The sequence below is a fragment of the Mobula birostris genome, chromosome 25, assembly GCF_030028105.1.
Source record: "Mobula birostris isolate sMobBir1 chromosome 25, sMobBir1.hap1, whole genome shotgun sequence".
NCBI classification, from domain to species: Eukaryota; Metazoa; Chordata; class Chondrichthyes; order Myliobatiformes; family Myliobatidae; genus Mobula; species Mobula birostris.
The window spans coordinates 3,554,217-3,626,305 of NC_092394.1; the positions used below are offsets into that span (position 1 = coordinate 3,554,217).

The window sequence follows — 72,089 nt, forward strand, 5'->3', positions numbered from 1 at the left end:
ATTGAAAATAAATCCATATTTCCTGTCCGCACATCACTCTAATACTTCAGAGTCCATGGGAAATTTTTGTTTCTGGGCGATGCTAAATTGTTCTGTTAAGATTGGAGTCCACATTCAGATTTAGGTTTATTAATCGCATGCGGTGAAATGCGTTGCTGGGGTACATACCCTTCATGGAGAATGCCTGCGGCTGACGCACAGGCCGGGGCAGCCAACACACACACAGTCCCTGACAGATCGGGGTCAGGGTCCGGTGACATGCGAGGCAGGACAACTGAGGACCTTCCTCCGCCTTCACTGCCGTTGTGTCATGTCATCACCTTCCACCAGCCCCTCCGTTGAGGTCTTGGCTGGATCACTCTTTGTCTGGAATCTCTCTGCGACTTTACTGCCACGGGCGGCCCTACCAGGAGCTATGAGAGCATCACTCCCAGGATCTCGGGAACTCTGAAGCCTCTCCTGCACCGCAAGGTGAGAATCCGTCCAGCGGAGCCTCAGGGCAGCCACGGTGGTCACCGTTCCTCTGGTATGTCCATCACGTTGCGTAAAACAACACAAACAACAACAGCAAGACAAGGCCATCCTGCCCCCCCCCCCCCACACACACACACTTCTTCTTCGGTTGTCCATCGAAATCCGATGACGACATCCACTCCTTTAACGGTGAGATCTTTGATGACTATACAGTTCCTGGACCCACAGGCTCTATTGCAGGTGGGACATGTACATATAGTAGTAGTGACAACCATGGCTGCATTTCTCCTGGCTCTCTTCTGCTGTCTTCTGGTTGTTCTTTCCATCTCCAGAATACAAACCCTGTCCCTACACAGCTGTCGCCAAGTGGTACGGTCAGCAGCAACATCCTCCAGGTCCTCGGGTCTGATCTTGCACTTCCTTAAAGCATTCTTCATCTGATCCTTATAGCGCTTCTTCGGCCCTCCAGCTGAGCGTCGACCATGATGTAGCTGGCCGTATAACACTCTGTGGGGTAGCCGACATGGGGGCATCCTTATCACGTGCCCCAGCCACTGCAGCTGACGCTGGGTGATCATGGCCTCAATACTCCTGCGGTTGGTCCTTACAAGTATTTCAGTGTGAGGCACCCGCTCACGCCAGGTAATTCCCAGGATGCGCTGGAGGCAGCTTGTGGAAGCGCTCCAAGGACTTGATGTGATGGCTGTAGGTTACCCAAGCTTCACAGCTATAAAGGAGGGTGCTGACACAGACCGCTTGGTATATGGTGACCTTTGTGGAGGGACGAAGGCTCCTGTTCTGAAAGACTCTACGCTGAAGTCTCCCAAAGGCAGCTGATGCCTGTTTAATGCGGCTCTGGATGTCGTTGTCAATGCCGCTATCCTCAGAGAGAATGCTCCCCAGATATTTGAAAGATGGCACTACTGACAGCTTTTCATCACCAACAGTGAAGGAAAGTAGAGTGGGTGGGACACTGGTACTCCACTGGCAAACCACTTCTGTCTTGGTGGTATTGACAGTCAGCCCCATCTTGCTGTACACTCTCACCGCCACAGCAAGGGCAGTCTGAAGATCCTCCGGAGTATGGGCCACGAGAGCACAGTCATCTGCATATACAGGCACACACACACATACATATAATTACACACACACACATATACATACACACACATAAACATATACATACAATGCAACCATACACACACATACACAGACACACACACACATACATATAACTACACACACATATACATACACACACACACATAAACATATACATACAATGCAACCATACACATACATACACAGACACACACACATACATATAACTACACACACACAGACACACACACAGACACACATATACACACACAGACACACACTCACACACACACACTCACACTCACACTCACACAGGTCTCCAGTCTCAGGACAGGCCGCCACCGGACTCTCAGATATGCAGATGTCGGGTCTCTGACCTCCTCACTTCAGCCTTCGGGCTCGTACCTTTAGATTCGCCGTCTTCAGTCTTCGACCTCCGGGTTTTCACCTCTGGACCAAGCGGAACTTGCACCCCTGACCCTGGCTATACAGGGTTAGTGTAATTCGGACGGATTAATTAAACTGTGGGAGGAGCATTCTGAGGGAGCGCCGCGCCCTGGGACTGTGGGAGGAGCAGTCTGAGGGAGCGCCGCGCTCTGGGACTGTGGGAGGAGCAGTCTGAGGGAGCGCCGCGCCCTGGGACTGTGGGAGGATCAGTCCGAGGGAGCGCCGCGCTCTGGGACTGTGGGAGGATCAGTCCGTGGGAGCGCCGCGCTCTGGGACTGTGGGAGGAGCAGTCTGAGGGAGCGTCGCGCTCTGGGACTGAGGGAGGAGCGTCCCGAGATGCTGTGGTCAGGGCCCCAGCAAAGGGTTCGGGAGTTCCTCCCAAGTCCCGACCACAGACGACCCCCTCATTGGCCCACAGTGATGCTGGGATCTTGCCGTGCTGTGAGACGGCAGGGCTGCCCCCTATGCCCGGTGCCGGAGCGGCCGCCTCCACCCGGACTGTACCCACCAAGGGTTAAGCGATGCTAACCCCGCCCCGGCTCAAGGGTACGGGCGCCGTTTCTCATTGTGGCCGAATTTAAATCGCTGCAGAAGGCAGCCTCTCGCCTTTAAGGAGCAGCCGATCGGGAGGGGAGCGGAGCGGGGATAAGGGCGGGAAGCGGCGCTCGGAGCGCAGCCGGGACACGGGAGGAGACCGGTGCCCAAAACGGAGCCCCAGCGGCGGAGAACCGGCGCACGGAGCCAAGGCAGCGGCGGGACACGGAGGAGCAGACCCGGTGCCCAAGCCGAGCCCCAGGGGCGGAGAACCCGGAGCCGAACTCTGACCGCTTTGACCGGAGTAGTGAGCGGACAGTGGCCTGGGACCGAGGCCGGTCTCCCTCCTCTGACCTCTACTCCCGCCGCCCCGGGCCCGGGGTCGGGGCTTGGGGGAGAGGTCGCCCCGGCCTCGATGCCTCCTGCCGGGGGTCGGGCGGCGCCCGTGTCGGGACTGAGGCGGTGAGTCCGGGGGATTCCGGGGCCTCGGCGTAGCGGCCCCCGTCACACTGATGTGAAGTTTGCGCGGGACTTTGACGGCTATTCGGCCATGGGAGGCAAGCAGACGAAGGGGAGGGGGGCAGCGGGCCCGGCCCATGCCGCTGACCTCAGGATGAAGCCGCCGGACCCCGGTGGGGGCGACCTCCCCCCGACCGTCGGATTGAAGGCGGAGGAGCGGCGGAGCAGGAGCGGACCCCCGGCCCCTTACCAGCGGCGGGTCGGCCTGATCCAGGACTTGGTGAGCCTGGCTAAGCAGGGGAGGCAGCAGGAAGCGGCGCAGCTGCTGCGGAGCCTTCGACAGGTGAGGTGACAAGCGGCCCCGTCCCCCTCTTCTCCTTTTTTCCTCCCCTAACACCCCCCTCTACTTTCCTCCAGACATTATGCCCCGTTGGCTTTAGTCATTTCTACCCTGGGTAAAGGTCCCCTTGATCCGTGCCTCTTGTAAGTTTCTATCAAGTCGGGCTCACCCTCCTTCACCCCAAAGAGAAAACCCCTTTCTCACTCAACCTGTCCTCATAAGACATGCTCTCTTGATCCGGGCAGCATCCTGGTAAATCTCCTCTGCACTCTCTCCAAAGCTTCCCCATCCTTCCTACAACAATGCGCCCAGCACTGATCACAGTATTGCAAGTGCCATCTGACCCAGGGTTTTACAATGTTACCCGGTGGCTCTAGAACTCTACCCCCTGACTAAAGAAGGCCAACACACCAAACGCCTTCATCGCCCTGTCAACTTGTGTGACAGCTTTGAGGGATCTACAGGGGTAGACCCCAAGACCTAGTACTGTACCCTGCTGAATAAGCCACTGAGGCACTGGTGGAGTTGTGTCTGCCCTCTGAACTAAGGTGGTGTGAAAAGGGAGTTTCTGAAACTAGTTGTTATGCTGTAGGCAGGCTGCAGTTGAAGCAAGTTTGTGGGAGCTTGCTGTGTACCATTGTAGTGCGATCGCGCGAGTCGAGTGTGATGTTCTTTCAGGGGTTATTCCCTATGTGGAGAATGCCTGTGCATAATTTTGTTTAACATGAGGAGGCTGATGTACAGATAGCCCCCACTCGGTCCTTGACCGTTCGGGGTTAGGGTCCAGGGCATGGAATACAAGACAACCAGGTACCCTTCACTGCTGCAGCCTTCGCCGCCATTTTCCGCCAGCTCCACCGATGAGATCGTGGGTGGATCGCTCATTGTCTGACCTTACCGTCATAGGTAACCCTGCCAGGAGCTAAGCTCCGGACGGAATCACTCTCAGGAATTCTTGGACCTCTCCATCATGACAAAGTGGTTTGCCACAGGGACACGTGTCAAAAGGAGCCAAATCTTTCCTTGGAGAGAAGGATTCCTGCCATGTCTCAGAGCATTGCCAGAGGTCATCAGTCCAAGTCAGCAGACAGTTCTAAACGTTCTTCAAACCCAATCTAAATGTTGTTGTCACATGTATGTTGAAACGGTGAGTGAAATGGTTGTTTGAGTCTGATCAGCAAGGAGTGTGCTGGGGTTACCACGCTTCTGATGTCAGAGTAGCTCACAACTCTAACCCCTGGGAGGAAACCAGAGCACGCACAGAAACCCACGTATTCACTGGAGAACACGCAAACTCCTTCAGGACAGTGGCGGGAATTGAACTGTTCTCGCTGATGCTGTGAAGCAATTGCATTAACTACTGCATTACAGTGCCTTGAGTGTTGAGTGCCAGCGGGAGCTTGGCTGCTGTACTGTGTGAGTGAAGCTGCTCCGGGCTGGTCCTTTGAAAGATGTGCTTGGGGGCAGTGACGCCTTCGTAGCTGTCGACTGTCCTCACCCTGGCAGAGGCCTCTGCCCTCCCTGCTGGCCCAGCTCACTGCTTCATTTTCCTCCAGACTCTGCCCAGAACACTGGCTTCATAACTTCACCTACTATTTCCTGAGAAAATACCGCTCCAGGTAGAGCAGGAACTGGTAAGTTCTCGATTCACTGTCCTTGACAAAATCCTTCCCCGCTCTGAGAGCTGGCCAAGTCTGCAAAATGGTCGTGCTGTCAGCTTTGGAATAATCTAGCACCCTTATGATTTTGGTGCTAGACTGGCTGATTTTTCTGGATGTTATTCCTGTTAATACGCCACCATGGACAATACCTACCCAGCAAACTGCCTCTTCCAAAATATCCCTTCTGGAAAGTGCTATAGGGCAATTAAAGCAAAAAAAAAACTTCACACCACCTTAAACGTTTTCCCCCAAGGCAGTTAATCTGATCAGCAGCTTTAGCTAGGCCCCCCCACTCCCTCGATTAACCCCGTCATTGCACAGCGAACACTTTAAACCCTGTTTATACTGTACATGCTGATATTTCTGTACATTTTATTCCACATCCATTCTTTAACCTGTAACTTTATTTTAGGTAATTCTTTATTCTATAAAATTGTTGATTGTTGTTGTGTTGGGTCACACTCTGACCCCCACACCACAGCAAATTCCTAACACGCAAATGTATTTGGCAAATTAAGTTCATCCCTGACTCTCTGTCTTGTAAATTTCCCAGTGAATCCAATCAGTTCAAAGTGGGGTTCCCGATCTGGGGTCCTTGCACCCTCTACTTCATGGTATTGTTCGATGGCATAAGTGTTGGGAACTCCTGTTCAAAGGATTCACAGGGAATGGAATTCTAGTGCAGGAACCGGGATCCTGAGTGGGAAGGCAACGCTGCAGGTATCTCAGAATAGTTTGGGAGCAGATTGTTGTCTCACCGTGGGGTGAGGGGGGTCTGTAGATAGCAGGATAAGAGCATCGATTATGTTCTGAACAGGAAGTAAGTTCAAATATCTGAGGTGTAAAGGGACCTGGGAGCCCTCATGCCAGATTCCCTAAAGGTTAAGTTGCAGTAAGGAAGCCAATGGCAATGTGAGCATTCACTTCGAGAGTACTAGAATACAAAAGCAAGGATGTAATGCTGAGGCTTTATAAGACACTGGTCAGGCTACACTTGGAGCATTGTGAGCAGTTTTGGGCCCCTTGTCTAGGAAGAGATGTGCTGGCATTGGAGACGGTCCAGAAGAGGCTCGTAAGAATTATTTCAGGAATGAAAGAGTTAATGTATGAGGAGCATTTGATGTCTCTGGTCCTGAATTCACTGGAGTTTAGAAGAATGGGGAGAGGGGGATCTAATTGAAACCTATCAAATATTGAAAGGCCGAAACAGTGGATGTGGAGAGGATGTTTCCTATATAGTATTAGGAGAGTCTAGGACCAGAGGGCACAGCCTCTGAATACGAGGACATCCATTTAGAACAGAGATGAGGAGGGATTTCTTTTGCCAGAGGGTGGTGAATTTGTGGAATTCATTGCCACAGGCAGCTGTGGAGGCCAAATGATTGGGTATACTTCAAGCAGAGGCTGATGGGTTCTTGATTAGACAGAGCGTCATTGATCAGACAAAGTGTCAATGGTTACAGGGAGAAGGCAGGAGAACGGGGTTGAGAGGGGTAATGAATCAGCCATGATGTAATGACAGCAGATACGATGGGCTGAATGGCCTCATTCTGCTCCTATGCCTTATGGGCTGGTGTTTTTGTGAGAGATCTAGGGGTTAATTGTGTGGGAGGGGTGAGTAGGTTCAGATTGGAGATTCGGACACGTCTGTGATCTTGTTAAATTACCAATGGGACACTGCCGCTGTGACAGGGTTAAAGACTGAGCTCCGACGTGCCTGAGTTAAGCAGGAAGCCGTGTGGGGGAGGGTGGCAGGCTGGCACCGAGCTTCTCACAGTACACAGATAATCATCGGGCAGGGAGGCTGCAGATTCTTGGTGGGGGGGGGTGAGGGAGGAGATTGTTGGCTGAGGCACAAGACTGTCTGCTTCTGGTGTACCTGAATGAGGCGGGAGGGAGGGTGTTGAGGTCTACTTCAGTCTGTAGGCCCTGCACGTAACACCCCCACCTGCCCGCACCAGTTACCTCCCCCACTCAGTAATACTGTCTCCACCTATCTCGCCCATCCAGTAATGATTACTGCTAACAAAAGTGAGGGGGGTGGGGAGTGGGTGTTTTTAGGAGCTGCTTCTGCGTGGCATCAGATGAAGAGCCCATTCCCTCCCTCCCTCCCCCTGCTGTCTGAGTGCACGTAATCAGGGGACATGGGGTTGGAACGGGGCAAGTAATGAAGGATATGGGCAGACCCGGTGTGGGGAGGGAGTCGCTGGTGGTTGGGGTCTTGTGTTCATGACTCTTTCATTCCCTCTCTTCCTGCCCCTCCCCCCAATCTCCCCACATGCCCTACAACCCACAGTGTTGTGCAAAGCTTTCTACCGACCCCAAAATCAATAAATGGCATTTATTGGAGAATGGAACTTCCCTCCAGTCCACTCTTCCTGCAGGGTGGGGGTTGTCGTCCTTTCCCCGAGCGTTAGTGTGTTGTCACGGGGTGATGTTTTGCTGCAATGAGCAAAGCCGGCTGTGTGTCCCATCTGGGCTCCAGTCAGCTGTGCTGGGTCTGGAGACGGGATCTAGAAGGTTCTTTGGAAGTCAAGAATGAGGCAGCTGTGGTGACACCTGTTGCGTTCATTAAACAATAACCACCACCACTGTAGGGAGAGGGTGAAGCGAGGGAACGAAAGGAAGGGCCCTAGTAGTTGTGGTTTTATAACGAACAAGATAGATAAGAGACATTCCATTGAATGAGACAGCCTACCAGACGGTCAGGTTAAACTGGGCTGCAGAGAAACTGCTAGAAAATACAGATGGGTGTGCAATTACAGAAAATTAATTGAACAATCACACAAATGTGATTATGTAAAAATATAAAAGCAAATCTGTGATGCTGAGGCGCTCTCAGGCCCTGGTCAGACCACACCTGGAGTGTCGTGAGCAGTTCTGGACTTGTTATCTGAGGAAGGACGTGCTGACATTGGAGAGGGTTCTGGAGGTTCACAAAAATGATTCTGGGATTGAGAGGCTTGTCACATCAGGAGTGTTTGATGGCCCTGGGCCTGTTCTTGCTGCAATTCAGAAGAATGAGAGCTGCCCTCATTGAAACCAATCAAATGTTGAAAGGCCTCGATAGACTGGGTGTGGAGAGGATGTTTCTTATAGTGGGGGAGTCTAGGACCAGAGGGCACAGCCTCAGAATAGAGGGATGTCCATTGAGAACAGATGAGGAGGAATTTCTTCAGCCAGAGAGTGGTGAATCTGTGGAATTCTTTGCCAAAGGCAGGTGTGAAGGCCGTCTTTATGTATATTTAAGGCAGAGGTTGATAGATTCTTGATTGGTTGGGGCACAAAGGGATACGGGGAGAAGGCAGGAGACTGGGGCTGAGAGGGAAATGGAGCAGACTCGATGCACCAACTGATTGAATTCTGCTCCGAAATCTTATGGTCTGAACATATGCAACAGGAAGCCAAAGTACAAGACAAAAGGATTTAGACTCTGCGATTTAGTGATAGCAAGACATTTGTTCTTTGCTGCTGCTGGGAATGGCTTTGGTTCATTCACGGTTTGTTTACTGTGGTGTTTGTGTCCCTGGCGACCACAGGGGGACTGCATTGGTCTCTGAATCAGCACTCCAGTGATGTCAGCCTGACTCTGCTGCACTCGTTATGGAGGTGGAGGTGAAGGTGTCCTTGTGGGAGGGGTGGGTACCTCCAGGGTGAAATTTAATCCCGACGGGAGCAGCGAGCTGGAGTTGTGGGGGAAGGGCAGTGTAATCGCGGGGTTAAAGCTGAGGGGAGTGGACATGAGTGAGCTTTCGAAGGTGCCAGGCAGGTTAAGAAAGCGGTATAAAAGCAACTGAGATGAGGAGAAACTGCAATCAAGTTCACGCTTATCGTCATTCAACTGTACACATGCATACCACAGACCGAAACTGTCACAATGGGGGCGTTGGGAACGGACCCAAATACAAGACACAGACACTGAAGTACAAGGAACAGGATTTGACTAGAGTAGGGACGTGACAGGATACAGACAAGGAGCAGGGACAAGAATGCAGACCAGGGCCAGGACATGGACTAGACAGGGAACGCAGACAAGGAACTATGAACTAGGAGCCCGTGCTTGGAGTCCGAGCCAGAGACTGGACAAGGACCCAGAACCTGGGTCTTGCCTCGGGCTTGGACCCCAGAATCAGGCAAGGACATGTCATGGCTGCAGGACAGGACGTGGCTGGGGTCGTGGCTCTTGGGACTTGAGGCTGATAACTCGGAGGCTGGAGCTCAGAGACAGACTGGGAACTGTACATCAACATAGAGTCAGGACTTATCCTTCAAAAAGCCAGGACTCATCTTTAACATGACACTAACACAAGACGGCAGTATATAGACATAGAGCCGGGACTTATCCTACAACAAGCCGGGACTCAACTTTTAGCTCCACGCCAAGGTGGGACAGGTAACAGCAGAACAGCCAGACTTACCCAACAGAGGCGAGGACAAGAAAAGACAAACACTGAAGAACAACAGACAGTTCCATCTCTGCTTCAGGGTTGCTCCAAGTCACAGTTACAGCCAACAACCTCAGCTGGCTACGGAAACAGCCAGATCCCTACTGTTACGTACCCCGTAACTGGGTTGCCAAACCAGCAGAAATGGATCACTCAGTTGGAGTCTGGATTACTAGATCTAAGAAAGTTTTATTAAAGAAACAAGCAACACAGTAATCGAAAGGATAATAAATGCAACAGTTCAGCAATGATAAACACACGTGTGCACAGAATTAAGATAACAGGATCAATCAAGCTCTATCGTTGTCTAGGGATAAATGACCAACTTCAAAGTGACACAAAAGTCCAGTTCGATTTAATAGTTCAGTTCGCAGTAATCGTTGCCATGGCGATGGACAATGTGGGGGGAAGGAGAGAGAGAACAAGAACGACTGATCATTCAAAACGGCTTCCACTCACAGACCTGCGATATTGCTCACAAGCAGCTTTCGGGCGAGTCCTTTGTGATGTCACCTGAGGTCACCGACTGTGACCCCTCCTGCAGATGCGGTCGATCCTCTGCAGTGACCCTGGCAGCCCAGGCAAGGGCGGACACACACCGGGTTCCCGCTGATTGTACCTTTCCACCCTGTGCGTCTAAGGCTTGGTTCCGCAACCAGCCTTCCAAACGACTCCCACCACTTGCGTGGGGGGGGGGGGGGGGCACCGCTTCCAGGGTCTCGTTACCTCGGGGTGTTGTGTGTGTGTGCCTTAGCCAACCTGTCCCTTTTTATCCCCCTGCTGGGGTATCGCCTGTCCATCACTTCAAACAGTTCAGGGTTCAAAGGGGGAGCCGATCTTGACAATACCCAGACTGATGGCTCCTTCATTAACATCTCCAAATGCTGCTTCATTGTGTTCCTTATCTCTCCCTCCCCTGAGGACAGGTGGCAGACCAACTGCTGATGCCACTGGTGCTAGCCCAGGCCAACAAACATCTCAATTTATGTGTATTCTCGTCACACTTCCCCCCCTTTAAGGATTTTTACCGGGGTAAAAATTACAAACATGAGTACATTATTTGATACACACAAATATACATCTTTATCAGCTATTTGGCTAGTACAGAGAATTTGAAGTTGTCAGCACCTTGACAGACAGTCAGCAATCACATTTTCCGTCCCTTTTATATGTGTTATTAATAATCCCTTAGACCAGGCTCCAATTTAGCAAACTCCATAGTGGCCAAAAACACTGATGAATTGCGATCAATGTAACCTCTCATTTGGTTTTGTCCCAGACCACAATAACAAGGGTCGTCCCATTCTGACTTAGTTTTCTCTCGCAAGGGCTTAGTAGGAGGGGGAGGGGTAGTGACCGCAGAGTTATTGCAAAACTTCCTACAGTACCCCACCATCTCCAAGAGCCTTCTGAGGGCCCTCTTGTCTGTCGGGGTTGGGAGGTCAGCGATAGCCTGCACTGTAGCTTGCATCGCTGCCAGCTGCCCCTGTGTCACCACAATTCCCAGGTAAGTGACCTTCGTGTGGCCGAACTCATTTTTTTCAAGCTGGCTTCAGACAGCCGTATTAAATTGCCAATACACACCTCTGTGTTCGTCAGCCCTTTAGTCACTGAATTACTCATTCTATATGGGTGTTGCTTACTAGGCTGTCCTATTGTAACAGACACCACCCAACGTCCCAGTTCTTTGCATCGCCTCGGGACAATCAAACACACGGGTGCGAGTCGTTTAATTACTTCTCCTAAAGAGTCGCTTTGTTTGGGGATTAAGGGAGAGACCTTATCAGCAGACCTGGCCAAAACAATAGCCTTCTCCCATCTGGTCGATACCATACTCATCTTTTCAAAATGGTTCTTTCCTCTTATCAGGGGGCCCCTAGCTTCATTGACGTCCACGCTAACCCTGACTAGGTTTGTTAGCGTATCAAAAGCCTGTGACCGTCTCAGTTCACGTCAGCCATAATCAATAACATCCTCCCCCCGGGCAGCCGGTAAACCTCTTCCATGGTTCCACCAACTGTTCCCTCCAGTACCCCAAAATGTCCACCGGGGGGTACCTTGTGGGCCAGGTTAAAAACCTCATCCTCATAACTCTTTTGCACCACCCCCCATTCCTCATCTGTGGGTACTGTACTTGATTTCCCTTCCTTCCTTAGCACTTCCTCCTCCGCACAATAGCCTACTAGTTCCCTTGTCAAGTCTGTGTCAGAGAGAGCTCTCTCTGCCAAAACCATCAGCCCCTCGTCTCGCTCCTGCGTCTGCACAAATTCTTTCCTGGCTAATGCTACGTCTGTCCCAGCTCCCTCACTACCTCTTGCCTCACTACACTCCTTTTCATTTTCTACCCCTGTCTCGTACAAGACTGGCAGAAACGTCTCAGCTAAATTCACTACCGCGGTCCCGTGATGAACCTGTGAGTCCATGGGCGGGGCCTCAATGCTGGCAGGCTGACCTGTCAATCTCACGACTGGGAACACGATTCCCCCGGCGATGTCATTACCGAGCAAGACTTCCACGCCTTTCATCGGTAATTCAGACCTCACCCTGATCATGACTAGTCCAGAGACCAGGTTGCTTTGTAAGTGTATCTGGTGCAAAGGGACTGACTCTGTCCCTTCCCCAACACCTTTGACCTTGACCTCCCCAGTCTGGGTCTCTGAGCTAAGCTCTAATACACTCTTCAGTATTAGTGACTGACACGCTCCCGTGTCTCTCCAGATCTGCACTGGAACTGGGTTTAACCCCTCCTTCACTGACACCAATCCGGCCGAGATAAACCTCTCGCGCCCTTCCTGAACTTCGGCAGACCTGTCCTTCCCGCGGTTCATGTACCAGCTCGATACAGCCAGTCAAAATCGCTGTCTTCTCTTTTCCCGTCTACTTCTTTGGGGCAAAGCACCTGGACGCAAAGTGTCCGACTTTCCCACAATTATAACAGATGACCCCAGGGGACTTCCTGCCAGACTGCTCCTGGTCTACCTTATCCTTCTCACTAGTCCCCGGCTTACTTTCTGACTTTTCCGGCGGACTCTCCCCGCCCTCTTGACTACCCTTCTGGTAGCTTTTACTCAGGGAAAACTTCATTTTATGCGTCAACGCATACTCGTCCGCTAACTTAGCAGTTGTGGCTAACGTGGCTGCCTCTTTCTCATCTAGGTAGGGTCTCATACCCTCAGGGACACAACCTTTAAACTGCTCAATCAGGATCAGCTGTAGCAGTCTGTCATAATCCCCCTCTACCCCCTTTGAGGCGCACCAACGCTCACAATATGTCTGCATCTCACGGGCAAACTCCAAATACGTGCGGTCCCACTGCTTCCTCGCATTCCGGAACCTCTGCCGGTATGCCTCCGGGACCAACTCATAAATCCTGAGGATGGCCTCTTTCACCATCTCATACCTCTGGGCATCTTCCGCGGACAAAGCTGAGTAAGCTTGTTTGGCTTTCCCTTTCAGTACACTCTGAAGCAAAACAACCCACTTATCCCTCGGTGAGTCCTGACTTATAGCCACTTTTTCGAAGTGGAGAAAGTACCAATCCACGTCAGTATCGTCAAATGGGGGAACCAGCCTAACCTCCTGGGTCGCCCGGAACCCTCCACCTTGGTTCGGCACGAGCCCCTGCTCTGCCCTTAACCTTAACTTCTCCAGCTCGAATTCCCTTTCCCTCTGTTTCTCCAACTGCCTCTCTCTCTCTCTTTCCTTTCTAACTCTCTCTCCTGCTCTTCTCGCTGTAACTGTCTGTCTGTCCCTCTCTTTCTCTTCTCGCTCCAACTGCTGTACCCGGAACTCGTGCTCGAGTCTCAGTTTTTCAAGCTGCACCTGTACCGCGTCTCCGGCAGGTTTTTCAATAGATACCACCTCCAGCTCGCCTTGGGGAAACACACCTTTTGATACATAGTGCTCTACGATAGCTCTGTGTATCTCCTCTCTCCTCATTGTCGACTTCCCCTTAGCAAGATTCAACCGTTTGGCCACAGCTTCCAATTCCGATTTCCTGGCATCCTCTAATGCCTCCAAGGTTGGCGCCTTTATAAATTCCTCAGCCTCCATTTCTGCTGTTTGTCTTTTCTTTCGTTTGGGAATTTTGACCCAATCAATTTACTCCGTCCCAAATTTAGCGTTCAAAATCGTGGACAAGAACCCCACTTATGTTACGTACCCTGTAACTGGGTTGCCAAACCAGCAGAAATGGATCACTCAGTTGGAGTCTGGATTACTAGATCTAAGAAAGTTTTATTAAAGAAACAAGCAACACAGTAATCGAAAGGATAATAAATGCAACAGTTCAGCAATGATAAACACACATGTGCACAGAATTAAGATAACAGCATCAATCAAGCTTTATCGTTGTCTAGGGATAAATGACCAGTTTCAAAGTGACGCAAAGTTCAGTTCAATTTAGTTCAGTTTGCAGTAATCGTTGCCATGGTGATGGACAATGTGGGGGAAGGAGAGAGAGAACAAGAACGAATGATCATTCAAAACGGCTTCCACACACACACCTGTGATATTGCTCACAAGCAGCTTTCGGGCGAGTCCTTTGTGATGTCACCTGAGGTCACCGACTGTGACCCCTCCTGCAGATGCGGTCGATCCTCTGCAGTGAACCTGGCACCCCAGGCAAGGGCGGACACACACCGGGTTCCCGCTGATCGTACCTTTCCACCCTGTGTGTCTAAGGCTTGGTTCCGCAACCAGCCATCCAAACGACTCCCGCCACTTGCGGGGGGGGGGGGCACTGCTTCCAGGGTCTCGTTACCTCGGGGTGTTGTGTGTGTGTGCCTTAGCCAACCTGTCCCTTTTTATCCCCCTGCTGGGGTATCGCCTGTCCATCACTTCAAACAGTTCAGGGTTCAAAGGGGGAGCCGATCTTGACAATACCCAGACTGATGGCTTCTTCATTTAACATCTCCAAATGCTGCTTCATTGTGTGCCTTATCTCTCCCTCCCCTGAGGACAGGTGGCAGACCAACTGCTGATGCCACTGGTGCTAGCCCAGGCCAGCAAACATCTTAATTTATGTGTATTCTCATCACACTACCTAGCTCAGAGTGGCTGAGAGCCACTCAGCTGGCCCAGGAAACGGCCAAATCCATACCACAAAGACAGCCCTGACTACTGACAGCAAGGCTCCATGAGGGGATGGTTCCCCAACGTGGCCTAAAGATGGCAAGTGGCTGCTGTAGTCTTCCACCGGCAGGTTGCTCCCAGGGGATCTTGACAAGACAAACCAACAGCCCACACTCAACCCCAAGGCTACTTATATTCCAAGCCCCAAGATGGGAATCAGGTGCCTGTGATTAACTCAACCAAAACAAGGGATAGCTGGAAGACCCGGAGTCCTGAGTCCATGGACCGGACCTTGAACTGGAATACGGACTTCACAGACCAGACCATGAGAGAAACGTCCTCCCTCCAGATCAGGGGCACGTAACCTGGACACAACAAAGTCATCAAGGTTGAAAGTAAATTTATTATGGAAGAACATGTCACCACTTACACCTTGGGATTCACTTTCTTGTGGACATAATCAATGAAAGTCTGTAGAAACAGGGTAGATAAGCAGTGTGCAAGCACAACAGACTGTGCAAACACAAAAGAAAATAATAGTAAATAAATATGCAATAAATATCGAGAACATGAGATGAAGTGTCCCTGAAAGTGAGTCGATTGGTTGTGGGAATAAGATGACAAATGGTAAAGTATATTGCTGAAGATTCTGAGCTCGCTGTCAGTGTGGCACTTGGCATGACACGATTGCAGCTCCAGGCATTCCAGAGTTGTTAGTTTAATTCCTGTCCCACTCGTAAGGAGCTTACGTTCTCCCTGTGAACTGCAGGGGTTTCCTCCGGGTGCTCTGGTTTCCTCCACCAATCCAAAGACTTGCCAGTTGGAAAGTTAATTGGTCACTGTAACTATGCTGTGGTGAGGTTGGGGTGAAATGGTGGTTTCTGGGTGGTGCAGCTCATTGGGCCTGTCCTGCGTCGTATCTCCAAGTAAATGAATGAACGCACGCATGAGATGCATTTACGACACCAGTTAAAAAGTAAACAGTGTAACGCTACTGGTGCTGGGTGGTGACGGTGTTCAGTAGTCTCACGGTCTGGGGGTAGAAGCTGTTTCCCACTCTGCCAGTCTGCAGTCAGAGTAACCTGGGTCAACTTGTGAATGGCTGGAGCTTTCAAACAGGTGGCGGAGTAAGCGGCCACGGGCGGGCCCAGGGCAGCCCTGGTAAATGTGTGGAACAGTACAGACCCTTTGGCCCATTATTGTTATGCTGATCCCTGAAACTTCTGCAAGTTCAATCTAACCCTCTCTCACATTACTCTAGAAAGAGAAACGGTGGGCATAGATATACATGCATGGGGGGGGTGCGGGAAGAGTTCAAAATATTTATTATCAAAGTGCCTATTTTACCTTGCAATTAATTTCCCTGTGGGCATTTACAGGAGAATGAAGAAATACAATAGAACTTAGGAAAAAAAACTGTATAAACAAAGACTGACAAACAACCAATGTGCAAAAGACAAACTGCAAATATAAATAATATTGAGTTGTAAAGACTCGTTGAAAGTGAGTGCGTAGTTGTAGAATCGGTTGAGAGTTGTGGGTGAAGTTATCCACACAGGTTCAGGAGCCTGATGGCTGAGGGATAGTTACTGTTCCTGAACCCGGCGGTGTGGGACCTGAGGCTCCTGTCCCACCTCCCTGATGGCAGCAGTGCGAAGACAGCGTGGCCCGGGTGCTGGTGCTGGGTGCTGCTTTCCTGTGGCAGTGTCAATGGTGGGGAGGGCTTTGCATTTACAGGGACAGAAAGAAATAAAATAGAATTCATGAAAAACTAAACATGGACAAAGATGCACAAACGACCAATGTGAGAAAGAAGACAAAACTGCAAATGAATAATTCTGAGAACAGGAGTCAGGGTCATTGAAAGGGAATCTATAGGTTGTGGTTTGACCATTGCAGACATCCCACCCTGCAAAAACTCATTTCAGGGAGGTAGCACCATCAATTTGCGGGAGAGGTGGGATGTCTGTAGTAGAGTAGCTCCTTAGCAGCTGGCCATCTAGTTTAAATAACGTTAGCTATGCTAATGAACGAAAGACACCTGTTAAACTCACCTCAACATGGCTTGTACAGTCTTAACCCACCATGGGCAATAGAAAAGTCACTGTTGCAAACAGTACAGTGAGCAACACTGTCATTATTTTTGACCCTTATTAGGCCGGGGTACACTAGGGAGGTCTGGGGTGATGTACATTTTATATTTTTTGCAACACTCCACAATGGCGTGTTTTCTCCGCCCCCTCTCCCCCCCTCTCCCCCCTTCCCCCTCCCTCCCCCTCCCTCTCCAGCTTGCCTTCACTCGCGCGCTCTTGCTTGCTTTTTCTCTCACTCGCTCTCAAAAAAAAAAGATTTCCGTGATATTGTATATAATTTGCGGGCATCAGGGAGCCAGTGTTAATATGCGGGAGACTCCCGGAACTTCCGGGAGAGGTGGGATGTCTGCCATTGACTTGTGACGTTCCATCATGTGTGTAAAATCAGAAATGACTTACTGTAATTTATAGTTTCTAATCAATGTTCTCACTAATTTTTAGTTGTCAGTGTGCACAAAAATCTTATGTTGTGCAAATTTTTTTCCTGTGACAAAAATATGTGCGCACTGAATGCACACATGGGACAGTTTATGTAGGGTTACAAAATATTTGACATAAAACTGCACAGAATAACAACAAAATATCATACATATTTAAGTCACACACACAAAAAATGCTGGTGAACGCAGCAGGCCAGGCAGCATCTCTAGGAAGAGGTACAGTCGACGTTTCAGGCCGAGACCCTTCGTCAGGACTAACTGAAGGAAGAGCTAGTAAGAAATTTAAAAGTGGGAGGGGGAGGGGGAGATCTGAAATGATAGGAGAAGACAGGAGGGGGAGGGATGGAGCCAAGAGCTGGACAGGTGATTGGCAAAAGGGATACGAGGCTGGAGAAGGGAGAGGATCATGGGACGGGAAGCCTCGGGAGAAAGAAAGGGGGAGGGGAAACCCAGAGGATGGGCAAGGAGTTATAGTGAGAGGGACAGAGGGAGAAAAAAGAGAGGGGGAAAAAAAGGGAAAGAAAAAATATCAAAATAATAAAAAATAAATAAGGGATGGAGTACGAAGGGGAGGAGGGGCATTAACGGAAGTTAGAGAAGTCAATGTTCATGCCATCAGGTTGGAGTTATTTAATTTTTATCATATTTAAGTCACTCAGTTTTTTTTCTCTCTCCTGTCTTTGGCATTTACCCATTCTTTGTAAACTCTATCTAGACTAATAGAACTTCCATCCAATTGAAGCTTTTGATTCTCATTAACATATCCAAATGACATTCACCTAAACGGTTTCTCAGCTTGTTTTTGGGTTGATTCATTGGGCTAAAACCTCGCTCACAGTCCGCACTAGACACAAGAAAGGTTCCCCCAATGTCCATCAACTGTGCAAGGTCGCAAAACTGTTCATTTTGAAGTACAAATGCCACCATTTGAGCAAAGTTTGAAATTGGTTTGGATTTAATTTTTTTCTTGCACAGAAAATTTGAAATCATTAAACTGTCTAACTATTACGATATTTTCAGCTAGAAAGTCATGATATTTTAGACATAAGGACATTAACTTGTTCATCGCCAAATGTGAAGTCACAATCTGCAATTGCGGAGAAATCAAAAGCTGACCATTCTTGTCCCTCAACTTTGATCTCTGGGTTTGATTGTTTTCGCTCTTGCTCATCTGCACTCAACCGTAACATGCGCAGCACTCCTGTAACGGGTAATGATGGGTTCTGTTGCCTGAGCTTTTGTACACCATCCAAATGCGATTTACTTGGCAAATGACACTTCAAAAAAGTCAAGTTTCCAAATATCACCCCACTTCTTTCCACTAGCGAATTCTCCAGCAACTTTCACATCAGGGCAATACAAACAGAAAACTCCAGTTTCCGAATTATACATAAATATTTCTCATAGCTGAACGTTCATGACCTCATGAGCTTTCGGTGTAGCAGTTTCTACTGTTTTGTTAAGCCATTCAACTTTAAACAAATTTGCAGTTCTTTTACGCTTCACGCCCTTCGCTTCTTTTGAATTCGACACAGTGAATCAATATTTTTTCCAATAAAAACTTAGTAAGCTATCTACAAGATTTGAAACAGATCTTTGTAAACTTTACAATATGAACACTGTCCGCCAAGCACGGCTGCCGCCGTTGCAGCTATACAAACTGGAACAGGAAAGGTGAGGTGACGTGCATTGTGGTATTTGAAAAACCGACTAACTAGTTATCAGAAACGGTTAGCTAAAAGATTATTTTCAATAAGTATAATTATTAATTACTACATTACTTTAGGTAACTAACCTTTTGTGCGAACATTAATTTCTTTTGTGTGCTGGTTGAAAAATGTGTGCGGGCACACACACAGCTTAGAGGGAACTATGTTTCTAATGTATTGCAATCTACTTCTGACGCAAAACAAGAAAATTCACAGCATATAACAGGAATTCTGCAGATGCTGGAAATTCAAGCAACACACATCAAAGTTGCTGGTGAACGCAGCAGGCCAGGCAGCATCTCTAGGAAGAGGTACAGTCGACGTTTCAGGCTGAGACCCTTCGTCAGGACTAACTGAAGGAAGAGTTAGTAAGAGGTCCTGACCAAGGGTCTCGGCCTGAAATGGTGACTGTACCTCTTCCTAGAGATGCTGCCTGGCCTGCTGAATTCACAGCATATGCCAGTGATATTAAAACTGGCTGTGGTTCTGAAGCATTCACGTGCTGGTGGTGTTTCTGAGAAGATGAGGCTTGTGAATCACTGACATCTTAATAAAAGACTGGAAAACAAGCAGGCAGGTGACAGCGAAATGGCTGGAATTGAGATGCAGAAAGGGCCAGTGCTGGAAATATTCACCAGGTTGGGCAGCGTCTGTGGAGGCACACAGTTCCGGCATAAACTGGCAAAGCTGGTCATCTGAATCCCTGAGTCGCAGCTTATGTTTAACTAAGGCTGTGTCATGGTCCGGTCTGTGAAGTCCGCATTCTGGTTCACAGTCCAGTCCGTGGACTCAAAACTCCAGGTTTTCCAGCTGTCCCTCGTTGTTTGAGTTAATCATAGGCACCTAATTCCCATCTTGGGACTTGGAATATAAGTAGCCTTGGGGTTGAGTGTGGGCTGCTGATTTGTCTTGTCAGTCCCCCTTGGATTAACCTGCCGATGAAACCATTTGTGATCTCTAGGCCTGGTTGGAGGACCACTGCTTCATGGAGCCTTGTTGACACTTGTTGGAGAAGTCTTTGTGGTATGGATATGGCTGTTTCCTGGGCCAGCTGAGTGGCTGTCAGCCCCTCCGAGCTAGGTAGGGATCCAGCTGTTTCCGTAGCCAGCTGAGGTTGCTGGCTGAACTGAGACTTGGAGCTTCCCTGGAGCAGAGATGGAACTGTCTGTTGTTCTTTGGTGTTTGTCTCTTTCTGTCCTTGTCTCTGTGGGTAAGTCTGGCTGTTCTGCCGTTACCTGACGGAGGGACTTGTCCCACCTTGGTGTGGAGATGAAGTTGAGTCCCGGCTCTGTGTCTATGTTCTGTCCTGTCTCATGTTAGTGTTGTGTTAAAGATGAGTCCCGGCTCTATGTTGATGTTCGGTTCCCAGTCTGTCTCTGAGCTCCAAGAACCCGAGCCTCGACGATTCCGCAGTCAAGCTGAAGACCCAAGACGCCAGCCTCAAGTCTCAAGAGCAAAGACCCCAGCCTGTCTCCAGGCTCTGGCCTCTAGACCCCAGCCACATCCTGTCCTGAAGCCACGTCATGTCCTTGCGCGGTTCTGGGGTCTGAGCCCGAGGCAAGTTCCTTGTACTTCAGTGTGTCTTGCATTTGGGTCCATTACCAGCGCCCCACTGTGAAAGGCTGGGCTGTTCTAAGTACTCGCTTTGTAATAAAAGGCAGATTCTTGGGCTTTCTGGTGCACATCTCGACCACACCAGTGATGTCTGCCCAGGGAGAGTACGAGCCACACATCGGACCTCACTTCCTGCACCGAAATCCAGGACACTTTGCCTCCCTGGCTCCCCGCACTGCATGCCTGCATTTTGCTGCTCGGTTTCCTGGCGTTGGACTTCATCTGCACACCTGGCTGGTGCTGAAGGCTCTGCTGTTGAGAAACAGTACTGTTTGTCTGAAGACTCCCGAGCAAATGGAGCTGGTGAGGATTGCGATGCTGGTGCAATGCAGACAGGTTGCACAGCGTGTCGTCAGCCCTGGCAGAGCACGGAGCATCTGCTGACCTCACCACGTCAGAGAGTGAATGTGCTTCTGTGGGGATTTGAAACCCACACTGCCCAGAAAATGCCGAGACTCAGCTCTCGTCAGGGCGACAGACCCTGAGTAGTTTAGATTAGATGTCGGGGTCAGTTTGTCACATGTACATTGAAACAGAGTGAAATACTTTGCTTCCTTTGCTGACCAGCACAGTCCGAGGATGTGCTTGGGGCAGACGGCAAGTGTCACCACACACTCCGGCGTCAACATAGCGTGTCTGTAACTTACTGACCCAAACCTGTACCCCACAGTAAACAGACCGGACAGTGTACTTTCCACACTCCCCCATCCCCACAGTAAACAGACTGGACAGTGTACTTTCCACACTCCCCCATCCCCACAGTAAACAGACTGGACAGTGTACTTTCCACACTCCCCCATTCCCCACACTAAACAGACTGGACAGTGTACTTTCCACACTCCCCCATTCCCCACAGTAAACAGACTGGACAGTGTACTTTCCACACCCCCCCATTTCCACACAGTAAACAGACTGGACAGTGTACTTTCCACACTCCCCCATTCCCCGTGTCCCCATATTGACTCAGCAGTGTTCTCTCTCTCTCTCTCTCTCTCTGCCATTCAAGCATTTGTTCAGATGTTTCTGAAACGCCATGAGAATCTCTGCCTCTCTGGCATACTACAGGCTCCAGCCACCCGCCCTGTGAAAAATTCTCCTCGGATCCCCTCCAAATTTCTTAAAGTGAGTTTTATCTGTGATGTGTACAGTGAAACTTCTGTGAAATGGGTAGCTTGAGTTCATACCCATCCGTGTGAGGATGTGCTGGGGGCAGCCCGCAAGTGTTGCCATGCTGCTCGTTCCAACATAGCGTGCCCACAACCCGTAATGCTCGTCGGTGCCTAATTGGAATGTGGAGGAAATTGGCATGGGGCTGTGGCGAATGTACAGGCGGTGGTGGGAATCGAACCTGAGTTTCTGGCACTGTGTGAAGTGTTGCACTAACCGCTATGCTACCGTGTTACCCTTCCACTGACAGTTCGATCTCTCATCCCCTCTGTCTCACTTTGTATCTGGAGGAGCTCAGCAGGTCAGGCAGCGTCGTGGAAGGGAGTGGATGGTCCATGTTTTGGCTGAGACCCTCAATCCCGAACACCGTCGGCCCATTTCCCTCCATAGACTGGGCGTCTGGTGTAACACTTCACAACACCACTGATGGGGGTTTATTTCCCACTGCAGTCCATCAGGAGTCTGTATTTCTCCGTGATTGTGGCCTTGCTCCCACATTCCAAAGACGCCCGGGTTAGGGTCAGTGAGTTGTGGGCCCGCTGCATTGGCACAGGAAACGTGGCACCAGCTGGCCAGCGTCTCCTCAGCCTGTGGTTGCTGATCTAAATAACTACACTGTTTCAATGCACATGACAAATAAAGCTGTTCTTTCTTCAGTATCTTTGAAGACGAAAGATCTTTAATCAGTAGATGCTGCCTGACCTGCATTTTGTGTTTGCTCCTGATTTCCAGCACCTGCAGTCTTGGTTTTACTGGTTGAGTTTTGCGTCTGCAGTGTTCTGGGTTCAGCGACCAGTGTGTTGAAGGTTGCTGTACTGTGTATCGGGACATTGACAGTTAGTCCCCGAGGTTCCAGAGATCTGAGTGACTATTACAGCACTGAGCCGTGTGCTGGCTTTGTCTCCCTCCCATCAGCCCGGCTGTAATGAAAGAATCCACTAGGATTCGGCCTCGACCGACTCCCTTGGGAAGGAAGGGCACACATCCGCAGGGATCGGCAGTCTCGCCGAACTCCCTGCTTTCACCCCATGTGGGTCTGCTGATCTGCGGGCTGACCTTGGGATCAGCACCCCCCCCCCCCCGCCCCGGGACTATGCTGTCTATGCTGTCCGCTTTCCGCACCATCACCCGTGTACTCTCCGGCTGCTCCACAGGCTCGGTCCTCGTGACTGAATCTTTGGTCACCTTGACCGTAGAGAATTGGCAGGCGCAGCTGGTGACGTAACTGTGTCAATAAGCATCTGGTCTCTGGAGAGGGAACAAAAGTAATTAAAATTAGAGGCAACAGAATTTTAAGGTGATCGGAGGAAAGTATAGGGGAGATATCAGAAATAGCATTTTTTAATATAATTGTGGGTACATGGAATACCCTGCCAGGGGTAGGTGGTAGAGGCAGACACATTAGGGGCACTTAAGAGGCAGTTGGATTGGCAAGTGTACGGTAAAAAAAATGGAGGGCTACGTGGGAGGGAAGGGTTGGATTGCTCTTGGCGCAGGTTAAGGGATCGGTACAGAATTGTGGGCTGAAGGGCCTGTACTGTGCTGTAATGCTCTATGTCGTTTACAGTCTTGGGCACGTCCTTCCAAATCATCTTTGGGTTCTGTTCTGGAGACTGCTGTGACTCTCATCGTTTCAAACTGATGTGCGATGGATTTGTTTGTACAGCAATGGTTTGTTCAAGGTCAGACCAGGCCCCTTGCTGCCCCAGGGCTTTGCTGGGAAAAGCAGTGAGCCTTTGTTGCATCGTAATGTCCTCTGACAGTGTGTGTGGATGCAAGCCAAGTTACCAAGTGTGGGCAGGGGCAGGGCCAACAGAGGCGAGGTGACACTTGGGGGCTGCCCCCCGGCACACCCTCAGTCGTTGATGCAGTCCAGGCCTTATAGTTTACAATGCAGGTACCTGCTGGAATTCCTGTATTTATGCACATTTTATTCCATATCTGTATTTTTGTAATTCTTTATAATTGTTGGGTGTTGATTGCCAACACACCACAGCAAATTCCTAATGCATGCAATTGTATACTGTACTTGATGGCCTCCTGTATTAAATAATGTGGCCACTGAGTATATGTAGGCCGTATCTCGGGTAGTGATGAGTTTGAACACGGAGGGGAAATTAAGAACCTGGTGGCATGGTGTGAAGACAATAACCTATCCCTCAACGTCAGCAAGACGAAGGAATTGGTTGTTGACTTCAGAAGGAGTAGTGGACCGCACGACCCAATTTACATCGGTGGTGCGCAAGTGGAACAGGTCAAAAGCTTTAAGTTCCTCGGGGTCAATATCACAAATGACCTGATTTCGTCCAACCAAGCAGAGTTCACTGCCAAGAAGGCCCACCAGCGCCTTTACTTCCTGAGAAAACTAAAGAAATTTGGCCTGTCCCCTAAAACCCTCACTAATTTTTATAGATGCACCGTAGAAAGCATTCTTCTAGGGTGCATCACAACCTGGTATGGAAGTTGTCCTGTCCAAGACCGGAAGAAGCTGCAGAAGATCGTGAACACGGCGCATCACATCACACAAACCAATCTTCTGTCCGTGGACTCACTTTACACCGCACGTTGTCGGAGCAGTGCTGCCAGGATAATCAAGGACACGACCCACCCAGCCAACACACTTTTCGTCCCTCTTCCCTCCGGGAGAAGGCTCAGGAGCTTGAAGACTTGTACGGCCAGGTTTGGGAACAGCTTCTTTCCAACTGTGATAAAACTGCTGAACGGATCCTGACCTGGATCTGGGCCGTACCCTCCAAATATCCGGACCTGCCTCTCGGTTTATATGCACTACCTTACTTTCCATTTTCTATTTATGATTTATAATTTAAATTTTTAATATTTACTAATTTTAACTATCAATATTTATAATATTTAATATTTGTAATCCAGGGAGTGTGAAGCGCAGAATCAAATATTGCTGTGATGATTGTACGTTCTAGTACCAATTGTTTGGTGACAATAAAGTAAAGTATGTTCATGGTCTTCTGTTGTGGCCCATTCACTTCTAGGTTCGACATGTTGTGCTTTCAGGGATGCTCTGCTGCACACCACTGTCGTAACACGTGGTTATTTAAGTTACTGTCGCCTTCCTGTCAGCTTGAACCAGTTGGGACATTCTCCTCTGCACTCTCATTAACAGGACATTTTCACCCACAGAACTGCTGCTCACTGGATGTTTAGTTGTTTCTTACACCATTCTCTATAAACTCTAGAGACTGTTGTGTGTGAAAGTCCCAGGAGATCAGTTTCTGAGTTACTCAAACCATCCCAACTAGCACCAACAATCATTCCAGGGTCAAAGCCACTTGGATCTCATTTCTTTCCCATTCCGATGTTTGGTCTGAACCTCTTGACCATGTCTGTGTGCTTTTATGCATAGAGTTGCTGCCACACGATCGGCTGATTGGATATTTGCATTACTGAGGTGTACAGGTGTCACTGAGTGGATATAGATTCCCTAAAGTTGTTATCACCACGATGGGGAAGGGTGTAGAATAAGCTCCTACTACTCATTTTATTTTCCCAATGGCTTGTATCTCAAATAGCCTCTGACAACCAAATCCAGCTCCTGGCCTTTACGTCTGGCTTGGCTACGAAGCCCAGAAGAACCATTTCTACTGACAGGGAGGGCAAAGCTTGGTTACTGGCACGTTAAAACTAGTTGCTTCAGGTGGATGAGGCTTGGCAGCTCATCTCAGAAGGAGAATTCTGATCTCCAACTTAGGCTGCTTTGTAGCTCTATCCACTCATGGGGAAGGTTTTGCTCATAAATCCTGAGGGAATCCCTAAGGCAGTACAGCCTTGAGTTCAACATTGACTGGCATCTCCTGCAACACCACTGGTGCCAAACTATTGGTCTCTGCTGTTTCTTTGGGTTCATCGGCTGCGTGGAGTGGGGGAGCCTGCTGCACGGGCAACAGCTTGCTCTCCATATCGTACTGTCCTGCGTAGGCAGCTGGGAGACAACATCTATGGTCGACCCTGGCCAACAAAGGCCAGGAGTGTATGTCACAAAGTTGATCCTTGAACTTGGATGATCTGTCTGACAGGTAAATAAATCTGAATCAGAGGATGCACTGTGCCTAACCAGGGCACCGGCTGAAGGGATGGCTTTTTAGAGCAGTTTGTTGTTGAGCCCACTCGGAGATCGGATGTGCTGGATTGGGTGTTGTGCAATGATATGGAGGTGATAAGAGAGCTCAAGATTAAGGAACCCTTAGGGAACAGTGATCACAATATGATCGAGCTCACTTGAAATTTGAGAAGGAGAAACTAAATGCTAATGTGTCAGTATTTCAGTGGAACAAAGGAAATTACAATGGCATGAGAGGGGAACTGGCCAAAGTTGACTGGAAAGGGACAACAGCAGGAAGGACAGCAGAGCAGCAATGGCTGGAGTTTCTGCGAAAATGAGGGAAGTGCAAGACAGATATATTCCAAATAAGAAATTTTCGACTTGAAGAAGGACACTACCATGGCTGACAAGTGGCCAAAGTAAAAGCAAAAGAGAGGGCATACACAGAAGCCAAAGCTAGTGGAAGCTGGAGGATTGAGAAGCTTTTTAAAAACTTGCAGAAGGAAACTAAGAAGGTCATTATGAAAGGAAGCTGGTGAAAAGTATCAAAGAAGATACTAAAAGCTTTTTTAAGTATATAAATGGTAAAAGAGAGTTGAGGGTAGAGATAGGACCAGTAGAAAATGACGTTGGAGATATCATAATGAGAGATGTAGAGATGGCAGAGGAACTGAATGTGTATTTTGCACCAGTCTTCACAGTGGAAGATTTCTACAGTATACCAGACATTCAGGAGTGTCAGGGAAGTGAAGTATGTGCAGTGACAAGTATGACTGAGAAGGTGCTCAGGAAGCTTAATGGTCTGAGGGTGGATAAATCTCCTGAACCTGATGGAATGCACCCTCGGGTTCTGAAGGAAGTAGCTGGAGAGATTGCGGAGGCATTAACAATGATCTTTCAAGAATCGATAGATTCTGGCATTGTACTGGATGACTGGAAAATTGCAAATGTTACTCCGCTATTTAAGAAGGGTTGGAGGCAGTAGAAAGGAAACTATATACCTGTTAGCCTGACGTCAGTGGTTGGGAAGTTGTTGGAATCGATTGTTAGGGATGAGATTACGGAGTACCTGGAAGCACATGACAAGATAGGCCAAAGCCAGCATGGTTTCCTGAAAGAAAAATCCTGCCTGACTAACCTACTTCAATTCTTTGAGGAAATTACAAGCAGGGTAGACAAAGGAGATGCAGTAGATGTGGTGTACTTGGATTTTCAGAAGGCCTTTGACGAGGTGCCATACATGAGACTGCTTAGCGATATAAGAGCCCATGGAATTATAGGGAAGTTACTCGCATGGGTGGGGCATTGGCTGATTGGCAAAAAACAGAGAGTGGGAATAACGGGATCCTATTCTGGCTGGCTGCCGGTTACCAGTGGAGTTCCACAGGGGTCAGTGTTGGGACCGCTGCTTTTTACGATGTATGTCAATGATTTGGACTACGGGATTAATGGATTTGTGGCTAATTTTGCTGATGATACAAAGATAGGTGGAGGAGCAGGTAGTGTTGATGAAACAGAGCCTGTAGAGAGACTTAGATAGTTTAGAGGAATGGGCAAAGAAGTGGCAAATGAAATACAATGTTGGAAAGAGTATGGTCATGCACTTTGGTGGAAGAAATAAACGGGCAGACTATTATTTAGATGGGGAGAGAATTGAAAATGCAGAGATGCAAAGAAACTTGGGAGTCCTTGTGCAAGATACCCTAAAGATTAACCTCCAGATTGAGTTGGTGCTGTAGAAGGCGAATGCCATGTTGGCATTCATTTCTAAAGGTATATTATAAGAGTAGGGATGTGATGTTGAGGCTCTATAAGGCACTCATGAGACCACACTTGGAGTATCATGAGCAGTTTTGGGCTCCTTATTTTAGAAAGGATATACTGACATTGGAGAGGGTTTAGAGAAGATTCACGAGAATGATTCCAGGAATGAAAGGGTTACCTCTTGGAACGTCTGGCAGCTCTTGGGCTGTATTCCCTGGAGTTCAGGAGAATGAGGGAGAATCTCATAGAAACATTCGAAATGTTAAAAGGCCTGAACAGATAAGATGTGGCAAAGTTATTTCCCATGGCAGCAGATTCTAGGACAAGAGGGCACGACTTCAGGATTGAAGGACGTCCTTTTAGAACTGAGATGCGGAGAAATTACTTTAGTCAGAGGGTGGTAAATCTGTGGAATTTGTTGCCACAAGTGGCTGGAGGCCAAGTCATCGGGTGCATTTAAGGCAGAGATAGGTAGGTTCTTGATTAGCCAGGGCACCAAAGGGTAAGAGGAGAAGGCAGGGGAATGGGGTTGACTGGAAGAATTGGATAGTCATCTTGATGTAGATTCTCGATCTGAAACAACAGGTCCCTTTCCTCCTTCCCACCCACACAGACAAGTGTACGATCCCAGGGCCCGCAGACATTGAACCTCTGACTTCCGGACACACTGACCCCAGGGGCTTCAAGCATCGGGCCTGGAGGTGGCATCCATTGTGAAGGGCTCACCACCCAGGACATGCTCTCTTCTCATCACTACCATCAGGGAGAAGGTACAGGAACGAAGGATTCAGCAGGTGCTAGAAATCCAGAGCAGGACGACATGCATTGCTGGAGGAGCTGGAATTTTGTTCTGCTCCAGAGAATTGCGTAACCTCTCCTTGTCAGACAAACCTGCCTTCCAAGGAATTGATCTGGTGAACTGTCACTGTACTAATGCACTGATCTCCTTCCTTTGGGTAGGAGACCTGATATCACATTTCAGCAGGGCTCTATTATTACAGCAAGACAGCTCCACTCTTGTACTCACGTCCTGTCTCCGTGAAGGCCAGCATCTTGTTTGTTGCCTTTGAACTGATTGCCGGGTTTATAGATTAACTTTCAGTGACTGGGTACAAGGACACACAGCTCCTTCTGAACACCCGCATGGCTGAACTCATTCAGTCTCTCCAGTTCACATCTGCACTGCCGCCTTGAAGCATCACATTTTGAAGATGACCTCCCCTTTCCAACATAATGTCTCTCCCAAGGCTTTGCCCCTGTTGCTGGAATCAGTACACACACACTTACAATTCAAGTCTACTTTATTTTCCTTGTGCACAGGGAGAACAGATTTGCCCCTGAGTTCTGAACAGAGAAAAGGCATTTTTATACAGAATTGACTAGCAGCTATGGATACTGACCATTTGGTAAACTCTATATTGTACATCTCAATTCCTTTCTTGTAAGATCAATTATCATTCACAATACAGGTGTTAAAAGACAGAAGAAATGACAATCGATCATATTTTGAAGTTTGTAAAGCATTTGTCCCTTAGTGTGTATTCTTTGGATCAGTGATCTCGTCTCCAGACCCCTGCTGTGCAAGGGCAGCTATGCTCTTCAAAGGCCTTTTGTGTCTGGGCTTCCTGCATTCTGAATATTGTGTGAGGTCGTACAACTTTCACAGAGTCTGTCTACATCCCCTCAAGCACCTGTTGACTTTGTGTGCTTGCACTTTTTCTACAACAGTGATGTGGAAGATGGGATTGTGAACCTGTGAGACCCGGAGCTGCTCTCTTCATCCTGGTCCGTGACTGTGGTCTATTATAGTTAGTCTCGAGAGACCATGGATTTGTGCCTTGGAAGGTTTCCAGGGCAAGATTGTATGGAAGACCAGCAGTTGCCCATGCTGCAAGTCTCCCCTCTCCACGCCACTGATGTTGTCCAAGGGAAGGGCACTAGGGCCAATACAGCTTGGCACCAGTGTCGTCACAGAGCAATGTGTGGTTAAGTGCCTTGCTCAAGGACACAACACGCTGCCTCAGTTGAGGCTCGAACTAGCAACCTTCAGATCACTAAACCAATGCCTTAACCACTTGGCCACGCGCCAACACATGACTGTGGTCTATGTCAGTGTATAATGCTCAACACCAGATTCAGAGTGGGATTCAGTTTTATTTATTGCCCATACATTAAAACATGCAGTGAAATGTGTGTCTACGCCCACCTGGACAAGCCAGCGAGCACTGTGAGGGTCATGTTTTTTGACTTCTCCAGTGCATTCAACACCATCCGTCCTGCTCTGCTGGGGGAGAAGCTGACAGCGATGCAGGTGGATGCTTTCCAGGTATCATGGATTCTTGATTACCTGACTGGCAGACCACAGTACGTGTGCTTGCAACGCTGTGTGTCCGACAGAGTGATCAGCAGCACTGGGGCTCCACAGGGAACTGTCTTGTCTCCCTTTCTCTTCACCATTTACACCTCGGACTTCAACTACTGCACAGAGTCTTGTCATCTTCAGAAGTTTTCGGACGACTCTGCCATAGTTGGATGCATCAGCAAGGGAGATGAGGTTGAGTACAGGGCTACGGTAGGAAACTTTGTCACATGATGTGAGCAGAATTATCTGCAGCTTAATGTGAAAAAGACTAAGGAGCTGGTGGTAGATCTGAGGAGAGCTAAGGTACCGGTGACCCCTGTTTCCATCCAGGGGGTCAGTGTGGACATGGTGGAGGATTACAAATACCTGGGGATACGAATTGACAATAAACTGGACTGGTCAAAGAACACTGAGGCTGTCTACAAGAAGGGCCAGAGCCGTCTCTACTTCCTGAGGAGACTGAGGTCCTTTAATATCTGTCGGATGATGCTGAGGATGTTCTACGAGTCTGTGGTGGCCAGTGCGATCATGTTTGCTGTTGTGTGCTGGGGCAGCAGGCTGAGGGTAGCAAACACCAACAGAATCAACAAACTCATTCATAAGGCCAGTGATGTTGTGGGGATGGAACTGGACTCTCTGACGGTGGTGTCTGAAAAGAGGATGCTGTCTAAGTTGCATGCCATCTTGGACAATGTCTCCCATCCACTACATAATGTACTGGTTGGGCACAGGAGTACATTCAGCCAGAGACTCATTCCACCGAGATGCAGCACAGAGCGTCATAGGAAGTCATTCCTGCCTGTGGCCATCAAACTTTATAATTCCTCCCTTGGAGGGTCAGACACCCTGAGCCAATAGGCTGGTCCTGGACTTATTTCATAATTTACTGGCATAATTTACATATTACTATTTAACTATTTATGGTTCTATTACTATTTATTATTTATGGTGCAACTGTAATGAAAACCAATTTCCCCCGGATCAATAAAGTATGACTATGACTATTTGTATTAACAGTCAGCACAAAGTTGTGCTGGGGACAGCCCGTACATGTCACGGTATATTTTGGCACTGACAGAGTATGCCAAAAAATGCTTGGCAGAACAACACAGGAGACAACCAAATGAAACGCAAACAGCAACAACACAACAGCAAGTCCCTCCCTGAAACATTCCGTTCTGCAATGCCTTTAACCTCTCATTCTGGTTCTCTGAGGTACCCACCTGCTTCAAGCAAGCTTCAGTTATCATCCAGTAGCACTGACACCCACAGTGATGAAGAGTTTTGAGAGATTCATAATGAACTGTATCGACTCCTGCCTGCAAAGTGACTTGGATTTGCTCCAATTTACCTCCCGTTACAGCAGATGCCATCTGCAGTCAACCCTGGAACATCTGCACAGCAAAGATGTGTACATCAGGATGCTCTTTATTGACTACAGCTCGGCATTCAATACCATCATCCCCTCAAAACTAATCAATGAGCTCCCAGACCTGGGCCTCAATACCTTCCTGTGCAACTGAATCTTCGATTTCCTCAACGGTCAGTTCGGATGATTGGCTACATCTCCACAATCTCCATCAGCACAGGTGCACCACAGGGCTGTGTGCTTGGCCCCTGCTCTACTCGCTTTACACCTATGACTGTGAGGCTAAGCACAGCGCAAGTGCCGTATTTAAGTTTGCTGATGACACCGCGGCCACTGGCTGAATCGAAGGTGGTGACGGATCAGCATACAGGGGGAGATTGGAAATCTGCCTGAGGGGTGGCACAGCAACAACATATCACTCAGTGTCAGCAGGACCAAAGAGATGATTACTGACTTCAGGAGGATGAAACCGGAGATCCGTGAGCCAGTCCTCGTCGGGGGATCAGGGGTGGGACAGAGTCAACAACTTTAAAGTCTGTGGTGTGATCTATTCAGAGGATCTGTCTTGGGTCCGACACGAGTGCCGTTATGAAGAAAACAGCAGCGCTTCTCCTTCATTGGGGGTGAGGTATTGATGTGGATAGAGAATTGGTTGGCAGACAGGAAGCAAAGAGTGGGAATAAACGGGACCTTTTCAGAATGGCAGGCAGTGACTAGTGGGGTACCGCAAGGCTCAGTGCTGGGACCCCAGTTGTTTACAATATATATTAATGACTTAGATGAGGGAATTAAATGCAGCATCTCCAAGTTTGCGGATGACATGAAGCTGGATAACAGTGTTAGCTGTGAGGAGGATGCTAAGAGGATGCAGGGTGACTTGGATAGGTTGGGTGAGTGGGCAAATTCATGGCAGATGCAATTTAATGTGGATAAATGTGAAGTTATCCACTTTGGTGGCAAAAACAGGAAAACAGATTATTATCTGAATGGTGGCCGATTAGGAAAAGGGGAGGTGCAACGAGACCTGGGTGTCATTATACACCAGTCATTGAAAGTGGGCATGCAGGTACAGCAGGTGGTGAAAAAGGCGAATGGTATGCTGGCATTTATAGCGAGAGGATTCGAGTACAGGAGCAGGGAGGTACTACTGCAGTTGTACAAGGCCTTGGTGAGACCACACCTGGAGTATTGTGTGCAGTTTTGGTCCCCTAATCTGAGGAAAGACATCCTTGCCATAGAGCGAGTACAAAAAAGGTTCACCAGATTGATTCCTGGGATGGCAGGACTTTCATATGATGAAAGACTGGATGAACTAGGCTTATACTCATTGGAATTTAGAAGATTGAGGGGGGATCTGATTAAAATGTATAAAATCCTAAAGGGATTGGACAGGCTAGATGCAGGAAGATTGTTCCCGATGTTGGGGAAGTCCAGAACGAGGGGTCACAGTTTGAGGATAAAGGGGAAGCCTTTTAGGACCGAGATTAGGAAAAACTTCTTCACACAGAGAGTGGTGAATCTGTGGAATTCTCTGCCACAGGAAACAGTTGAGGCCAGTTCATTGGCTATATTTAAGAGGGAGTTAGATATGGCCCTTGTGGCTCAAGGGATCAGGGGGTATGGAGGGAAGGCTGGTACAGGGTTCTGAGTTGGATGATCAGCCATGATCATACTGAATGGTGGAGCAGGCTGGAAGGGCTGAATGGCCTACTCCTGCACCTATTTTCTATGTTTCACAGTTTGTGAAGATTCAGCATGTCATCTGAAACTTCCCTAATTTCTGTAGATGTGTGGTGGAGAGAATATTGACTGCCTGCAACACGACCTGGTATGGAAACACCAAAGTCCTTGAATGACAAAATCCTACAAAAAGTGGTGGATACAACCCAGTCTATCATGGGTAGAGAACTCCCCACCATTGAGCACATCTACATGAAACACTGTCTCAGGAAAGCAGCATCCATCATCAGGGACCCCCACCACCGAGGACATGCCCTCTTCTCATTGCTACCATCAGGGAGGAGGTACAGGAGGCTGAGGACACACACTCAATGATTTAGGAACAGCTTCTTCCCCTCCGCCATCCGATCTCCGGATGGACAATGAACCCATGAACACTATCTCACTCGCTCTTTGCATGACTTGTTTGATTTAAATATTTCTTGTTGTGATGTGGAACTCAATGTATTGCTCTCACAAAACAAAGTATTTCACAAGATATGCCGGGGATATTAAATCTGATTCTGATTTCTGAACTTGTCTGTCTACTGCCCCAAACCTGAAGAAATAATTTCCCTTGAATTCACACTGACATTGACCAATCCTTTTCCCACTTTCAAAGTGCCCATTAAATGCTTTTAAGAACAGCTACAACATTTTGTGATGACAGATCTCAGGTTGACAAGTCTGTAGTTAGACCATAAGACATAGCAGAATAGGCCATTCAGCCCATCGAATCTGCTCTGTCATTCCATCATGTCTGATCCCAGATCCCATTCAACCCCATACACCCGTCGTCTTGCCATATTTCTTGATACCCTGATTTGTCAGGAAACTATTAATTTTTGCTTTAAATATACTCACAGTCTTGGCTTTCTCATCTGTCTGTGGCAGAGCATTCCACAAATTTGCAACTCTCTGACTAAAAAAAATTCCTCCTTACCTAATTATAGGAAGGATATCAGTAAGATTGAAAGAGTGCAGAGATTTACTGGGATGTTGCCGGGTCTTCAGGAGTTGAGTTACAGGGAAAGATTGAACAGGTTAGGATTTTATTCCTTGGAGTGTAGAAGAATGAGGGGAGATTTGATAGAGGTTTACAAAATTATGAGGGGTATAGACAGAGTAAATGTGAATAGGCTCTTTCCACTTAGATTAAGAGAGATAAATACAAGAGGACATGGCTTTAGGGTGAAAGGGAAAAGGTTTAGGGGGAACATTAGGGGGAACTTCACTCAGAGAGTGGTGGGAGTGTAGAACGAGCTGCCATCTGACATGGTAAATGTGGGCTCACTCTTAAGAATAAATTGGATAGATACATGGATGGGAGAAGTCTGGAGGGTTATGGACTGGGTGCAGGTCAATGGGACTAGCGGAATAGTTTCGGCACAGACTAAAAGGGCCAAATGGCCTGTTTTCTGTGCTGTAGTGTTCTATGGTTCTGTTCTAAAAGGTCACCCCTCAATTTTGAGGCTGTGCCCTCTAGTTCTGGATACCCCCACCAGAGGAAGCATCCTCTCCACATCCACCTTATGTACCTGGGTAGAGAACTCCCCACCATTGAGCACATCTACATGAAACACTATCTCAGGAGTACCTGTTCAGTTCATCCGCCATTACTACCTCACTAGCATCATTTTCCGGTGGTCCAATGTCAACTCTCACCTCCCTTTTACTCTTTATATAACTGAAGAAAACTTTTAGTATCTTGCTTTATATTATTGACTAGTTTGCCCTCATATTTAATCTTTTCCTTTTTTATTGGCTTTTTTAGTTGCCTTTTGTGGGATTTTAAAAGCTTCCTAATCATACAACATCCCACTCACATTTGCTACCTTATATGCCTTTTCCTTGCCTTTACAGAGTCCTTAACTTCCCTTCTCAGCCACAGGTGCCTACCCCTGCCATTTGAGAACAACTTCTGTGTGACATACCTATCCTGCGCCTTGTGAACTATTCCTAGAGACTTCAGTCACCTCTGTTCTGCCGTCATCCCCACCAGCATCCCCCTCCAATCCACCTGGGCAAACTCCTGTCAAGCCTCTGTACTGTAATTTCCTTTATTCCATTGTGATACTGATACTTGTGACTTATGCTTCTCCCTCTCAAATTGCAGTATGAATTCAATCATATTATGATCTCTGTCTCCTAAGGGTTCCTTTATCTTAAGCTCCCTCATAAAATCTGGATTATTACACAGCATCCAATCTAAGATGGCCTGTCCCCGAACTGGCTCAAACACAAGCTGCTCTAAAAGTCCATTTCATTGGCATTGAACAATTTCCCCCTCTCACATTCTGACACCAACCTGATATTCCCAATCCCCTTGCATATTGAAGTCCCCCATTACAATTGTGTCATTACCCTTATTACATGCCTTTTCCAGCTTCCTTTGCAATCTCAGCCCCACATCTTGGCTGCTATTTGGAGGCTGATATATGATCCCCATAATGGTTTTTTACCCTTGCCGTTTCTGTGCTCCCTCCACAAAGATTCATCATTCCCTGAACCTATGTCACTTCTTTCTGAAGATGCAATTCCATCTCTTACCAACTGAACCACATCACCGCCTCTGCCTTCCCGCCTGTGCTTTCGATACAAAGTACATCCTTTGACGTTAAGCTCCCAACTATGGTCTTTCAGCCACGACTCAATGGTGCCCGCACCGTCCTACCGACCAATCTCTAATTGCGCCACGAGTTCATCCACCTTATTCCAAACGCTACGTGTTATTTAAATACAGCACCTTCAGTCCTGCATTGTACACCTTTTTGAATTTTGCTTCTGTGATACAATTTAACTCTTTGCTCTGTCTGCATTTGTACCCAGTCATTGGCTTGTCCTTCCTTACATTCATGTTACACCCCTCATCGACTTGTAAACCTGCTGGCTCATCCTCAGCTCTACCACACTGGTTCCCATCCCCCTGATATTAGTTTAAACCACTCCCAACAGATCTTGTAAAACCTCCTCCAAGAATATTGGTCCCCCTCGGATTCAATACAACTCATCCCTTTTGTACAGGTCATACCTGCCCTAGAAGAGGACCCAATTATCCAGAAATCTGAATCCCTGCCCCCGTTCCAATTCTTCAGCCATGCATTTATCCACCACCTCATTCTATTCTTATCCTCACTGTTGCGTGGCACAGGCAGCAGTCCCGTGATTACTACCCTTGAGGTCCTGCTTCTCAGCTTCCTTCCCAACTCCCTGTATTCTGTTTTCAGGACCTCCTCCCTTTTTCTAGCCTATGTGGTTGGTACCAATGTGTACCACGAGCTCTGGCTGCTCACCCTCCCTTTTCAGGATATTGTGGACGTGTTCAGAAATGGCGTGGACCCTGGCACCTGGGAGGCAAACTACCATCTGTGTTTCCTTTTTGCATCCACAGAATTGCCTATCTGTCCCTCTAACTATAGAGACCCTATTTCTGCTGTGATCCTGTTCATTTCCCTACCCTTCTGAGCTACAGGGCCAGACTCAGTGCCAGAGGCACGGTCACTGTTGTTTCCCCAGGTAGGTCGCCCCACCGACAGTACTCAAAATGAAGTACTTATTGTTGAGGGCAGCAACCATACAGGTGCTCTCCACTATCTGACGTTCACGTTCTCCCTTCCTTCTGACAATCATCCATTTATCTGTCTTCTGTAGCCTTGGGGTGACTACCTCCCTGTAGCTCCTGTCTACCACTGTCTCACTTTCCCTGACGAGCTGGAGGTCATCGAGCTGCAGCTCTAGTTCCCTAACATGGTCTCTAAGGAACTGCACTTCGATGTACCCGGTGCAGATGTGGCCATCGGGAAGGCTGGGAATTTCCTGGAAATCCCACATCTGACACCCGGAATAGAACACTGGCTCTGTAGACATCCCCCCGATTCTCTCTGGAGTTTAAAAATAAGGAAGGAAAGGAAAGGTACGTCACATCCAGAGTTTCTCCGGTCGGCGGACGATTTCCCTCCACGCCTCTCTGACGTAGTGGGGAACCGCGTACGAGGCAAGTTACAGCGGTGGTTTGCCATTGCCTTCTGCCGGGTGAGTTTCCAAAGAGATCAGCAGCCGGTAACCCAGCACGGGTGGAAAGCGTGCAGGGGAGCCGGCTGGATTCGAACCCGCGACCTTTCGTCCCGAACTCCGACACTGATGCCACTACGCCACCAGTCGAGTCAGAGTTAAATAAGAAATTAAGAAATAAACTTGCCTCTTTGCCTTGCATTCTCATGTTCTTGCCAAAGTCTGTCGAGCCAAGGCCTGACCACTCTGACTCAGGCCAGTCCCACCATGACTGCTGTGCTAGATGATGCTTTTCTCGTGGAGACAGTTTTCCAAGCTCCACCTTGGACCTGAGCGGGAACGCAGCTCCTGCTTCTGTGAGCTTTCTCTCTAGTTTCCCGCTTTCTACCTCTGACCCAGGACGTTCCTTAGTGCCTCTTTCCTCTTCCTTGCCTAGCTTTTTGATGTTTTGTTGAAACTGCCTGTGATATCTCTCCCCAGCTGTTGAAAGGTGACGTGAGAAGAGATATTAGTTTGTATAATCATATGTACAGGGAAGCATATTTGTTGTTTGCATCAAATCAAATCACTGAGGAGGGAGGGTGAGAGAAGGAAAGAGAAAAGGAGAGGAAGGTGGAAATAAAAGCTGGACATTTTCAGTGAAAAGATGAAAGATTAGCTTTATTTGTCACGTGTACTCTGCTTCGACAGGCAGGTGACGGGTCACATACCCTGGTGAGCCCTGTCCTGGGCGAGCTGAGCGGCTGAGATCCGATGGGCAGGAAGGCTGTTCTGCCGCGCTCTCTGGATCTCGCGTATTGAGCTACTGCCATGTGATTGGCAGTTCAAATGTTTGCATTACCGAGCGGGTGTACAGGGGTACCGGGTAAAGAGGCCACTGAGGGTCAGCGAAAAGATCTGGGTTTGCCTGCAAATGTTTCACCATTGAATGAGGGATGGTTGTATCTTTCTGAATCTATTCTCTCAAGCCACTGAAGGGCGTGGCCTAAAAAATCATCAATTTGACACCTCTCTGCTCCCTGACAATTAACCCACTCCCGATGACTCCTTGAAACAAGCTCTCCGATCTCCAGCCCCACTGGATGTGCTGCTCTCAGACAGCACGTGGCGGGTGTTTGTCGTGGAATCTTTTGTGCATTCCCTTGAGACCTGACGTGGGAACTCGGCCGATTAGAGCTCAGCTTCTCAGTGCCCCTCTGTTCCGTCTGTCATGACAGGCAGACGCCACTCATTTTCATTCTTCCGACGTGTTATTCCATGGCCACCTCGACCTCCATGATGAGACCACACCTCGTATTCCATCTGGGTAGCCTTAAGCCTAACGGCACGCACGTTAATTTCTCTAACTTCCGGTATTTCTCCCACCTTCCCACTCTCTCTTTTCCATTTCCCATTCTGAATCCCTCTCTCCTCCTCACTTGCCCGTCACCTCCCTCTGTTTCCCTTCCTCCTTCCCTTCCTCCCAAGGTCCACGCTCTTCTCCTATCGGATTCCTCCTTCTTCAGTCCTTCATCTCTTCCACCAATCACCTTCCAGCTTTTCACTTCATCCCCCACACCTGGTCTCACCTATCACTTATCAGCCTGTACTCTGACCCTGTACCCCATCGCCCCATCACCCACCTTATTCTGGCTTCAAGTCCCGATGAGGGATCTCAGCCTGAAACATTGACTGTTTCTTCCCCTGCCCGACCTGCTGAGTCCCTCCAGTATTTTGTGCGTGTTGATTGGGGACCGGAGGACGCTATTCTTTTCCATCAGGTCTGATGGGCCTGGACATCACAGCGGGCGCTCAGCTGGGTCCTTCCACCCCTCACACTGCAAGGTCGTTTGATTCCAAACAACTGGTTTATTGATCATTACAGAACGCCTCTCTGGTGCTTCCTGCTCCCTCTCCTCCCCCACATTCCCCTTTTCCCAACTATGATTCCCCTCTCCCTGTCCCCTTCCCACCCTCGGTCCACAATAGAGACCCAGATCAGAATCAGGTTTATCATCACTCACACATGTCATGAAATTAGGTTTTTTTTTTGCATCAGCGGTACAGTGCAATACATAAAATTACCTCAGTACTGTGCAAAAGTCTTAGGCACCTTATCTCTCTATAGAGATGATATATTTTAAATATATGATGTAAATAAAGACTTTTACACTGTTGTGTATGTATCTCTTATTGTAATTGTTTTATAATAAAATTTAGTTTACATTGATAATGGTTTATCTGTGTACTGCTGCCACCAAACAACACATTTGGCGACGTGTCCGTGACATGAAACCAGATTTTGATTGTGAGGTGCAGCCTGGCCACTGGTTGTCGCAGTGTGCAGGACCCCGGGAGGGTGAAGGCTCGGGGGCTTCGGCAGCAAGCTCGCGCTTGGGCTTGGGGTCTGAAAAATCCCCTTAAGAACAAACGGGGCTGAGACTGAATGTGACAAAGGCGGAGAATAGGGGGAGGGGGGTTGTTCCATGAGTTGAGGCGGTGTGGACTGCGGACATAGTTTTTGATCTACAGGGGAGTGGACAGCATGCAATGCCCTGGATGTGGGTGCCTGGGTGGGTGGGGAGACGGTAAGAAGACTCTAACCCCTTGGGAAAAGTACAGTAAGATTTATCAACGCCACCCTTTCAGTGGCGAATCTGTGCAGTTTTTTTTGCTACAGGCGGCTAGGAGGGCCAAGTCTTTATATTTAAGGCGGAGGTTGATAGATTCTGGATAAATCAGGGCATGAAGCGATACAGGCAGAAGGCAGGAGGGTGGGGCTGAGAGGAAAATTGGATCAGCCATGATGAAATGGTGGAGCAAACTCGAAGGGCCAAATGGCCTAATTCTGCTCGTATAACGTATGGTCTAAAACATTTCCTGTCAGACACTCCTTTCCCTAGCATCAATTTATAGACATACAATCAATCTATGCAAGTTATCTTGAGTATTTAAATTACTTTGTTTTAAAAATTATTTTTCTTGTCTTTATCTTGTTGTTTATTTTTGTGCTGCATCAGATCCAGAGTAACATTATTTAGTTCTCATTTACACTCCTGTACTGGAAGTGACATTAAACAATCTTAAATCTTAAACAAGCAACAAAAAAAGGTAAAACAACAAACCCTTTTTCGCTCACTCACTCACTCACTCACTCACCCACACACCCACACAGCCACACAGCCAGGCCTCCAGTCACTGGTTCTTGGCCCCAGACTCGTAGACATCAGGCCTCCAACCTCCAATCACTGGCCTGGACTTGCAGACCTTTGACCTTTGGACATGCACACCTAGGGGCTTCAAACTCCAGACTTACCAACTTTGATCTTCAACCTTTGGGCTTTGACCTCTGGGCATCGACACCAGAATTTGCCAACTATGGGACTTTGACCTCTGAGCCTTAACCTCTGAACTCACACAGACTTTTGACCCCGCAACTCAGGGGAACACATTAACCTGAGGAGGAGGGGGTACTACTGGCTCCTGCCCCTGACTCCATTTATTGACCTCTAACGCCCCGTTACCCCTGTACCTGACCCCGAGCTTCCCATGCTGCTCCCAAAACCCAAAATCCAACCAAGTCTGAGCCACAGGCTCAATGGAAGTTGCAGTGCAGCACCAGCGTGACCAGAAGTTTGATTTTGGCCAGGTGAGAAATCCCACAGAGAATTTGGGAGCCCTTCAGTCCCAGAGTCTGGGATACGTGTGGGTCTTTTCCCACTGACTCCCCTACTGGGGACTGAACAGAGTGAACCTCTCCCTTTTTCCCCACGGACTCCTGTACTGGGGACTGAACAAAGTGAATCCCCCTTTTCCCACCGACTCCCGTACTGGGGATTGAACAGAGTGAACCTCTCCCCCTTTTCCCACCAACTCCCGTACTGGGACTGAACAGAGTGAACCCCTCTTTCCCCACTGACTCCCGTACTGGGAACTGAACAGAGTGAACCCCTCTTTTCCCACGGACTCCTGTACTGGGAACTGAAGAGGGTGAACCTCGGGATCTTACCATGCATGGCAGAGGGTCTCAGACAGATCAGTCATGGTGGGATAGGTTTGATGGGCCAGGTGGCCTACTGCTGTCTCCCTGCGAGGTTCCAGGTCTGTGATTTGCTGCTGATTTTTCTGCCACAGGACCTGGGCATGGAGTCGACCTCGCTGGACAGCGTCCTGTGCCGATACGCCAGCTTCCGAAACCTGGTGGATCCCATCACGCACGAGCTGATCATCAGTCTGGCCCGTTATATCCACTGCCCCAAACCGGTAAGGAACCGACGTTGAGCCATGTACTGATTCTTCCGAGAGAGGGAAACTGAGAGGTGACTAGCTAGGGGTCTCGGGTAAGACAGAGATCAAAAACACAGGAGGTTCTGCAGATGCTTGAAATCCAAAGCAACTCTCACAAAATACTGGAGGAACTCAGCAGGTCAGGCAGCCTCTGTGGAGAGGAGCCAACAGCTGACGTTTCAGGCTGAAACCCTTCATCTAAAGATCGAGTGGGCAGCCAGAGAGCTTTTCCTGGGATGGAAATGGGTAATACCAAGGGGCATAATTTGGTGGGAAGTGTCGGGGGGATGTCAGAGGTGGGTGTTTTACAGAGTGGTGGGTGTGTGGAATGCCCTGCCAGGGGTGGTGGGAGAGGCAATGGGGAGATTTAAGAGACTGTGATATTAGAAAAATGGAGCCTATGAGGAGGGAAGGGTGAGATTGATCTTGGAGTGGGTTAAAAGATTGACACAGCATTGTGGGCCGAAGGGCCTGTATGATGCTATACCATTTATGTTGTGCTGGGGGCAGCCTGCAAGGTCACCACGTTCCCGGCGCCAACTTAACGTCCACAGCTTACTGACACTAGCGTGTACGACTTTGGAACGTGGGAGGAAACCGGAGCACCCGGAGGAAACCCACGCAGTCACAGGGAGCACGTACAAACTCCTTACAGGCAGCAGCATGATCGAACCCGTGTCGCTGACACCCTGATACCCCGACAAGACAGAGTTGGCACACTCCCAGCTTCCCAGGGATGTGTGCTGCTGGCGAGCCTGAATCCCTGTCCCTGACACGACAGAGTTGGCACACTCTCAGCTTCCCAGGATGCGTGCTGCTGGCGAGCCTGAATCCCTGTCTGCTGGCCTTGGTTCGGTGCAGTTGTTGAGACAAGTGCCACAGTCCTTCAGAGAAAGCATTAACCCGGTGGCAACGCACAGACAACACTGCAGGAACTCAGCGGGTCAGGCAGCATCTGTGGAGAAGGAGCAGGCGGTATCGATGGGAACAGAGGGGGACATCTGGGAAAGGTGAGGTCCTTGGGCTGCAGTGATTGTAGATAGTAAAAATTATATTTTAATATGAAGCTAATCAAGTTATCAAGCCCTGATTATTATATAGGATTTCGCTGTTGAGTGCATTTTTGTTTAAAAAAAATATGGAGGGAAAGAAAACCATCTGAGACCATTCCTTCATCAGGACTGAGTGAGTTGGAAGGGAAAGGTATCCTTCCTTTCCAGTCCCGGTGAAAGGTCTCGGCCTGAAACTTTGACTGCTTATTCCCCTCCATAGATGCTGCCTGACCTGCTGAACTGTGTGTGTGTGTGTGTGTGTGTGTGTGTATGTATGTGTGTGTGTGTGTGTGTGTGTGTGTGTGTGGCTGAAGGCTTCCAGCATTTCTGAAATCACTTGTCTCTGTTAACCCAATACTCCTCACCTTGCATTTCGAGTTGAGAAGTTGGTTGCACAGAGGGGGGAAATTGAGTTTTCAGTATATTGGTTTGGTTGGGGCTATGACGTCGGTGTTGAAGCTAGGCCATTGACTGGACCCTTCCTCCTACGTCAGCCAGCCGTGCCCTGCCCCCGATGGGGTATCTGGCCTCGGGAATGCGGGCCAGGACGTGGGACGTCTCTGAGCTGGGCAGACTGAATGCTGGAACATCTCGAGGCGGAAAACCATCCCCTGCCCTGGCTAACAGGCCTTCGAGAGGCCGAATGGCCCTCTCCCATAAAATGATGTGTTCGCCATTCAGAAAGCAAGCAGGGAGTTTTCTGGCATCCAGTCAGTGCTGTGCCTGGGTGGTTTTACCACTGCCTCTGCTCCCGAGTGGCGGTGGGTGGGCTTTGACCTGTCAGGGGTCAGGGGTGCAGGTGGAAGTTGGCTGGGTCAGGTCTGCATGTGAGGGCTCTGATGGGAAAGTACTACGTTCGAGTCCCTCAGCTGCCAGGGACTGAACCAGGGAATGCGGGGAAGTCGGAGGGGTGGGGGGATTGGGGTAGAAGGACGTGAGGTTAAATAGAAACTAATAGGAAAGCACCACACGTTCAGGGGTGTACGTTCAGGGGTGTATGTCCAGGGATGTGTGGTGTGCACACAGCGCCTCCTGCAGTACAATACAGGGATTGCAGACATGCCCAGGGACAGAGACACGCAGTCGCCTGTTAAGTCAGACAACTTAAGGCCAGGGCTGTGCCCTGAACTGTCGGCTGGTGTGTGACCTTGCTCTGGCCCCATCCCTGGCTGTGTGAGTAATCTGGGATGAGTGCATTCTGAGCCGCTCCCTGTGCCCAGGGAGCGAGAGGCCAGCTGGTACCAGCAATAATGCGGCTGACAGCTGTCTGGGAGCAGTGCTGCAGGTTCCCGGCTGTCTGCCGGGACCCCTGTCTGCCTCAGACCCCTCCAGCAGTTTCTGGCACATCCCTGTCACTGGACACCCCAGGACTGATCCTGTTCCACTGAGCCCCACACTTTGTAATCCTGCCCTGACACTGGACTGGACTGGACTAGACTAAAGGCTCTCCCTGCCCTGGGCCACCATTGGAGATTCCTGTTGGGACCATTCCGTTGTCCCAGAGAGTAGGAAGATTCCCTGGACTGAGGACAGTCGTTCAGCATGATCTCAGGCCCTTCAGCACAACCGGTCCATGCTGTCTGTGACTGTAGCACAGGGAGCGAGTGGCATTTACCTGCATTTGGACCGAAGCTCTCTGCACCTTTCCAATCCATGTCGTCTCTCCTCAAGTCCTGATGAAGGGTCTCGACCTGAAACATCGACTGTTTCCTCTTTTCCAATGATGCTGCCTGGCCTGCTGAGCTCCTCCAGCATTTTGAGTGTGCTGCTTCCTTATTTAACTTTCAGCAGGAATTTAGTGGGTTATAGTTTTGCTCCTGAATTAGCTGAGGCTCTTTGAAATAGGAATCCTTGCCCATGGAGGCTGCCTTCTTGCATCAGTACTCCATGTAGACGTGCTCAGTGGTGGGGAGAGCTTTGCCAGTGACGGACTGGGCTGTATCCACTACTTTCTGCAGCCTGTTCCATTCCTGGGCTTTGGTGTTTCCATACCAGGCTGTGATGCAACCAGTCAGGAGACACTCCACTGTGCATCTATAGGAGTTTGTCACAGTTTTCGGTGACGTGCTGAATCTGCACAAACCTCAAGAAAGCAGAAGTGTGTCGTACTCTCTCTGTGATAGCTCTTACGGCTGGTGCCAGGACAGATCTCAGATATGTTAACTCCAATAAATTTAAAGACACTGACTCTCCCCATCTCCCATCCTCTAATGAGGACTGGCTTAAAGACCCCCCAGTTTCTTCCTCCTGCAATCAATAATCAGCTCTTTGTTTTTGCCGACTTTGAGTGAGATTTTGTTGTAGCACCATTCAACTGGATTTTCTGTCTCCCTCCTGTGTGCTGATTCTAAAGCTGTAGCAGTGTCTCGACATGGGAAAAATCACTTGTTGCTTCAATAATGCACCCCTTTTAAAGTTGCATTATTTTCCCCTCGTTTAGTTGAGGTCCCTAAATAATCTCTTCAACTTCTGTCAGAAATCCGTTAAACTTGGCTCTAGTGAGATCTGACCTCATCTCTCGCACAGCTTTGGTCTCAATGCTCTGAGGTCGAATCCATGGCTTCGCAAGGTTCAGTTATCAGGTGGCATTGTCAGCTATTTATTGAAATATTTGGAGGATAATCTGCCTTTTGATCCACATTAAACTCCAGGTTCAGAAGTTCAAAGAACATATATGTCACCATATCACCTTGAGGTTCATTTTCTTGCAGGAATACTCAATTAATCAATTACCATAGTAGGATCAATGAAAGACCACAACAACAGGATGGACAAAAACCAGAATGCAAAAGAAAAAAGGAAAATAATAATAATAATAATAATAAAAAACAAATAATGAGTCCATTGGTTGTGGGAACAGATAGGGTGAGTGAAGTTAACCGCTCTGTTCAGGAGCCTGATAGTTAAGAGGTAGTAACTGTTCCTGAACCGGGTGGTGTGGGTCCTGAGGCTCTCGTACCATTTTCCTGATGGCAGCAGTGAGAAGGGAGCATGGCCTGGGTGGTGGGAGTCTCTGATGAAGGCTGCTTTCCTGCACCAAGTACACCTGCACTATAGGGAACTGGGGCTGAAATTCAGACCTTGCACGGATGATAAATGTTTGTAGCTATGGGTTGGATATTTTTGATCAAGGTTAAGGGAGCTAGCATGAGGCTTATGGTATGAATGGAAATTGGTGTTGCAGATTGGCGCTGTTTCTCTACAGATTGGTCTGTGAGACTGCACAGAATTACTGTGAGCTCAGAGCTCGCAGTTGGTGTGAATGAGGGCGTGCTGTAGTGTGTGTGTGCACGCTGCCAGGACCCCTTGGGGAAGGGCTGGGACATCCGGAGTTCAAGGGTTGTTGGATTTCATCAGTCTGTGTTTAGCCCCCAGTGGCACAGAGGAGACTTGGCTGCCAGCGAGGAGGAGGTGTGGTGTTCACTATTGACAGGAACTCTCCAAAGATGAGCACTGTACATCGAAACGTATGGTCAGTGACCAGCACTGTCCGAGGACTGCGTTGGGCAGCCCGCAGGAGTCCACTGCCAACACAGCACAACACCGGCCTGTCTTCAGCGTGTGGGAGGAAACCCAAGCCATCACGGGGACTGCGTTCAAACTCCCGACAGATACAGCAGGACTCGGGGCCCAATTTCGGGCACTGTCACACTAATTGTTACACTGCCGTGTTCAGTTGGTGCACGTGAGGGGTTGTACCTCGGGACGGTGAGAGCCCAGCACTGCCGGGTTCGGGCATCTGGGATCACGGAACAGAATCGGGGGGTGGGGTAGGGGTAGGGGCCTGTGGCTGGAGGCTGGGGGGGGGGGGGACAGTTGTACTGCAGTCCGACTGCCCCAGTAATGAAGCAGGGCACCTCTTCCCCACCCCACCTCCACCCTCAGAGTGAGTTGTTTACAACAGAGAACAATTCAACACAGAAACAGGCCCTTTGGCCCACAATGTTGTGCTGAACCAATTATATTAGTAATCAAGTGACTGAACTAATCCCTTCTGCATTCACAATACCCATATCCTTCCATTTTCCTCACAGTCATGCGCCAATCTAAACGTCTGTTAGAAGTCCCTAATGTATCTGCGTCTACCACCACCCCAGGCCCTCGCCACCCTCCGTGTTGTTAAAAACAATCTTGCCCCTCCCATCTCCTTTGAAATGACCCCCTCTCACCTTAAATGCATGTCCTCTGGTATTAGACATTTCAACTCATGGAACATCTTAGTTTTTGTCTGTCCTATCTGTGCCTCTCATAATCTTGTAAACCTCAATCAGATCTCCCCTCAGCCTCCGTCACTCCAGAGAAAACAACCCAAGTTTGTCCAACCGCTCGTTACAGCACGTGCCCTCTAATCCGGGCAGCATCCTGGTGAACCTCTTCTGCACCCTCTCCAAAGCCTCGACATCCTTCCTATAGTGGGTAACCAGAACTGTACACAATACTCCAGATGCAGCCTAACTGGAGTTTACAAAACTGCAAAATAACTTCCTGACTTTTGAACTCAGTGCCTCGACTGATCAAGGGCAAACATTCCGTACGCCATCTTAACCACCCTCTCAACCTGTGTAGACCAATGGTTTGCATCGACGTAGGTTTACACTGACGATTCTGTGGAGGATGTGGAAGCTTTGAGAGGGTTTGGAATGAAGCGAGGGACCTGGGTGGGCACACGAGGAGGGAATACAGAGTGAATGCAGTCAATAGGAGGTGCAAGCTGGGACAGATGTGTTTGTTCAGAGATACAGTACGGTAACAGGCCCTGCTGGGCCCACGCTGCCCAATTGCACCCAAATGACCCGTTAACCATCTGTCTGTGGACTGTGGGAAGAAACAGGAGCACCTGGGGGAAACCCACGTGGTCACAGGGAGAACGTACCAACTCCTTACAGACTGACAGGAATTGGAAGCTGGGTTGCTGCTGCTGTGAGTGTCTGTGCTCATCGCTACACTACCCACAACTTCCCTCTTTAACACAGTCCCTCAACATCCTCAAAACGATTTCTGCACCGTTTCTAGTGTAATAACATCCTTCCTATAGCCGGGTGTACAAAGCTGAACACAATATTCTGTAACTGCAACATCTTACCTCTGTATGTTGGACTGAGGAGGTGGGGGGAAGGAAATGCTGATCAGCTGGGATTCGATTGGAACTGGTCTCATTCCTGGATCTAATCAGCTGGGATCCCCATTGGAACTGGTCTTGATCCTGGATCTAATCAGCTGGGATCCCCATTGGAACTGGTCTCGATCCCAGATCTAATCAGCTGGGATCCCCATTGGAACTGGTCTCGATCCCGGATCTAATCAGCTGGGATCCCCATTGGAACTGGTTCCAGTGCCCACTGGTCTTGTTCCTGGAGCTGTGGTTTGTTGGCCTCAAAGTTCAAAATAAATTCATAATCAAACTAGACATTGGGCCATACACACCCTGAGGTTAATTTTCTTGTGGGCATTCACAGTAAATACAAAGCAACACAGAAGAATCCATGAAAGGCTACAAAACAATATGGACAAACTCCCCATGTGCAAACTGCAGATACAAAAACACACAAAAAACAAATATCGATAAATAAATAATAAATATTGAGAACACGAGCTGTAACGTCCTGAGCAGGGAGTCCATAGGTTGTGAGGACAGTTCAGTGATGGGGTGAGTGAAGTTATCCACACTGGTTCAGGAGCCTGCTGGCTGAGGGGTGATAACTGTTCCTGAACCTGGTGGTGTGAGGCTGCTATACCTTGTCCCTGATGGCAGCCGTGAGAACGGGGCGTGTTCTGGGCGGTGGGGGACCCTGATGATGGAATCTCTTTTCCTGTGCCAGTGCTCCGTGTAGATGTGCTCAATGGTGGGGGAGATTTAACCGTGACGGACTGGGCCATATCCAATACTCATTCCCTGGAACCTCGAGCCCACTGCCCCAGGAGTGAAAGGGTTACCGTATGAGGAACGTCTGGCAGCTCTTGGGCTGTATTCCCTGAAGATCAGGAGAATGAGGCGGGGAATCTCATAGAAACACTTTGAATGTTAAAAGGCCTGAACAGATTAGATATGGCAAAGTTATTTCCCATGGTAGTGGAGTCCAGGACAAGAGGGCACGACTTCAGGATTGAAGGACGTCTATTTAGAACTGAGATGCGGAGAAATCACTTTAGTCAGAGGGTGGTAAATCTGTGGAACTCGTTGCCACGAGCGGCTGTGGAGGCCAAGTCATTGGGTGTATTTAAGGCAGAGATAGATAGGTTCTTGATTTAGCCAGGGCAACAAAGGGTATGGCGCGAAGGCAGGGGAGTGGGGATGACTGGAAGAATTGGATCAGCCCATGATTGAATAGTGGAGCAGACTCGATGGGCTGAATGGCCTACTTCTGCTCCTATATCTTGTGGTCTTGTGGTCTATTCTTGGCAGCTGCTGTGTGGACAGTGAGTGACCACTGCACTGTGTTATTGTTTTCAGGAGGGGGACTCGTCGGGAGGCCTGGAGAGGATCGGCCGGCAGCTGACCCACCACCTGAGCCCACACTCACAGTACAGACGCCAGGGGTTCCTCAAGCGCAAACCTCAGGCCTGGTAATCCCCACCACTTGCTCCTTCTCAACGTGCCTCACGCATACGACTCTGCACCTCCCTTCCATTAGGCATCGGAACAGAATTCGGCCAAAAAAAAAATCTTCCTCATCTCTTTTGTGAATGGATGCCCCTCTATTCTGAGGTTGTGCCCTCTGGTCTGAGATTCACCCACTGTAGATCCTCTCCATATCCAGTCCATCTACGTTTTTCAATATTCTATAGATTTCCCACTCCCCCCCCCCCCACCATCTTCTGAATTGCAGCGAGTACAGGCCCAGAGCCATCAAAGATTCCCCATGAGTTCACACTTTTATTTTTGGGATAACTTTCACTTTAATGCCAGCAAATCTTTTCCTTCGATGATGGACGCAAAACTGCTCCCAATCCTCGAGTACAGTGTGACTGAAGCCTCATAAAGTCTGAACATCACATCCTTGCTTTTCTATTCAAATCCTCTTGAAATGAATGCTAACCTTGCATTTGCCTTCCTCACCACCGACTCAACCTGCAAATTCACCTTCCAGGAATCCCAAGTCCCTTTGTGCCTTGGATTTTTAAATTTTCTCCCCGTTTCGAAAGTAGTCTGTGCCTTTATTCCTTCTACCAAAGTGCATGACTGTACACTTCCTGACACTATTCCATCTGGCACTTTGTTGCCCGTTCTCCTAATCTGTCTGAGCCCTTCTGCAGACTCCCTGTTTCCTCAGAACTACCTGCCCCTCCACCTATCTTCCTATTGTCCACAAAGCCATCAATTCCATCATCAAAATCATTAACGTATAATGTAAGAAGAATCGGTCCCAACACAGACTCCTCTAGAACACCACCAGTCACCGGCAGCCAATCAGAAAAGGCTCCCTTTGTTCCCAGTCTTTGCCTCCTGCCAACCAGCCGCTGGTTTATCCATGCCAGAGTTTTTCCTGTAATACCATGGGCTCTTGCTAAGTTATCTTATGTGCAGCATCTTGTCAAAGGCCTTCTGACAATCCAAATACATATTACCCACTGGTTCTCCCTTGTCTATCCTGTGTGTTACTTCCTCAAAGAATTCCAACAGATTTGTCAGGCAAGGTTTTCCCTCGAGGAAATGGAAACCATGCTGACTTTGGCTTATTTTATCATGTGTCTCAAGTATCCAGAAACCTCATCGTTAATAATCGACTCCATCTTCCCAACCACTGAGGTCATGCTAACTGGCCTATAATTCCTTTTTCTTCTGTCTCCTTCCCTTCTTGAAGAGTGAAGTGACATCTGCAATCTTCCAAATTCTATTGGTTCATGAAAGATCATTACTAATACACCCACAATCTCTTCAGCTACCTCTTTTGGAACCCTGGGTGTAGTCCATGTGTCCAGGTGACTGGTCTACCTTCAGACCTTTCAGCTTCCCAAGCACCTTCTCCCTAGTAATAGTGACTGCACTCACTTCTGCCCCCGGCACTCTCGAACTTCTGGCATACTGCCGGTGTCTTCCGCAGTGACAGCTGATGCAAAGTACTTATTCAGTTCGTCCATCATTACTAGCTCTCCAGCGTCATTTTCCAGCAGTCCAATATCAACTCTTCTCTCTTCATATATCTGGAAAAGGTTTTTAGTATCCTCTTTGATATTTTTGGCTAGCTTACTTTCATATTTCATCTTTTCCCTCCTTGTGGCTTTCATTACTTGTCTTTTGTTTTTTTTAAGCTTACTATCCACTAACTTCCCACTGAATTTTACTTTGTTACATGATAATTTTGGCTTCCCTTGTCTGCCACAGTTGAGTCACCCTGCCTTTGAACACTTCGAGGTGTGTCTATCCTGCACCTTCTGAATTGCTCCCAGAAATGCAGCCTTTTCTGCTGTGCCATCATCCCTGCTAATGTCTCCTTCCAATCAACTCTGGCCATCTCCTTTCTTGCACTTTGTAATTCCCTTTACTCCACTGCAATCTTGATACATCTGGCTTTAGCTTCTCCCTCAACTGCAGGGTTAAATCTGTCATATTATAATCCCTGCCTCCTAAGGCTTCCTTTACCTGAAGCTCCCTTATCAAATCTAGTTCATTACACAACACACAATCCAGAATAGCTGCTCCCTTTGTTGGCTCAAACATGAGCTGCTTTGAAAAGCCATCTCATAGCCATTCTACAAATTCTCTCTCTTGGGATTGAAAATCAGCACTAGTTGATTTTCCCACTCTCCCTGCATACTGAAATCCCTCATGACTATAACATTTCCTCTTTAACATGTATTTTCCATCTCCCATTGTAATTTGTACCCCACATCCTGGCTATTGTTCGAAGGCCTGTATATAACTCACATCAGGGTCTTTTTACTCTAGCAGTTCCTTAACTCTCCCCACAGGGATTCTACGCCTTCTGATCCTATATCATCTCTTTTTAAGGATTTGATATTATTTTTTACCAAAAGGGCCACCTCACCCCCTCTGCCTCCTTGTCTGTCCTTTTGATACAAGGTGTATCCTTGAATGTTAAGTTCTCTGCCATGATCTTCTTCCAGCCGTGACTCAGTGATTCTTGCAACGTCATACCTGACGATTTGTAACTGAACTACAAGGTCACCGGCCTTATTCTGTGTACTGTGTGCTTCAACTGTAATACCCTCATCAGAGGTTTCAAAGGTACATTTAATGTCAGAGAAATGTATACAATATACATCCTGAAATGCTTTTTCTTCACAACCATCCATGAAAACAGAGGAGTACCACAAAGAATGAACGACAGTTAAATGTTAGAACCCCAAAGCCCCCGTCAGCTCCCCCGTCCCACATGTAAGCAGCAGCAAAGCAATGACCCCCCCACCAGCAAAAAAGCATCAGTGCCCTCTATCAAGCACTCAAGCATGCAGCAAAGCATCAATAAGGACACAGACTTGCAGTACTCCAAAGACTACTCGTTCACCTGGTTTTCGACATACCACAGGCTCTCTCTCTCTCTCTTCCTAATATGGAAAAAAGAGATGTCTCTGTGTCACAGCAAGAGGGGAGACATATCAAACAACTCACTGATTTATGATGTTAAAAGTCCATTGTGTCACTTTTTCCGAGCTCCGTGCCCAAAGTTCTCAGGTCTCTGGGCACGCAGCCAATAGCCACTTTTGATCTTTCATCTCCCATGACACACCGAGTTCCTGCAGAGACACAGACCTTCGGTCCACCCGTCTCCAGAGCCACGAGATCCTGGAACTCCGAAGGCGAGTTAATCTCCTAGGCTGCACCCTTGGCATATCGAAAAGCGGCCACTCACGAAGTCCCGAGAGCAGGTCCCGTTCCGGCAAAGAACCGAAGTCAGCATGTATTCGTCACCATTTTCAGTATTGTCTCCCTGCAGCTCATCTCACTTTCTGCAATTTTGCCCTGTCTGTCTGTCTGAGTCTCACTACACGCTGCCTCTGCTTGTAAACCACCTGCCCCATCCTCTGCCCTATTACTCCAGTTCCCACCCCCCCCCGGGCCAAATTAGCTTAAACCCTCTCCAAAAGTTCTAGCAAACCTGCCCGCAAGGATATTGGGAACCCCTCGGGCTCAGGACTAACCCATTCCTTTTGTACAGGTCATACCTTCTAAAGAGATTCCAGTGATCCAGAAATCTGAAGCCCTGAGCCCTGCACCAGTTCCTCAGCCACATCATCCTGTTCTTACCCTCACTGGCATGTGGCACAGGCAGCAATCCTGGGATGACCACCCTGCAGGTCCTACTTTTCAGCCTTCTACCTAACTCCCTAAATTCTCACTTCAGGACCTCCCCGCTTTTTGTACTTGTATCATTTCTGAATTTGCTCCTCGTTCAGAAAAAGTCTGCACCTTAATTCTTAAAACCAAAGTACATGACTGTACACTTCCCTACACGGTATTCCATCTGCCACTTCTTCACCCATTCTCCTAATCTTGGCCTCCATAGTCATCCATGGCAAGGAATTCCACAGATTCTCCACCCTCCAGTTAAACAAATCCCTCCTCATCTCCGTCCAAAGGGACGTCCTTCTGTTTTGAGGCTGTGCCCTCTGGTCCTAGACTTTCTCACTATTGGAAACCTCCTCTCCACGTCCAGTCTATCTACGCCTTCCAATATTCAGTAAGATCACCCTCCCCCATTCTTCTCAACCTCAGTGAGTGCACAACCACAGCCATCAAACGCTCCTATGTTAACCCTTTCATTCCCATGAACCTCTGAAGCCTCTCCAATGCCAGTACACCCTTCCTCAGGAGCCCGAAACTGCCCTGTGCACTCTGACCAACGCCTCTCCAAGCCTCAATGTTGCAACCTTGCCTTTACATTCTGGTCCTCTTGAAAGGAGTGCTAACTTTGTCACCGTTCCTTTCGCAGTCTGAAGGCTGCCCTGTCTGGGAGCCCGCCGAGCACGACTGTGGACTTGTCCGGAATTGCGCTGACCCCGCGAGACCTGCCTCGTGTCACCCTGTACCTGCAGCGCTGCTGGGAGATGGTGTGCACCGTGGAGTTAGGTTTCACCGAGCTGACGGACGAGGGCTTCCTGCAGCTTTTGCCCACCTTGGCCTCGCTGCCCAACCTCTGCACCCTGTCCCTCAACGGCAACAAGCTGACCCGGGCCATCCTGCGCCAGCTGACCGACGCCCTCAAGGACCTCGACAAGTTCCCCAGCATCAGTTGGATCGACCTTGGCAACAACGTGGACATCTACTCGCTGCCTCAGCCCTTCCTGGTTGGCCTGCGGAGGCGTTGCCCCAAGCATGGGAACCTGCCCACCATCTTGGAATTCGCGGAGAGCCAGGGCGGCGAGCCGGCGGCCGAGGGGATGGTGACAGTCCAGGAGCCTCCACTGGACATGGCTGCCGGCGGCGCAGAAAACTCTGAGGAAGAGGGGGCCGCGGGGGAGGCCGGCCACTTGGTGGAACACACGTGACGTGCGCAGGCCTGTGGTGGAATGTCGGCCATTGGGTGTTGGAGGCGTTGGCCCTGTGGGCAGTGCTCTTCTCTGACCAGACTTGTTTTGGGTGTGGCCAGCCTTCCCTGCTGATACACTCCGGGCCACGCTGGCCCCAGTGTCTTCCCTGACTGCGGCCCATCTGCTGTCAAGCCGTGGCACCCGCCCGCTGTCTGCGCCGGAACTGGGCTCCTTGCGACAATGAAATGATGGGACATGGAGGGGCGAGCCCACACTGGTCTCAGGACAACGACTAGCAGACTCTTTACCCTTGGGGTCTCCGTTCCTCCAAGCCCACGTGTGTGTATGTGTCCGTGTCTGTCTGCGTGGTGTTCCCCGTCACGGGGGCTGGCAGGTTTGCCCCTCGGACACCAGCGCCGGCGGTGCCGTGGCGGGCCCAGCCCGTGCATCGGTCAGTGTTGGAGTGGCGGACTGGCTCCCTGTGGTCAGACAGCCTCCAGCCCAGGTCAGCGAGGCAGCTGGTTACGTGTGCTCTGGGGTGGTCTGAGTTGCGAGGGTGCCGGCTTATCGCTGTCCACAGCTGAGGTTTGCTCCGCACCCAAGTGGACGGTTCAGTTGCCCCAAACCTGACCTTCCCAGTGGCCTGGTACGGAACTGCCCCGAACCATTACCCTCAGCCTCTTCGTCCAGGATCCACCCCCGAGGCCGCGGCACGTACTCACTCCTCTCCACGGTTTGCCTTGGCACTCTCCTAACCGTGACAGCCAGCCACTGGTCTGCCCCCCTCTTGCTTCTGCAGGGCAGGGCAAGGCTTGCACCTCCCCACCCGGCTGTTGGCTGGAGCTTCACCTGCCCTGGGTGCCTCTGACCCATCAGCAGCCCCCTCCCCCAGCAACCGGAAATGCTGACCGTCGGCAGTCCTGACGAAGGGTCTCCGCCTGACTCTTTATCCTCCTCCACAGACGCTGCCCGACCTGCTGAGTTCCTCCAGCATTTCAGAATCAGGTTTATTATGACCGGCACTTGTTGTGAAACTTGTTAATGTAGCGGCTGCAGTGATAATATAGAAAAAAATAAGCAAATCAATTACAGTAAGTATGTTTATTAAACAGTTAAATTAAAAATAGTGCAAAATCAGAAATTTAACAAAGTAGTGATTCATGGGTTGAATATCCATTCAGAAATTGGATGGCGGAGAGGAAGAGGCTGTTCCTGAATCACTGGGAGTGTGCCTACAGGCTCCTGTACCTCCTTCCCGATGGTAGCAGTGAGAAAGGGGCATGTCCTGGGTGGTGGGGGTTCTCAATGATGGACGCTGCCTTTCTGAGGCTGTGTTGCTCTGGACCCCAGGTCCTGTCTGAAGATGCCTGGCCAGCCTCAGCCTCAGCAGCTCTCGGCCAGCACAGAGCGGTCAGTGTGGCTCAGTGCTGGGCACCCTCAGTTGACAAAGGACTTCTCTTCCACGGCAATCAGTGAGCCCCTGAGAGGGGGGACGAGGCTGGCCATCGGCTCACTTTCCATCTGCTCGCTGCGAGCACCACCGCGCCTCCCTCACCTCTGCCCCCAGCGAAAGCAGTGGCAGAACTGTCATCCCGGAGACGTCTGCGGAACCGAAGCCCACTAGGTGGGGCACCCCGTGCCTCAGGAGTTTGTCTGATGGGCGTCTCAATCACTCACCTCTCCGAGTCCAGCTCCAGGCAGATTCCGAAGCAGTTGGGGCTGGTTTCCCCTGCACTGCCTCTGGGCAGAAGCTGCCTTCCGGATTTTGCTGGAGGGTTCCAGGAAAGTCTCAGAGGCAGTCACCCTCTGAACTCAGGATACCTTCACACCATGTCACTGGGACAGACCCCGTCACCAAAGGGGGCAAGGCGGTGTTGGGAGTCACAGCTTGAGGGCCAACCCCACTACTGAGTTCCACTGTAACCCCCCCACCATGCTCCCACTCACCTGCATTTTCCTCATCTCCAGGAGAGGAACTCCTCCCTCCCTGGAGCCTACAGGTTCAGGAATCACTGGTACCGGAACAGCCTCGGTATCCAAACCCGATCAGCCCACGACCTACGCACCACACTTCTCCCAGGCCCCTGCTGAACTTGGGCAACACTGTTACAGTACCAGCAGCCCTGATAAAGGGGTTTCACTCTGTGTCTGACCCCAGGAGTGTGTGATGGGACGGTGCGGAGGGAGTTTCACTCTGTGTCTGACCCCAGGAGTGTGTGATGGGACGGTGTGGAGGGAGCTTCACTCTGTGTCTGACCCCGGGAGTGTGTGATGGGACGGTGTGGAGGGAGCTTCACTCTGTGTCTGACCCCGGGAGTGTGTGATGGGACGGTGTGGAGGGAGTTTCACTCTGTCTGACCCCGGGAGTGTGTGATGGGACAGTGAGGAGGGAGTGTCACTCTGTGTCTGACCCTGGGAGTGTGTGATGGGACAATGAGGAGGGAGTTTCACCCTGTGTCAGACCCTGGGAGTGTGTGATGGGACAGTGAGGAGGGAGTTTCACTCTGTGTCTGACCCCGGGAGTGTGTGATGGGACGGCGTGGAGGGAGCTTCACTCTGTGTCTGACCCCGGGAGTGTGTGATGGGACGGTGTGGAGGGAGTTTCACTCTGTCTGACCCCGGGAGTGTGTGATGGGACAGTGAGGAGGGAGTGTCACTCTGTGTCTGACCCTGGGAGTGTGTGATGGGACAATGAGGAGGGAGTTTCACCCTGTGTCAGACCCTGGGAGTGTGTGATGGGACAGTGAGGAGGGAGTTTCACTCTGTGTCTGACTCCGGGAGTGTGTGATGGGATGGTTTGGAGGGAGCTTCACTCTGTGTCTGACCCCGGGAGTGTGTGATGGGACAGTGAGGAGGGAGTTTCACTCTGTGTATGACCCCGGGAGTGTGTGATGGGATGGTGTGGAGGGAGTGTCACTCTGTGTCTGACCCCGAGAGTGTGTGATGGGATGGTGTGGAGGGAGTTTCACTCTGTGTCTGACCCCGGGAGTGTGTGATGGGACAGTGAGGAGGGAGTTTCACTCTGTGTCTGACCCCGGGAGTGAGTGATGGGACGGTGTGGAGGGAATTTCACTCTGTTTCTGACCCCGGGAGTGTGTGATGGGACAGTGAGGAGGGAGTTTGACTCTGTGTCTGAACCCGGGAGTGTGTGATGGGACGGTGTGGACGGAGTTTCACTCTGTCTGACCACGGGAGTGAGTGATGGGACAGTGAGGTGGGAGCTTCACCCTGTGTCTGACCCTGGGAGTGTATGACGGGACGGTGGGGAGGGAGTTTCACCCTGAGTCAGACCCCGGGAATGAGTGATGGGACAGTGTGGAGAGAGCTTCACCCTGTGTCAGACCCCGGGAGTGTGTGATGGGACGGTGGGGAGGGAGCTTCACTCTGTGTCTGACCACGGGAGTGTGTGATGGGACAGTGAGGAGGGAGCTTCACCCTGTGTCAGACCCCAGGAGTGTGTGATGGGACAGTGGGGAGGGAGCTTCACTCTGTGTCTGACCCCGGGAGTGTGTGATGGGACGGTGTGGAGGGAGCTTCACCCTGTGTCTGACCCCGGGAGTGTGTGATGGGACAGTGAGGAGGGAGTTTCACCCTGTGTCAGACCCCGGGAGTGTGTGATGGGACAGTGAGGAGAGAGCTTCACCCTGTGTCAGACCCCGGGAGTGTGTGATGGGACAGTGTGGAGAGAGTTTCACCCTGTGTCAGACCCTGGGAGTGTGTGATGGGACAGTGAGGAGGGAGTTTCACTCTGTGTCTGACTCTGGGAGTGTGTGATGGGACAGTGAGGAGGGAGCTTCACCCTGTGTCAGACCCTGTGAGTGTATGATGGGATGGTTTGGAGGGAGCTTCACTCTGTGTCTGACCCCGGGAGTGTGTGATGCGACAGTGAGGAGGGAGTTTCACTCTGTGTATGACCCCGGGAGTGTGTGATGGGACGGTGTGGAGGGAGTGGCACTCTGTGTCTGACCCCGGGAGTGTGTGATGGGACAGTGAGGAGGGAGTTTCACTCTGTGTCTGACCCCAGGAGTGTGTGATGGGATGGTGTGGAGGGAGTTTCACTCTGTGTCTGACCACTGGAGTGTGTGATGGGACAGTGAGGTGGGAGCTTCACCCTGTGTCTGACCCCGGGAGTGTGTGACGGGACGGTGGGGAGGGAGTTTCACCCTGAGTCAGACCCTGGGAGTGTGTGTTGGGACACTGTTACAGAACCAGCAGCCCTGGTTCAACTCCGGTCACTGTCTGTAAAAAGTTTCAATTCTCCCGGTGACCGTGTGGGTTTCCTCCGGGGGGCCCCGGTTTTCTCCCATAGTCCAAAGACGAACAGATCACGTGGGGTGGCTCTGGTGCAGTGGACCGGAAGGGCCTGTCACTGCTCTGAATCTCTAAATTTAAAAAAAAACAAATAATTAAAAAATCTTAATGGCATTCAGGCTCCTCGGCGCACGGCCGGAACCTGGCCGCAGTCGGCGCCTCCTCGCCTTCCCCCGCGCCGCGCGGTTCCCTCGCCTCAGCCTTGTGGGTCTGAGGTTACAAAGCCAGGGTCTGTGCTCCGGAATTTGTGACAAGTCCTCTCGAACGGGCCCCGCTCCTGTACGTACGGCACCGCGGGCGTTCGGGGCTCGAGTCCGCATAAGAGGTGTGCGCGTCGAAGCGATCATTGAGCCGAGCCCCGACACCCTCCGGCCGGAAAGGCTGGCGTGACGGGCTGAAGGTTCCTCAACATCACGCTGGATAGGGGTGATGCGGCCCACCAGGGTGAGACGGGGAGGGAGAAGGTGATTTGTCCCGGGTGGGGAGCCACCGGCAGAAGTTGTGATTCCCCTTTAGCTCAGCAAGGTCAGCGCCATTATTTCCACGCAATGCTTGTGCCAGGGTGCGGGGGCATTTAACCTTGCGGTCAAAGTGCATTTTGAACTGTCCCGTAACCGCACGAGTATCGTCCTTGCAGGCAGATTCCTGTCGCTGTCTGTGAGGAGTTTGCACGTTCTCCCCGTCACTCCGGGTTCCTTCCACATTCCGAAGATGTACCGGTTGGGTTATTGCGTCGTGAGCGAGCACTGTTGCGCAAGGAGCGCGCCGACACTTGCGAGCTGCCCCCAACACTTGCGAGCTGCCCCCGGCACTTGCGAGCTGCCCCCGGCACAATCCGCGCGAATGACGCGTTTCACCGTGCTTCGATGTGCGTGACTGATCTTTATCATTCGTTACCTGGGTGTCTGAGTGTCACCCGGGACTCTGACCGGACACGGTAACAACGCACGAAATAGGGAAAACTGCCGCTGATATCCGAGCAGCGAGTGCCTGCAGACAAATGGAAGCGAGCACGCCTCCTGTACATGGCGTAATCCCGTTGTGTATGCAGACCCAGTCGGTCCCGTCCTGCGAGGAGTGGAACACATTGCTGGCAGTCCTTAACCAGCCCTTGTTGTTTACGCAGGGAGACGTAAAGAAATTTTTCACTGTTGAGGTATTGGGAAACTAGCACACTGTTATTTTTCTCTGGCGTGACCCCGCGTGGAAAGGTCCCGTAAATCCCGATAAATCCCCAAGCCACGAAAGGCCAAGATATTGCAAGGAAACTCTGACACCCGCCACCGACTGGTAGGGCAGGAGGGAGCGGTTTGTTCTGATGTCAGACGGTGACTCTCTCCCCCGGGAGGAGAACAGCTCTCTGGCAAATTGCAAACAGCTGCCGCAAGAACACAAAATAATCTGCAGATGCTGGGGTCAAAGCAACACTCACAACACGCCGGAGGAACTCAGCGGGTCGGGCAGCATCCGTGGAAAAGATCGGTCGACGTTTCGGGCCGGAACCCTTCGTCAGGACTGAAGAGGGAAGGGGCAGAGGCCCTATAAAGAAGGTGGGGGAGGGTGAGAAGGAGAAGGCTGGTAGGTTCCAGGTGAAAAACCAGTAAGGGGAAATATAAAGGGGTGGCGGAGGGGAAGCAGGGAGGGGATAAGCAGGAAAGGTGAAGAAGGAATAGGGGAAAACACAATGGGTAGTAGAAGGAGGCAGAACCATGAGGGAGGTGATAGGCAGCTGGGAGAGGGGGCAGAGTGAAACTGGGATAGGGGAAGGGAGGGGGAGGGAATTACTGGAAGTTGGAGAATTCTATGTTCATACCAAGGGGCTGGAGACTACCTAGATGGTATCTGAGGTGTTGCTCCTCCAACCTGAGTTTAGCCTCATCATGGCAGTATAGGAAGCCATGTATGGACATATCCGAATGGGAATGTGAAGCAGAGTTGAAGTGGGTGGCTACTGGGAGATCCTGTCTGTTTTGGCGGACGGAGCGGAGGTGCTCGACGAAGCGGTCCCCCAATCTGCGTTGGGGTTCACCTGCTTCCCCCTCCCCCACCCCTTTATCTCTCCCCATACTGGTTTTTCACCTGGAACCTACCAGCCTTCTCCTTCCCACCCTCCCCCCACCTTCTTTATCGGGCCTCTGCCCCTTCCCTCTACAGTCCTGACGAAGGGTTCCAGCCCGAAATGTCGACCGATCGTTACCACGGATGCTGCCCGGCCTGCTGAGTTCCTCCAGCGTGTTGTGAGCTGCTGCAAGAAAACTCGCCGTCAGCAGTGGCCAACAAACACAGTGTGAAATTCCCACACTGAAACATCCACACTCGTACATAACAACTACATCCATCAGTTTCCCTTTTTCTCCAAGCTCAGGATGACGGACATTTGTGCTCTCTGTCTGACCCCGGGAATGTGTGATGGGAGAGTGTGGAGGGAGTTTCACTCTGTGTCTGACCCTGGGAGTGTGTGATGGGATGGTGTGGAGGGAGATTCACTCTGTCTGACCCCGGGAGTGTGTGATGGGACGGTGTGGAATGAGCTTCACTCTGTGTCTGACCCCAGGAGTGAGTGATGGGACAGTGTGGAGGGAGTTTCACTCTCTGTCTGACCCCGGGAGTGTGTGATGGGATGGTGTGGAGGGAGCTTCACTCTGTGCCTGACCCCGGGAGTGTGTGATGGGACGGTGTGGAGGGAGATTCACCCTGTCTGACCCCGGGAGTGTGTGATGGGACGGTGTGGAGTGAGCTTCACTCTCTGTCTGACCCCGGGAGTGAGTGATGGGACAGTGTGAAGAGAGCTTCACCCTGTGTCAGACCCCGGGAGTGTGTGACGGGACGGTGGGGAGGGAGCTTCACTCTGTGTCTGACCACGGGAGTGTGTGATGGGACAGTGAGGAGGGAGCTTCACCCTGTGTCAGACCCCGGGAGTGTGTGACGGGACGGTGGGGAGGGAGCTTCACTCTGTGTCTGACCACGGGAGTGTGTGATGGGACAGTGAGGAGGGAGCTTCACCCTGTGTCAGACCCCGGGAGTGTGTGATGGGACAGTGAGGAGGGAGTGTCACTCTGTGTATGACCCCGGGAGTGTGTGATGGGACGGTGTGGAGGGAGCTTCACCCTGTGTCTGACCCCGGGAGTGTGTGATGGGACAGTGAGGAGGGAGTGTCACTCTGTGTCTGACCCCGGGAGTGTGTGATGTGACAGTGAGGAGGGAGTTTCACCCTGTGTCAGACCCCGGGAGTGTGAGGTGGGACAGTGAGGAGAGAGCTTCACCCTGTGTCAGACCCCGGGAGTGTGTGATGGGACAGTGTGGAGAGAGTTTCACCCTGTGTCAGACCCTGGGAGTGTGTGATGGGACGGTGTGGAGGGAGTTTCACTCTGTGTCTGACCCCAGGAGTGTGTGATGGGACGGTGTGCAGGAAGTTTCACTCTGTGTCTGACCCTGGGAGTGTGTGATGGGACAGTGAGGGGGGAGCTTCACCCTCTGTCTGACCCTGGGAGTGTGTGATGGGACAGTGAGGAGGGAGTGTCACTCTGTGTCTGGCCCCGGGAGTGTGTGATGGGACAGTGAGGAGGGAGTTTCACCCTGTGTCAGACCCTGGGAGTGTGTGATGGGACAGTGAGGAGGGAGCTTCACCCTGTGTCAGACCCCGGGAGTGTGTGATGGGACAGTGAGGAGGGAGCTTCACCCTGTGTCAGACCCCGGGAGTGTGTGATGGGACAGTGAGGAGGGAGCTTCACCCTGTGTCAGACCCCGGGAGTGTGTGATGGGATGGTTTGGAGGGAGCTTCACCCTATGTCTGACCCCGGGAGTGTGTGATGGGACAGTGAGGAGGGAGTTTCACCCTGTGTCTGACCCCGGGAGTGTGTGATGGGACAGTGAAGAGGGAGTTTCACTCTGTCTGACCCTGGGAGTGTGTGATGGGACAGTGAGGAGGGAGTGTCACTCTGTGTCTGACCCCGGGAGTGTGTGATGGGACAGTGAGGAGGGAGCTTCACCCTGTGTCAGACCCCGGGAGTGTGTGATTGAAACATAGAAACATAGAAAATAGGTGCAGGAGTAGGCCATTCGGCCCTTCAAGCCTGCACCGCCATTTATTATGATCATGGCTGACCATCCAACTCAGAACCCCGCCCCAGCCTTCCCTCCATACCCCCTGACCCCCGTAGCCACAAGGGCCATATCTAACTCCCTCTTAAATATAGCCAATGAACTGGCCTCAACTGTTTCCTGTGGCAGAGAATTCCACAGATTCACCACTCTCTGTGTGAAGAAGTTTTTCCTAATCTCGGTCCTAAAAGGCTTCCCCTCTATCCTCAAACTGTGGCCCCTCGTTCTGGACTTCCCCAACATCGGGAACAATCTTCCTGCATCTAGCCTGTCCAATCCCTTTAGGATCTTATACGTTTCAATCAGATCCCCCCTCAATCTTCTAAATTCCAACGAGTACAAGCCCAGTTCATCCAGTCTTTCTTCATATGAAAGTCCTGCCATCCCAGGAATCAATCTGGTGAACCTTCTTTGTACTTCCTCTATGGCAAGGATGTCTTTCCTCAGATTAGGGGACCAAAACTGCACACAATACTCCAGGTGTGGTCTCACCAAGGCCTTGTACAACTGCAGTAGTACCTCCCTGCTCCTGTACTCGAATCCTCTCGCTATAAATGCCAGCATACCATTCGCCTTTTTCACCGCCTGCTGTACCTGCATGCCCACTTTCAATGACTGGTGTATAATGACACCCAGGTCTCGTTGCACCTCCCCTTTTCCTAATCGGCCACCATTCAGATAATAATCTGTTTTCCTATTTTTGCCACCAAAGTGGACAACTTCACATTTATCCACATTAAATTGCATCTGCCATGAATTTGCCCACTCACCCAACCTATCCAAGTCACCCTGCATCCTCTTAGCATCCTCCTCACAGCTAACACTGCCACCTAGCTTCGTGTCATCCACAAACTTGGAGATGCTGCATTTAATTCCCTCATCCAAGTCATTAATATATTTTGTAAACAACTGGGGTCCCAGCACTGAGCCTTGCGGTACCCCACTAGTCACCGCCTGCCATTCTGAAAAGGTCCCGTTTATTCCCACTCTTTGCTTCCTGTCTGCTAACCAGTTCTCCACCCACACCAATACCTTACCCCCAATACCACGTGCTTTAAGTTTGCACACTAATCTCCTGTGTGGGACCTTGTCAAAAGCCTTTTGAAAATCCAAATATACCACATCCACTGGTTCTCCCCTATCCACTCTACTAGTTACATCTTCAAAAAATTCTATGAGATTCGTCAGACATGATTTTCCTTTCACAATTCCATGCTGACTTTGTCCGATCATTTCACCGCTTTCCAAATGTGCTGTTATCACATCTTTGATAACTGACTCCAGCAGTTTCCCCACCACCGACGTTAGGCCAACCGGTCTATAATTCCCCGGTTTCTCTCTCCCTCCTTTTTTAAAAAGTGGAGTTACATTAGCCACCCTCCAATCCTCAGGAACTAGTCCAGAATCTAACGAGTTTTGAAAAATTATCACTAATGCATCCACTATTTCTTGGGCTACTTCCTGAAGCACTCTAGGATGCAGACCATCTGGCCCTCGGGATTTATCTGCCTTCAATCCCTTCAATTTACCTAACACCACTTCCCTACTAACATGCATTTCGCTCAGTTCCTCCATCTCACTGGACCCTCTGTCCCCTACTATTTCCGGAAGATTATTTATGTCCTCCTTAGTGAAGACAGAACCAAAGTAATTATTCAATTGGTCTGCCATGTCCTTGCTCCCCATAATCAATTCACCTGTTTCTGTCTGTAGGGGACCTACATTTGTCTTTACCAGTCTTTTCCTTTTTACATATCTATAAAAGCTTTTACAGTCCGTTTTTATGTTCCCTGCCAGTTTTCTCTCATAATCTTTTTTCCCCTTCCTAATTAAGCCCTTTGTCCTCCTCTGCTGAACTCTGAATTTCTCCCAGTCCTCAGGTGAGCCACTTTCTCTGGCTAATTTGTATGCTTCTTCTTTGGAATTGATACTATCCCTAATTTCTCTTGTCAGCCACGGGTGCACTATCTTCCTTGATTTATTCTTTTGCCAAACTGGGATGAACAATTGTTGTAGTTCACCCATGCAATCCTTAAATGCTTGCCATTGCATATCCACCGTCAATCCTTTAAGTGTCATTTGCCAGTCTATCTTAGCTAATTCACATCTCATACCTTCAAAGTTACCCCTCTTTAAGTTCAGAACCTTTGTTTCTGAATTAACTATGTCACTCTCCATCTTAATGAAGAATTCCACAATATTATGGTCACTCTTACCCAAGGGGCCTCTCACGACAAGATTGCTAATTAACCCTTCCTCATTGCTCAAAACCCAGTCCAGAATAGCCTGCTCTCTAGTTGGTTCCTCGACATGTTGGTTCAAAAAACCATCCCGCATACATTCCAAGAAATCCTCTTCCTCAGCACCTTTACCAATTTGGTTCACCCAATCTACATGTAGATTGAAGTCACCCATTATAACTGCTGTTCCTTTATTGCACACATTTCTAATTTCCTGTTTAATACCATCTCCGACCTCACTATACTACTGTTAGGTGGCCTGTACACAACTCCCACCAGCGTCTTCTGCCCCTTAGTGTTACGCAGCTCTACCCATATCGATTCCACATCCTCCCGGCTTATGTCCTTCCTTTCTATTGCGTTAATCTCTTCTTTAACCAGCAACGCCACCCCACCTCCCCTTCCTTCATGTCTATCCCTCCTGAATATTGAATATCCCTGAACGTTGAGCTCCCATCCCTGGTCACCCTGGAGCCAAGTCTCTGTGATCCCAACTATATCATAATCATTAATAACAATCTGCACTTTCAATTCATCCACCTTATTACGAATGCTCCTTGCATTGACACACAAAGCCTTCAGGCGCTCTTTTACGACTCTCTTAGCCCTTATACAATTATGCTGAAAAGTGGCCCTTTTTAATGCTTGCCCTGGATTTGCCGGCCTGCCACTTTTACTTTTCTCCTTACTACTTTTTGCTTCTACCCTCACTTTACACCCCTCTGTCTCTCTGCACTGGTTCCCATCCCCCTGTTGTGAACTAACCTCCTCACGCCTAGCTTCTTTAATTTGATTCCCACCCCCCAACCATTCTAGTTTAAAGTCACCTCAGTAGCCCCCGCTAATCTCCCTGCCAGGATATTGGTCCCCCTAGGATTCAAGTGCAACCCGTCCTTTTTGTACAGGTCACGCCTGCGCCAAAAGAGGTCCCAATGATCCAAAAACTTGAATCCCTGCCCCCTGCTTCAATCCCTCAGCCACGCATTTATCCTCCACCTCATCGCATTCCTACTCTCACTGTCGCGTGGCACAGGCAGTAATCCCGAGAATACTTCCTTTGCGGTCCTTTTTCTCAACTCCCTTCCTAACTCCCTATATTCTCCTTTCAGGACCTCATCCCTTTTCCTACCTATGTCATTGGTACCTATATGTACCACGACCTCTGGCTCCTCACCCTCCCACTTCAGGATATCTTAGACACGATCAGAAATATCCCGGACCCTGGCACCAGGGAGGCAAACTACCATCCGGGTCTCTGGACTGCGTCCACAGAATCGCCTGTCTGACCCTCTCACTATCCAGTCCCCTATCACAACTGCCCTCCTCTTCCTCGCCCTACCCTTCTGAGCTACAGGGCCGGACTCTGTGCCAGAGGCACGGCCACTGTCGCTTCCCCCAGGTAAGCTGTCCCCTCCAACAGTACTCAAACAGGAGTACCTGTTGTTAAGGGGCACAGCCACCGGGGTACTCCCTATTACCTGACTTTTCCCCTTCCCCCTCCTAACCGTGACCCACTTGTCTGCCTCCCATGGCCCTGGCGTGACCATCTGCCTGCAACTCCTCTCTATCACCTCCTCACTCTCCCTGACCAGACGAAGGTCATCGAGCTGCAGCTCCAGTTCCGTAACGCAGTCCCTTAGGAGCTGCATCTCGATGCACTTGGCACAGATGTAGACGTCCGGGAGGCTTGGAGACTCCAGGGCCTCCCACATCCGACGCCGAGAACAGCAAACTGCCCTCACAGTCATACTGCCCCTCTCCTCAAATAACAACAGAAAATGAATGCCAAACCTTCCTCGCCTGTTTCCGCCTAAGCCCGTTGAGCCGAAGCCCTTAAGTCTTCACTCTGCTCCCGGCTCACTCCGCAGCCCGCAAACTCCGCTGTCCGCTCTATGAGGCTCTGTTCCTTTTAAATCTGCCGCACCGCACAGCCCGATGTCACACCTCTCAGAACGCCGTTGGAGAAAAAAAAACCCGAAAATTTCAAAAATGTCTTTCTTGGCACTCCCACTCAGACTTTCAGACTCCTTCTTCGAATCAAGAAGATGATGGGACGGTGTGGAGAGAGTTTCACCCTGTGTCAGACCCCGGGAGTGTGTGATGGGACAGTGAGGAGGGAGCTTCACCCTGTGTCAGACCCCGGGAGTGTGTGATGGGATGGTTTGGAGGGAGCTTCACTCTGTGTCTGACCCCGGGAGTGTGTGATGGGACAGTGAGGAGGGAGTTTCACTCTGCGTCTGACCCCGGGAGTGTGTGATGGGACAGTGAGGAGGGAGTGTCACTCTGTGTCTGACCCCGGGAGTGTGTGATGGGACAGTGAGGAGGGAGTTTCACCCTGTGTCAGACCCCGGGAGTGTGTGATGGGACAGTGAAGAGGGAGTTTCACCCTGTGTCAGACCCCGGGAGTGTGTGATGGGACAGTGAAGAGGGAGCTTCACCCTGTGTCAGACCCCGGGAATGTGTGATGGGACGGTGTGGAGAGAGTTTCACCCTGTGTCAGACCCCGGGAGTGTGTGATGGGACAGTGAGGAGGGAGTTTCACTCTGTGTCTGACCCCGGGAGTGTGTGATGGGATGGTTTGGAGGGAGCTTCACTCTGTGTCTGACCCCGGGAGTGTGTGATGGGACGGTGTGGAGGGAGCTTCACTCGGTGTCTGACCCCGGGAGTGTGTGATGGGACACTAGAGAGAGTTTCACTCTGTGTCTGACCCCGGGAGTGAGTGATGGGATAGTGCGGAAGGAGTTTCACTCTGTGTCTGACCCCGGGAGTGTGTGATGGGACGGTGTGGAGGGAGTTTCACTCTGTGTCTGACCCCGGGAGTGTGTGATGGGACGATGTGGAGGGAGATTCGCTCTGTGTCTGACCCCGGGAGTGTGTGATGGGACAGTGAGGAGGGGAGCGCCATCTACTGTCTGACTCTGGGAGTGTGTGATGGGATGAGCTTCCGCAGATTCGAGCTAAGTTTCCAATGAAGGGGAATCTGCGTGTTGACAGTATAATTTATTTAAAGATTAGTTGTATTTGTCACGTGTGCATCTAAACACTGAAGCTCACAGTGAAATATGTTTGTGTCAACGATCAACACTTGCAAGGAGCAGCCTGCATGTGTCACTGTTTCTGGTGCAAACGCAGCAGCCCACAACTTCCTAACCCTAACCCGTAGGGATTTGAAACGTGGGAGCAAACGGGATCACTTTGGGGGAAACCTGCGCTGTCAGCGAGTGAACATACAGGCAGGGGCGGGAATCGAACCCATATCGCTGGCGTTGCGCTGACTATTCTGCCACCTTCACTGGTTGGATGAAGGGCTGAGGAGACAGGGAACGCCGGTCTGCACTGCTGCACATGAGGAGGGCCACCTTCTATTTGATAAATGTTGGGCCCAGAGGCCTCCTGTGCTCTGTGTTTGTCCTCGTCCACCTGGGAGGAAGATACGGCCTCACCTGAACGTGTCCCGCCTGTGGGCGAGAGGCCGGAGGGAACCTACTACATCCTCCCTCCCTCCCCACACCCCGCCTGACTTTCGGGTTCAATTTTGAAGTCCGGTACGTAGCGGTTAGCGTGACGCTATTACAGCTTGGGGTGCCGGAGTTCAGAGTTCGATTCCAGCATCCTCTGTAAGGGGTCTGTACGTTCTCCCCGTGAACCGCATAGGTTTCCCCCGGGTGCTCTGGTTTCCTCCCACAGTCCAATGACGTACTGATTAGTAGGTTAATTAGTCATGGTAAATTGTCCTGGCATTCGGGCTAGGATGGCAGCGTAGCTCAGTGGGCCAGGAAAGACCATAAGAGAAAGGAGCAGAAGTCGGCCATTCGGCCCATCAAGTCTGCTCCGCCATTTTATCATGAGCTGATCCAGTCTCCCATTTAGTCCCACTCCCCCGCCTTCTCACCATAACCTTTGGTGCCCTGGCTACTCAGATACCTATCAATCTCTGCCTTAAATACACCCAATGACTTGGCCTCCACTGCTGCCCGTGGCAACAAATTCCATAGATTCACCACCCTCTGACTAAAAAACTTTCTTCACATTTCTGTTCTGAATGGGCGCCCTTCAATCCTTAAGTCATGCCCTCTCGTACTAGACTCCCCCACCATGGGAAACAACTTTGCCACATCCACTCTGTCCATGCCTTTCAACATTCGAAATGTTTCTATGAGGTCTCCTGTCATTCTTCTAAAATCCAAGGAATACAGTCCAAGAGCGGACAAACATTCCTCATATGTTAACCCTCTCATTCCTGGAGTCATTCTAGTGAATCTTCTCTGTACCCTCTCCAACGTCAGCACATCCTTTCTTAAATAAGGAGACCAAAACTGCCCACAGTACTCCAAGTGAGGTCTCACCAGCGCCTTATAGAGCCTCAACATCACATCCCTGCTCCTGTACTCTGTTCCTCTAGAAATGAATGCCAACATTGCATTCACCTTCTTCACCACCGACTCAACCTGGAGGCTAACCTTGAGGGTATCCTGTACGAGGACTCCCAAGTCCTGTTGCATCTCTGAACTTTGAATTCTTTCCCCATTTAAATAATAGTCTGCCTGTTTATTTCTTTTGCCAAAGTGCATAACCATACACTTTCCAACATTGTATTTCATTTGCCACTTCTTTGCCCATTCTTCCAATCTATCCAAGTCTCTCTGCAGACTCTCTGTTTCCTCAGCACTACCGGCCCCTCCACCTATCTTCGTATCGTCAGCAAACTTAGCCACAAAGTCATCTATTCCATAATCCAAATTGTTGATGTACAATGTAAAAGGAAGCAGCCCCAACACGGACCCCTGTGGAACACCACTGGTAACCAGCAGCCAAGCAGAATAGGATCCCTTTATTCCCACTCTCTGTTTCCTGCCAATCAGCCAATGCTCTATCCACGTATGTAACTTTCCCGTAATTCCATGGGCTCTTATCTTGTTAAGTAGCCTCATGTGTGGCACCTTGTCAAAGGCCTTCTGAAAATCCAAATATACAACATTCACTGCATCTCCCTTGTCTAGCCTACTGGTAATTTCCTCAAAAAATTGTTATACGTTTGTCAGGCAGGATCTTCCTTTAAGGAAAGCATGCTGAGTTCTGCCTATCTTGTCATATGCCTCCAGGTATTCTGTAACCTCATCCTTGACAATCGACTCCAACAACTTCCCAACCACTGATGTCAAGCTAACAGGTCTATAATTTCCTTTTTGCTTCCTTGCCCCCTTCTTAAATAGCAGAGTGACATTTGCAATCTTCCAGTCCTCCGGAACCATGCCAGAATCTATCGACTTTTGAAAGATCATCGCTAATGCCTCCGCAATCTCCACAGCTACTTCCTTCAGAACACGAGGGTGCATTCCATCTGGTCCAGGAGATTTATCTACCTTTAGACTATTCAGCTTCCTGAGTACTTTCTCTGTCATAATTGTGACTACGCACACTTCTCTTACCTGCCACTCTTAAGTGTCTGGTATACTGCTGATGTCTTCCTCAGTGAAGACTGATGCAAAATACTCATTCAGTTCCTCTGCCATCTCCTTATCTCCCATTACAATTTCTCCAGCATCATTTTCTATCAGTCCTATATCTACTCTCACCTGTCTTTTACTCTTTATATACTTGAAAAAGCTTTTAGTATCCTCTTTGATATTATTTGCTAGCTTCCCTTCATAGTTAATCTTTTCCCTGTTAATGACCTTCTTAGTTTCCTTTTGTAAGCTTTTAAAAACTTCCCAATCCTCTGTCTTCCCACTAATTTTTGCTTCCTTGTATGCCCTCTCCTTTGCTTTAACTTTGGCTTAGACTTCTCTTGTCAACCACAGTTGCATCCTTTTTCCATTCAAAAATTTCTTCGTTTTTGGAATATACCTGTCTTGCACCTTCCTCACTTCTCGCATAAACTCCAGCCACTGCTGCTCTGCCATCCTTCCCGCCAGTGTTCCTTTCCAGTCAACTTTGGCCAGTTCCTCTCTCATGCCACTGTAATTTCCTTTACTCCACTGAAATACCGACACATCAGATTTTGGTTTCTCTTTCTCAAATTTCACAGTGAACTCAATCATGCCTCCTAAGGGTTCCTTCACCTCAATCTCTCTAATCACCTCTGGTTCATTACACAATACCTAATCCAGTACAGCCGATCCCCTAGTGGGCTCAACAACAAGCTGTTCTAAAAAGCCATCTCGCAGACATTCTACAAATTCTCTCTCTTGAGATCCAGTGCCAACCTGATTTTCCGAATCCACTCGCATGTTAAAATCCCTCACAATTATCATAATACAGCCTTTCTGACAAGCCTTTTCTATTTCCAGTTGTAATTTGTAGTCCACATCCCTGCAGCTGTTTGGAGGCCTGTATATAACTGCCATCAGGGTCCTTTTACCCCTGCTATTCCTTAGCTCAACCCATAAAGATTCTGCACCTTCCAATCCTATATCACCGCTTTCTAATGATTTACTATCATTTCTTACCAATAAAGCCACGCCTCCCCCTCTGCCTACCTTCCTATCCTTCCGATACATCGTTTATCCTTGGACGTTCGGCTCCCAGAGACATGCATCCTTTAGCCACGTCTCAGTGATGGCCACAATATCATACCTGCCAATCTGTAGCTGTACAACAAGATCATCCACCTTATTCCTTATGCTGCGTGCATTTAAGTATAACACCTTAAGACCAGTATTTGATACTTTTCGCTTTGATTTCACTGCAACTTTATTGCACTGCAACTCATCCCAATGGCTACAAATTTGCCCCATCACCTGCCTGTCTTTCCTGACATCTTTACTGCTTAGATTTATTTCTGTTTTCCCCTTCCTCCACTCTATCATTCTGGTTCCCATCCCCCTGCCAAATTAGTTTAAACCCTCCCTAACAGCTCCATTAAACTTTCCCGCCAGGATATTGGTCCCCTTCAGGTTCAAGTGTAACCTATCCTTTTTCAACAGGTCATACTTCCCCAGAAGAGATCCCAATTATCCTAGAATCTGAAGCCCTGCCCCCTGCACCAGTCGCTCAGCCACGCATTCATCTGCCTGATCCTACTATTCTTGCCCTCGCTGGCACGTGGCACAGGTAGCAATGCCGAGATTACTACCCTGCAGGTCCTGCTTCTCAGCTTCCTTCCTAACTCCTGGAAATCTCTCTTCAGGACCTCCTCCTTTGTCCTATCTATGTCATTGGTACCAACATGTACCAAGACAACTGGCTGCTCACCCTCTCGCTTCAGAATATTCAGGATCCGATCCGAGACATCCCGTACCCTGGCACCTGGGAGGTAACACACCATGCGGGTATCTCTGTCAGGCTCACAGAATCTCCTGTCTGTTCCCCTGACTATGGAATCCCCTGTGACTAGCACATTCCTCTTCTCTCTCCTTCTCTCCTGCACAACAGCACCAGGCTCAGTGCCAGAGACCCAGTCACCGTGGGCGTCCCCTGTCAGGTCATCCCCCTCTACAGCATCCAGAACAAGATATTTGTTGCTGAGGGGGACAGCCACAGGTGTGCTCTCCACTATCCGGGCATTTCCCTTCCCTCTCTTGACAGTGACTGTTCCACACGATCTCTGAATAAGTAAATAGTTATCAGGCCAGGATTTACTTTCCATTCCCGTTCGCCCTCGGGAACATTTCCAAATCCATTGCCCAAGTCCCTGTGTCGAAGCCTGCTGACAGAAAGTGCAGATGTGGCCCGGGTGATCGATTTGCCAGACAAATTCTGGGCTGTGTTGACAAGCAGTTTATCTCTATCCCCGTTGATGGCACCGAGGTGAAATGAAATCTCTGAACTGTCAAGTGCTTCCTGAAACACAACCAGACGGTTTTAAAAATACCAGCAGTTTCGTTTTTTTG

General features: G+C 49.8%; 1 protein-coding gene across 1 annotated transcript; it reads left to right on the forward strand.

The window, feature by feature from the left end:
• The first annotated feature begins 2,608 nt into the window (after window positions 1-2,608).
• Window positions 2,609-54,737, forward strand: LOC140187617 (leucine-rich repeat-containing protein 75A-like). The gene is made up of 4 exons (XM_072243125.1): window positions 2,609-3,358; window positions 40,971-41,099; window positions 48,627-48,739; window positions 53,068-54,737. The coding sequence occupies exons 1-4, from the start codon at window positions 3,107-3,109 to the stop codon at window positions 53,621-53,623; spliced, it is 1,050 nt and encodes a 349-aa protein (XP_072099226.1). The 5' UTR covers window positions 2,609-3,106; the 3' UTR covers window positions 53,624-54,737.
• The last annotated feature ends 17,352 nt before the right edge of the window (window positions 54,738-72,089 follow it).

Excerpts from the sequence above, each read along its gene's own strand:
- LOC140187617 (XM_072243125.1), top strand. The coding sequence starts at position 3,107 with ATGGGAGGCAAGCAGACGAAGGGGAGGGGGGCAGCGGGCCCGGCCCAT. Across the intron at positions 3,359-40,970 it reads TGCTGCGGAGCCTTCGACAG|GACCTGGGCATGGAGTCGAC; the intron begins GTGAGGTGACAA and ends TTTCTGCCACAG. Across the intron at positions 41,100-48,626 it reads ATATCCACTGCCCCAAACCG|GAGGGGGACTCGTCGGGAGG; the intron begins GTAAGGAACCGA and ends TATTGTTTTCAG.